This window comes from Lemur catta, chromosome 2, assembly GCF_020740605.2.
Source record: "Lemur catta isolate mLemCat1 chromosome 2, mLemCat1.pri, whole genome shotgun sequence".
Lineage (NCBI taxonomy): Eukaryota > Metazoa > Chordata > Mammalia > Primates > Lemuridae > Lemur > Lemur catta.
Window position 1 is genome coordinate 57,275,892 of NC_059129.1, and position 72,089 is coordinate 57,347,980.

At 36.8% G+C, this 72,089-nt stretch overlaps 1 protein-coding gene and 1 long non-coding RNA gene across 3 annotated transcripts; one reads left to right on the forward strand and one right to left on the reverse strand.

Moving 5' to 3' along the window:
* Window positions 1-648: 648 nt before the first annotated feature.
* Window positions 649-32,477, reverse strand: RHAG (Rh associated glycoprotein). 2 transcript variants are annotated; one of them, XM_045543714.1, is made up of 10 exons: window positions 32,245-32,477; window positions 19,915-20,098; window positions 18,782-18,932; window positions 16,337-16,484; window positions 8,924-9,090; window positions 7,282-7,419; window positions 6,255-6,376; window positions 2,371-2,444; window positions 2,091-2,164; window positions 649-1,392 (listed from the first exon to the last, which is right to left on the reverse strand). In XM_045543714.1, exons 1-10 carry the CDS (start codon window positions 32,399-32,401, stop codon window positions 1,327-1,329), a joined length of 1,281 nt encoding a protein of 426 aa, XP_045399670.1. In that variant the 5' UTR covers window positions 32,402-32,477; the 3' UTR covers window positions 649-1,326. The 2 variants fall into 2 exon arrangements, with proteins under 2 accessions (XP_045399670.1, XP_045399671.1); XM_045543715.1 differs by lacking the exon at window positions 6,255-6,376 and having other exon boundaries at window positions 1,351-1,392; window positions 32,245-32,467.
* Window positions 3,908-8,661, forward strand: LOC123632930. The gene is made up of 4 exons (XR_006733507.1): window positions 3,908-4,048; window positions 5,782-5,978; window positions 6,120-6,312; window positions 8,488-8,661. It is a non-coding gene; the product is annotated as an uncharacterized LOC123632930 (long non-coding RNA).
* Window positions 32,478-72,089: the final 39,612 nt, after the last annotated feature.

Here is a 72,089-nt window from a genome sequence, read left to right on the forward strand (position 1 = left end):
TACCTGAATATACCCAAGACCCTCTAAAATTTGCCTTATGATTAGCAAGGGGTGAGGGGGTCTCAAACACTCTGGCAATGAAAATTTTTTTGTGTGATGATCAGAAGGGAGAAGATAGTGGAGAGGAAGGGAGAACACTTCAAACAACTTATTTAAAAGAAAACGTATGTTTGAAGGAAGTCACCTATGACTAGTAACATAGTTAGGATCTTTAAATAAATGATATTTTTCCAAGAATAAAATATTAAATAATCCACTGTTAGTTGTAATTTTTAAGTTCTAGCATTCAGAAACTGAAGTTCTATTAATTAACGGTGGGGCTGATTTGCTTATTTATACCTAGGCACATCCGGGAAAGGTTCCAGGACTCAAGAGATAGAAGAAAAATATTAAAAGCTTCCAGATAGAAAAATAGTTATTTGATTTTCTTAAAAATAATTGTATGTGACTATATTGCTTACCTTTTCAATTATTCAATTCTTTATAACTTAGTCTGTAGTATGAGACATTAACTTGATCTTTTATGGTAAATACATCATAAGTAATAGAACATATTAATATTTTGATGAGTATGGACAAAATATGAGGACTCTGTGTATGTGCATGTGTGTGTGTGCTGGTTACTAAAATGAATTCCAGCCACCAAAGAAAGGAGAACAAAAGACTAATGCTTTATTTTATAATGACATTAAATTCTTGGAAATTTTATACAAGATAGACTTTGGTCAGATAGCATTTGAGCTCTTGTTACAAAGAGTAAACATGGAAAAGCAATTAAGAATACGAATATTCAAGTGAAGATATAACATTACTAGCTAGACCATTTTTAAAATCAAAAAAGCACTACCTAAAACAATTCTATTACTGCTTTACATATATTCATGTCTTTCATCTTTCTCATATATATTTCTTACATATATTGTTGTTTCATTGGCTTCAGTTTTATAATCTTTGGGACTGAAGACATGGTGTCTACATTAAGAAACTGACATAATTAGAAAGTACTGATTTCAGTGTAAATCAACCTCTATTGGGAAAAATACAAGAATAAACATCGAATCTTCACTCTGTACCTACCCACTGGCAAACACTCTGTGAGTTCTGGACAGAATTCATTTGAACCTCTGTTTTGTGAGTCACATTTCCTCAGTTAAACAATCATTGACTGTCAAGAGACAGCACCAGACATAAGGACACTTTTACACTGGCCATTTGAGGCCTAGGACCTATTCACTTTGGTCCATATTCTCTTTGGATACTGTCTGTTTGTTTATTTTAACTTGATTCTAGATAACGGGAAAGGAAGCAGGAGTGCAGGAATGGTATTCAGACTTCAAGACTCAGCAGGTTGTGGTCATGGAAGTGACTGTCATAGTCTCTCTTCTCAGGGACCTTTAAAGAAAACAGAATTAGGGCACTTAATACTTTCTTTCACTGGACTTATTAAAAGTTAGTATTGAAAAAAAGGCATTTTCAGTAATTATTATCCAAGTTTAGAGAGAACTGGGAATCAAAATTTTTTGAGTTGGAGAAAAATAAAAGAACAAGTATTTATCTCATCCATTCTGATTACATTCCCTCTTTTCAAACCCATTCTCCCTGGAATCCTGATGAAATCACTCAGGCATTTATCCATCCCTCTCAGGCTTTGCAGGAAATAATTTGGGAGAAAATGTCAACAGGGTAAAGGTAGTAACTGGAGGATAGAAAAAAGTTGATGTTTTGTTATTCACAGAACCTCTTGATGTATACTCTCTCAAATTCTTCAGCCTTCTTTTACATACGGTATTCAATCTCACGCTCTTGCCCAGAATCCTATTATTTTTACGAGTAGCATTTTTATTGCTCTCAGAAGGGTGAAAAGACATTTGCCAGTTAAACTCTATCTCTTGTTCATCTAGTTTTTGCTTTGGAAAATACCACAACTTCTGATTTGATCTGGCTGGACACAATTTTAATTTCTCTCTATAAATAGGGAGTTCTTCCAATTTCATCACACATACACCACACAGACATCTAGGCTTGAAGTGAGCAAAACTTTCACTAGCAAAGTCACCATTTGCATTCTTGTTTGGAATACTGCACAGTACCTCCCAATAAACAGAATCGTCATAGCAGTTCTCGTCAGATGGCTGTCCCCAGATAGGTATCTTTAGAATTAAACCTATGAAGATGGAGGGAAAATAAGTCATGTTATGACGCTAAAGAGAAAAATCTACTTGCATAGTATTAAAAATGCTGTCATAAAATTCACTCCCTTGAGCTGACATAATTACTGCCAGAAGTTTTGAACACTTTCGATTTTACCAATTGACTTGCTTTATTAAGAGAGCATGAGGTACAAGGAAGTGTTCATTTTTTTATGCTGACCTGTAATCAGACCTCCAGCAAGTGCTGTTCCGATGGAAGAACCCAGTGCAGCTGCCTGCATGCTCGTGGTAGTCCTAGGAAGCCAAATGAAAAGAATCATGTTTTTCTGGACACCAGCAAGCAAATCTCACCTACTGAGAGCGTGGATGTCTGCCATCTTCTGGCCAGAGGGCAGCATTACATACCAGCAAACACAAACGTTTGTTACAAATTTTTTTCTGTCATATTTTTATTTTCTTTGACTCTCTTAAGCAGTGTTAGAAAATTCTTAGACACACTGAAGGAAAAATAAAATTTTCATGTATCTCCAGGAATAATAAAACCTTTCTTAGAAAAGATTTAGCACTCAAAAAATTGATCCCTGATGTGATTCATTCAATAAATAATTTATTGAGCATCCACTCTGTGATAGCTTCTCTTCTAGGAACTGAGGGTAGAGTAATGTATAAAACAACACGGGCTAGCAGCTCTCCGTACTTCCTCCTAAAGAAGCAGTTAAGAGAAAATTAGAAAATCTATCAATAAGATCAGAAAAATTCAGCATGTATTGTAGAGACAAAGCACTGAAGTTATTTATCTCTATATGTCGTCTTAGAAGTCATTACCGTAAAATGAAAGTCGTGAAAAATATCTTAAAATTTTGGGAATGAAAAATGTGGTAAGAGGCTATTGAAATGCATAAAGGTGTTACATGAGTGAAAGGTGAACTAGGAATATGGGAGTCTCCTTAGCACAGTGCCTTACTCATAGCAGACAATTAAATAAAAAGTGGTTGAAAGATTGAATGAGTGATTCCAGTAAATCAAACAACTGCAAAATGAGAGTGTATTGGTATTCCAGCCTCATCATCCAAGAGAGAGAGAATGCACTAAACTCAAATTTCTTTTTTTCTCTTTATTTGAAAGGTTTAAATTTTTCTACTATATAAAAAAAGGCACAAATAACACATATCATTGTAAAAATATTAGAAGCTGCAAATAAAAAGAGAAAAGTTTAATATTCCTGGAATCCTATCAGAACATAATTTTACATTTCTATTCCAATCTGTCCCTCTCAGATCAGAAAAGAAATGTAAAATAAAAACATGTATTTTTCTAAAAATGCAATCATGCTATAATAATCATTTTCCCATTAAATATATCTTAACTGTCCTTTATGTCAGTAAATGTAGATTAGACCACAATTTGAATTGCTACAGAGTATTACACTATATAAATATACTATAATTATAGTTTTTAGGTTGATATTAGGGTGCTTCTAGTGTATCATATTTTTTAAAATGCTGTGAAAACATATCCTCCTCTGAAAATGCTTATGAACTTGTTCAATTGTTTTCCTAATATAAAACCTATTTAGAATGAGATTATTAATAAAAGGTATATATACTTATATACTTTTGTGTGTGTGTGTTTGTTTGAGACAGGCTCTTTCTCTGTTGCCAAAGCTAGAATGCAGTGGCATCATCATAGCTCACTGCAACCTCAAACTCCTGAGCTCAAGCGATTCTTCTGCCTCAGCCTCCCAAGTAGCTGGGGCTACAGGTGCACATCACCATGCCTGGCTAATTTTTCTTATTTCTTTGTAGACACAGAATCTTGCTATTTTTCCCAGGCTCATCTTGAACTCCTAGCCTCAAGGAATCCTTCGACCTCAGCTTCTCAGAGTGTGAAGATTACAGGTGTGAGCCATTACACCCCACTGGTTATATATAACCCTTAAGGGCTTTTCCAAATAGGAATTTGTAAAATTTATATCCTCATTTCTCTCCTTCAGTCACCATTCAGAATTATTATTTATTTATTCTTTGTCACTTTGATAAGTGAAAAACTGGTAACTTGTTTAATTTGCATTTCTTTGATTACTAATGAGTTGAATATTTCATATATATGTATTTATTTGATTTTTCTTCTTCGGTAATCTGCCTATTAATTTTACACGAATTTGCCAAGATCTTTTACAAGGTGTTAACAGATATTTTTTGATGAAAAGTATTCTATGATCAAATAGGCTTGGAAAACACTGAGTTAAACAAAATTAACAGCATTATTACAGTTAGGCTGCTATAATTTGCAGAGGTGTCCCTTAAGAACATTAACTTTCCCTTGTTCTATGCCTACCAAAAACCTGCTTTGCATTTTAATATTCTGAATAGACACAGGTGAGTACTCTTGGCTCTCAGACAGGCATTTTATTTGGTGTGAGATGTGTGAATTTTAACCAGGTGAATGGGCCTTCAAGGCTTTCTCCTCCTCCCCTTCCCCAGCCGTTGCCCTCTTCCCCTCCCTCTCCACCAAAGAGATGTTTCTAAACCTGCATACTCAAGGACTAGACCCTCAACCATGAGACTTACCCAATGTCTGGCCCCCCAATGAGGCTGTCAGTGAGCCCAGCCTGAGAGCCAAATAGACCTGTTTTACTGTATCTGTGGAACCGGTCTAGGCATGATGCTCAGGAATTCCTAACCACGAGGCACCTCATAGTGACCCCTGCATGCACACTCTGACACTTAGGAGTTGAGCTCATTGACACATGCTTCTATCATGCTTGATTTGCATTAAAATATTAACTGCCATGTGAGTTATGCACTATTTTTCAAGTTTTCACATTACTTTTTACATTACTAATTTTCAAGTTTTTATACTACTTTTTATTGATGCATGTTTTAGAATCATTTTGTTTTCGAAGTTCTTATTCTATTTTTTTAATAAAACACCTTGGCCCCCAAGGGAACATTTTCTTTTCTTTTTTTTTTTTTGTAGCAGTCAATGTGTTAAAATATTTTAGTGTTTGATCTCAACAGTTGTTTAGGGCCTGGGAAGAACTAATAAAAATGTGGTTATTTTTGGGTTGTCCTCCAGTGTTCCAAAAGGGGTAAAAAAAAATCATGCAGATGAAATGGGTTAACTACATACATGAAGAAGGAAGCAAACTTTCTATTCAGTAGAAGCTATGATTAAATGAGTTTTTCAATATTGCTTAGTATTTGGCTCTATAGGGTTAAATTTTAACCTGCTAAAATTGAAAAGGAGATTTTTCTTTTTCAATTTATGCAACTCTAGTCAGTGATCAACCTGAGCCATTTCTAGACACACTTTCACCTTTTTTTTATGCCCTCAATTGGATTTAAAAATTGAACATTCTGATTCCTCCTTACTTACTCTGAGTAATCTGGACTTAAGGTCTTCCTAGCTGTTTTGCATGCATGACATTCATATCAAATTGCTCCAATGTTGGGTAAAAGTGACAACTGATGGTTTGTAACATCACTTCCATTCTCCTGGGTTTGACTGATAGTTTTTTTTTTGCTGGTTGTTTAAGTAAACATTTATTCCCACCTTGGGGAAAAATCTAGGTCTGTTAGAGCTAGCAGAGATTTTAGAGAGTAAATAGTCTAATCTTCTTATTTTACAGAAGAGGAAACTGGGAACCAGAGCCGGGTTGGGGCCATATGCCAGTCTTCTTGATTCTGCAGAGCCAACTACTTTAGACATTATCCTAACTCATTCTTTGTGGAGACCACAAGGAAATGACTGTTCAATGCATCCCATGTGCTCCCTCCTACATTTTGGAGCGATCAAGAAAAAGAGTAGGCCTACTGCAATCTGATGGTGATTATCAAATTATACTATCTGTTAGGAGACAGTTGTCTATGGTAGAAACATTTAAATGAATGTTAATTTAAAAATAATTAACAATGTTAGCTAAAACACATTTTCCAATAAAATTCTATTCTAATTCTCTTCTCTCAGTTGTGTCTCTTTCATTCTAATATGGACAATACCTACAAACTGTGACCTGAACTGTTCTTCCATCACTGGATATCTCAGGGAGTGTGAGAAAACGTCACGGAACCAGGGACAAGGAAAATCTAGTCTTTTACTCACGTGTTAGACACTCCCATGCCTACTGCCGCAATGCCTGCGAGCCCTCCCACCACTCCAGGTAAGCCGTGCAGGTTATGGATGCCACATGTATCTTGAATCCTCAGTTTAGTAGCAAAAAATGGCTAAAATTATAAAAGGAGGAAGGCTTATTATTTTACTACTCACTAATTATGCTGGGCTCTATAACTGAAATAAATAACCAGGAAGAAGAATTTTTTATACATAAATTTAACTGTATATATTTAAGGTATATAGCTTGATGTTATCATATACATAGAAAAGTAAAAAAAGTTACTATAGTGAAGCAAATGAGTAGCTCCATCATATCACACAGTAACCCATTTTTTTTTTTGTTTTGTGGCAAGAGTAGTTAAAATCTACTAATTTAGCATAAATCCTACATACAGTACAATTTTATGATCTATAGGCTCATATGTACATTAGATTTCTAGATTTATTCATCCTACAGATCTGCTACTTTTTATCCTCTGACCTATATCTCATTTTCTTCCCTGGCCAGAAGAAAAAATTTTATGTATAGTTCAGTTCTCCATCCATATCTGAAGTCCACTTAAGTCAGAGAATTTGAATATACTAGTGGCAAAATTGCCCATTTAAATCTTTAGTGGAGGAGTTCGAAGGGTGTGATTTCAAGTCCTACTCCTTATATCCTAAATCCCTCAGAAGAGCAGAGTCTTTAATTATACAAAACAAAAGAATAACATCAACAATTTCAATGAACCGGCCCCAAAGAAAAGTTACATACAAGTACTTAACATGTAATTCATAGAAAATTAAAAATAACTGATATCAGCTTCTCTCCTGCTATCCTGAAGTCAGGAAAGAGCAGAACCACCAAAACAACTGAAATATGAGAAGTATTTCTGAGAGGCAGGCAAATGGACTCCAAACAAGGAAAAGTGCTTATAAAAGAAAACTTCAAGGTTTTTTTTTTTTCCTGCTGGGGGAATGTGAGAAGAAAATGGTGTAGATTGAAATAGTGACTCAGAGCATCTGATGTACTTACAGTCAGGAATTTGTATCCAAACACGGAGACAATTCCCGCAATGCTCCCGATGATCATAGAACCGTGGGGCTGAATCTCCATGTCGGCACAGGTGCCCACGGCAACTCCTCCAGCCAGGGTGGCGTTCTGAATGTGAACCTGAGGGTGGGCAGAAAGATGCATGAGGGGCGATGAACCAGGCAGAGTTCAGAAGGACTGGAGGAATCTAGGGTTCAGTGCACCCTTGACACATTCTTCAGTTGAAAGGGCTGCTGATTATTTTTATAAAACAGGCTTCTTTGTAATTACGGAAGGCTCTTCGGCCAAGCAGTTGGCATTTGCTATCTTTCCTGCCAGGGTCCTTTGGTAGTGGATGAGTAACCAGGTTAATAAGACCAGGGGTGGGAGGCATATGAGAAAATCAAAAGAAGTTGTAGTGGAAGGACAGGAGTTTATAGAGCAAATATTCTAGCAGATTTGCCTATTGATGCAGTTTTTGGAACACATGTGTGGTATCATGAACCAAAAGAGAACTATGACTGCAGTCTGCTTTGTAGTCTAGGATATTCCAGTATTCAAAGAGAAATGTAGAGATATTGAAATGTACACATTCCATAAGAAAGACAACAGTTTTTTGCAAGTGTCAATGTCTTGAGAACATTTAAGGATGGAAGAAAGAGGAATCAATTTCTGTTTACCAGAATTCCTCAAAATAATTACATTCTCGCTGTTCTACTTGAGGAGCAGAGTTTATCGGTACTTTTAAAAGAGAACCACTGAACTATACATGTGTGATTTTTTTCTTTTAATCATTGTTTTTAATGATCTCTCATGAGACAATCTGTGGAGAATTGAAATATATGTCGTCAGTCATTCTTAAGAAATAAATTATTAATGTAATATCCCTTTCCTCCCCCAGGTTAGAAAAGTAGAGTGAGTGATTTATCTGAAGGTTACTTCTTTACTGATGTTTCTCTAGCTCACAGGCAAGAAACTCAAGGGACTAACTTGAGGGGGGTCTAAAATAATATTTTATTTTAAATTAATTTTGGATACATAAAAGTAACAAAAGTACTACAGAGAGTTTCCGTATGTCCTTCACCCAGTTTCCCCCACTGCTAACGTCTCACATGGCCATAGAAAGGAAAACAGCATTGACACAATACTATGAATGATCTTATATGAATTTTACCAATTATTCCCTCTAATGACATTTTTCTTTTCTAGTGTCCTTTTGAGGATCCCACATTGAATTTAGTTGTTATTTCTTTGGGAAGAATATTTGCATTTGGGAAAATAGAATCAATGTGAGCCATCCCACTTTCTTTTTCTACTCTTCGACAAGTCTTGTTTCTAAGGAAGATTTTCTAAGAACTTGGGAGCAGTTAGCACTATCATTAAAGAAATATACCTCAGGTCTTTTTGATTTTTACATGACTACGTTCAGTCCCTATGAGACTGTAAATTTCCTTGAGAATATTTTTTTAAATTTGCTGAGTACAAATTTGATGAATAAATGAATAATTTTTACACTCAAAACATTCTCCAAGGTTTGCAATTTTGTGATTTGTCCTGGTAGCTCAGCAGGAATGATCTATCACTTATTCAAACAATTGTCACCGTTGCTAAGTGAAATGTTCATGGGGGCTACTATGGCACTTACCATATTGAGCTTGCCTCGTTGCTCCAAAAGGCTGGAGATTGCATAGGTTGTGAGTACGCAGGCAACAAGAGAGAGGTATGTGTTTACGATGGCCCTGTACTGCTTGTCTCCAGCTTCAGCAAAGACCGAATTAAAGCTGGGCCAGAACGTCCAAAGAAAAAGAGTCCCTGCAATAAACCACAAGAAGGGATATTAGTTCTGAATATGGAAGACAGTCCAGGGGAGGCAGTTTGCTTCGGGTGCAGACAATGTCTCTTAGTGTTAGGCTTAACAGTTAGGAGAAACATGGAGCATTGAGCCAGCATAAACAAAGTCATTTTCAAAGCATGTTTGTCTTTGAGAATCTTCACACCCACTTTGGAGTTAAACTTCCCTCATCCCTGACCAAATAGACAAGAATCAGGCAAGTTCAGGCCAACTAGAGACATCAACTGTGGGATGGTCCTGGCTGGAAGGTGGACTGTTGGATGGGAGAGCGAAGAGCAGTTGTAGCCCAGGTGTGGATCACAGGGAGAGACAACAGAGACGTCTGGGGGGACCCCACCGAGAAAGATTGCAAAGCTGAGAAGGAAGAAGATAAAGAGGAGAAGCTTACGGCATGGACCAAACCCATAGAGGCTTGTACCCCAGTGAAAGGGTGATGGGGGTTTCCCCTCCCACACCTAGAGACCTTCGCAAACTTCCTTGCTGAACCCACTGTGGAGAACAGAGCTGCTGCAATTTGTGAGTTTCCTGTCTACCAGCATTTTTCCACATCGTGTGCTGATGGCTTAGACAGGTGGGCTGGACCTGGTGCTCCCCGGACACGAGAGTGGCACAGGGAGACTCAGTGGCGAGGTCTTGGTCTTGGACTTGGGCAGTGAGGAAGCCCTCATGGCTATATCCAATGGGAGAGTGTGGCCGGGAGCTGAAGAATGGAGATCCCCTACCCCTGCTGGAGAACCACCATATTGGATAGCGGTGTGGCACTTGCAGTGAATTCGCCTATTCCCTAGTTCTCATGACAACTGACTGCCTCAGATGCACCGGCTGGACAGGAGTAGTGGCCCCTCCCCCCACTCATTGCAATAAGGAGTGCAGATTGGGCCAAGAAACTCACATGGAGCTGGTTCGCCCGAGTGGAAGTGTGCCCCTGGCAGAGGCCCCTGCAGATAGAGAGGCCTACCTCACTCTCCTTGGGGTCTCATGGTAGAACAGGGGTGCACAACTGGGGATCCCCCTACCTGCAGGTCTTCTGTGGAGACCCACATTAGTGGGTCAGACACACGGACTGAGTGGTAGTTTGAGAGCTGGCTTGGTTGGTGAGGGAGCTCACATGGACTGATCTGATGGGAGAGTGCTGTGGAGTTCCAGTAAATAGGGAGGGTGTTCACCTCACCCCGCAGAGAAACCGCACTAGTGAGCAAGTGTGGAAAGAGCTTGACCCAGGGCCTTAGCACTCATGTCTTTATGTCCCTCCCTCTGGAACAGCCTTCCTGACTTGGAGAGATTGCCCTGAACTTCATACCAATGGCTCCCCCTCGTGGCCAGAAAACCAACCTCTGAGCCCCACTGAGGCTTTGCAAAACTCTTCAGGCTCTTGAAATCCAGCCATGATCTGTCTTGCTCCTCCCTCCACCTCAGGGGGAGTGGAGATCCAGCAACCCCCTGGGAGCTGCAGGAACCCTCCTAAAGCTTGGGGCATTCGTGTACCCACCTGGGGGACCAGAGATTACCATAGGCACAAAAGAACATCTCAGCTGCTGGCTTTTCCATGCAAACTTCAATCAATGACAGGGGGAACCACCACACAGCTAAGCATAGCACCTTCCAACTCAAGCAAATAGGGAATAGCTGATTCATACTCACAAGTACCACCCACTATCTCAGAGATTAAGCTGGGGGACCTAACTCACAAAACACTGTTGGGAAAAGGTGAAGAGAGCAGGTCAGAGCTAACCAGATAAATTCATCAAACCTGCTAGAACCCCCCACAGGAAACTCAGGACCAGTACTTCTCTCCCTGGCACAGTCAGGGATCAATCTTCAGAAACTCTGAGACAGGCCCATAAGCCAGGCCTAGCACCCCCAGGTCTCAACTGAGAGGCCAGATGACAAGGAATCAGTGAAAGAACTCCAGAAACATAAAAAATCAAAGAGAAAGGACATCCCCCAAAAGAAAATAATAATTCTTTACCAATGGTGCTAACCAAAATGAAAAGATTGAAATGACAGATGAAGAATTTCAAATATGGATTGAAAGGAAGCTCAATGAAATACAAGAAAAAATACAAATCTAACATAAAGAGACCACAAAAACAATGCGGGAAATGAAGGAAAAATTCACTAAAGAAACTAAATTATTAAAAAAATCAAACAGAATTTCTAGAAATGAAAAATTCATTCAAGGAAATACAAAACATAGTGGAAAGCCTTAAGGATAGTTAGATGAAGCAGAAGAAAGAATCCCAGAGCTTGAAAAACAACACCTTTGAATTAAACAAGCAGTCAAAGAGATAGAACAAGAAATAAGAGGTGCCTAACATAAGAATCATAGGCATCCCTGAGGGCAAAGAAGAAAATACACAAGAGTTGGAAAACCTATTTGAGGGAATAATTGAGGAAAATTTCCCTGGTTTTGCTAGCAGTCTAGATAGCCAGGTACAAAAAGCTCAATGGAATCCAGAGAGATTCATTGCAAAGAGGCAATCAACCTGACACATAGTCGTCAGACTGGGCAAAGAAAACATGAAAGAGGCACTTCTACAAGCCATAAGGCAAAAGTATCAGGTGACTTTCAAAGGAAAACACATCAGACTAACTGCAGACTTCCCAACTGAGACCTTACAAGCCAGGAGAGATTGGAGTCCTATGCTCAGTCTTCTCAAACAAAGTAATGGCAAGCCTAGAATTATGTATCCTGCAAAACTAGGTTTCTTATATGAGGGAGAAATAAAGACTTTCTCAGACAAGCAAACACTGAGGGAATTTGACAAGACCAGACTTGCCCTGCAAGAAGTACTCAGAACTGCATTATATACTGATCAGCACAATAGACCACCACCAGTGTAAAATCACCCAAAAGCTAAAGGTCAGAGCCCAGATACCACAATGGCTCAAGATGTAAAACAAAGAAATAAAGTTCTACTCAACAGGATGAACAGAAATCCACCCCACTTATGAATTCTTTCAATAAATGTGAATGGCTTGAATTCCCCACTGAAGAAGCACAGGATGGCTGAATGGATAAAAGAAATACAAGGCAAGTATCTGCTCTCTCCAGGAAATATATCTAACCCACAATGACTCATGCAGACTCAAGGTGAAGGGATGGAAAACAATATTTCATGCAATTGGAAACCAAAAGAAAGTTGGTGTAGCCATTGTCATATCAGATAACATAGACTTCCAATCAATAAAAGTAAAGAAAGACAAAGACGGTCATTATATAATGGTGAAGGGAACAATTCCACAAAAAGACATATAACAATTTTAAATATTTATGTACCTAACAGAGGTGTGCACAGATTCATAAAGCAAAGCCTACTTAATCTAAACAAAATGATAAGCAGCAGCATCAAAATAGCCAGGGACTTCAATACCCCACTGATGGAACTGAACAGATCCTCCAAGCAGAAAATAAATAAAGAGGCAATATACTTAAATGGAACTCTAGAACAAATGGGCCTAATAGACATTTACAGAATATTCTACTCCAAAACTACTGAATAAATGTTCCTCTCATCATGGAACATTTTCTAAGATTGATCACATCCTAGGCCACAAAACATGTCTTACAAACTTGAAAAAATAGAAATTATACCATGCATCTTCTTAGACCACAGTGGCATTAAATTAGAAATCAACTCCAACAGAAACTCTCAACTGTACCAAAAGTCATGGAAATTAAACAACCTGCTGCTGAACAATTATTGGGCCAAGGAAGAAATTAAGATGGAATCAAAAGATTCTTCATACCAAATGACAAAGAGGACACAAGTTATCAAAATCTGTAGGATTCAGCAAAAGTAATCCTAAGAGGAAAATTCATAGCCTTAAATGCCTACATCCAAAAAGAGAAAGATCACAAATCAACAATTTAATGACTCATCTCAAGGAATTGGAAAGGATGAACAAACCAATCCGAAACCCAGAAGAAGAAAAGAAATAACTACGGTCATAGCAGAACTAAATGCAATTGATAATAAAAGAATTATACAGAAGATTAATGAAACAAAAAGTTGGTTCTTTGAAAAGATAAACAAAATCAATAAGCTTCTTGTTAGATTAACCAGAAACAAAAAATAAAAGACTATAATAAGTTCAATCAGAAATGAAAATGGAGATATTACAACTGATATCACAGAAATATAAAAATCCTCACTGAGTGCTGTAAAAATCTCTATGCACATAAACTTGAAAATGTGAAGGAAATGGACAAATTCTTGTGAAGACACACCTCCCTAGACTCAGTAAAGAAAAAATAGAACTCCTGAAAAAGCCAATTACAAGGAACGAAATTTAAGTCACAATAAAAAATCTTCAATAAAATAATTCCTTGGACCAGATGGTTTCACACCTTAATTTTACCAGACCTACCAGGAAGAACTGGTACTTATACTGCAGAAATTACTTCATAACATCGGGAAGGAAGAAATCCTCCCTGACTCATTCCATAAAGCCAGTATCACCTTGATAACAGAGACAGGAAAGTACACTACAAAAAAGGAAAACTACAGACCAATATCTCTTATGGATATAGATGCAAAAATTCTCAATAAAATCCTAGCAAACCAAATTCAGCTGCACATCAAAAAAATAATTCACTGCAACCAAGTGGGCTTCATCTTAGGCATGCAAGGATGGTTCAACATAAGCAAATCTATAAATGTGATTCACTCACATAAATAGAAGCAAAAATAAAGACCATATGATCCTCCCAGTAGATGGAGAAAAGCTATATGACAAAAATTCAGCACCCTATTATGATAAGAACTCTTAACAAAATAGACATAGATGAAACATACCTAAGAATTATAAAAGCCATATGTGACAAACCCACAGCCAACATCACACTGAACAGGGAAAAATTGAAAGCATTCCCACATAGAACTGGGACCAGACAAGGTTGCCTGCTGTCACTGCTTGTATTAAACCTAGTGCTGGAGTCCTAGGCAGAGCAATCAGGCAAGAGAAGGAAATCAAGAGTATCCAAATGGGGAAAGAAGAGGTCATACTATTACTCTTTGCTGATGATATGATCTCATATCTAGAAAACCCCAAAGATTCTGTCAAGAGACTCCTAGAATTGATAAATAAATTCAGCAAAGTCTCAAGTTAGAATAAAATCAATGTACACAGATCAGTAGTATTCTTATATGCCAACAACAGTCAAGCTGAGAATCAAATCAAAGGCTCAATAGCTTTCACAATAGCAACAAAGAAAGTAAAATACCTGGGAAAATATTTAAATAAGGAGGTGAAAATCTTTACAAAAAGAACTATGACTCACTGAGAGGGTAAATTATAGGTGAGCTAAACAAATGGAAAAACATATCATGCTCATGGATTGACAGAATCAACATTGTTAAAATGCCTATATTACCCAAAGTGATTTACACATTCAATGCAATCCTCATTAAAATACCAACATCATTTTTAGCAGATCTAGAAAAAATAATTCTATGCTTCGTATGGAAACAGAAAAGAGCCTGAATAGCCAAATCAACCTTAAGTAAAAAGAATAAATTGGAAGACACTGCTTTATCAGATTTCAAGCTATACTACAAGGCTATAGTAACCAAAATGGCGTGATACTGGAATAAGAATAGAGACCTAGACCAATGAATTAGAACAGAGAACCCAGATACAAAACCATCCTCATATTGCCATCCAATCTTTGACAAAGCAGACTATAACATACACTGGGGAAAAGAATCCCTATTCAATAAATGGTGCTGGGAAAATTGGACAGCTACATGTAGAAGACTGAAACAGGATGCACAACTCTCACCACTCACAAAAATTAATTCATGATGGATAATAGACTTAAACCTAAGGCATGAAACTTTAAGAATTCTAGAAGAAAATGTTGGAAAAACTTTTATAGCTATTAGTCTAGGCATAGAATTTATGAAAAAGATCCCAAAGGAAATCACAGCAACAGCAAAAATTTATAAATGGGACCTGATTAAATTAAAAAGCTTCTGCATAGCCAAGGAAAGAATCAATAGAGAGAATAGACAAATTACAGAATGGGAGGAAATATTTGCATGCTATACCTCCAATAAATGGCTAATAACTAGAATCTACAATGAACTCAAGCAAATCAGCAAGAAAAAAGTCAAACAGCCCCATTAAAATGTGGGCAAAAGACATGAAAGAAGTTTTTCAAAAGAAGATAGACTAATGGCCAATAAACATATGAAAAAAATGTTTGACGTCTCCAGTCATCAGGGAAATGCAAATCCAAACCACGATGAGATATCCTCTAACTCCAGTGAGAATGGCTTTTATCTAAAAGTCCCCAAACAACAGATGCTGGCATGGATGTGAAGTGAAAGAAATACATATACACTTGTACACTGAGGTACTTATCTCCCAGCTGGTAAATCTTTCCTTGCTTCACCATTCAGTTTCAGGAGGGTGTGGGAGGCAACAATTAATCATGTGTGGACTTAATAAATACAATGTGAGTCTGTCTATCTGTCTGTGTGTTTGTCTCTCTCTTTTAATTTTATAGATGAGGGTTGCTCTGTTGCCTAGGGTGGATTTTAACTCCTGGGCCCAAAGAAAAAAAGAAAAATGGGACAGCAAACTAGGACAGCTCTATGAAAAGTAGTATGGAGATATCTCAAAGAACTAAAAGTAGACCTACCATTTGATCCAGCAATCCCACTATTGGGTATTTACCCAAAGGAAAAAAATTTATTTTATCAAAAAGACACTTGCATTAGAATGTTTATTGCAGCATAATTCATAATCACAAAGATGTGGAATCAACCCAGGTGCCTATAAATCCATGAATGGATTAATGAAATGTGGTGTATATATATACCATGGAGTACTACTCAGCCATAAAAAATGGTGAAGGTTGTAACAACCTGGATGGAACTAGAGACCATTCTGCTAAGTAAAGTATGGCAAGAATGGAAACACTAACACCACATATACTCATTATTAAATTGGAACTAATCAAGTAACACTCATGTGCACATCTGGAAGTATAACTCAACAGAAATAAAGCAGGTTGGAGAGGGGAGGACAGTGTAGATAAATTCACACCTAATGGGTACAACGCACACTTTCTGGTTGATGGGCACAATTATAACTTTGACTGAAACTACACAAAAGCAATTCATGTAATCAAAGTATTTGTACCCCCATAATATTCTGAAGTTAAAAAAAAAATCAGGCAAGTTCATCCACACTCACCAATCATTGCAAACATGTCTGAGTGGTACACAGACTCTTCATTTTTATGCCCCCTTCTCAGGCCAGATCGATACAAGATGCCTGCTACAGCCAAGCCAAAGTAGGCCCCAAAAGCATGAATGGTCATCGATGCTCCAGTGTCAGAGGCCTGAGGAGACAAAAGGGCATTCGTGTAAATAGAGGTGCACCTGAGTCTCCTTAAAGGAGGAAAGTCAATGAAAGAACTGCTTCATTAGTTAAAAAATAAAGAAAAAAAGAGAGAAAGAATGTGTCAGAGAAAGAGGGGTAAACAAGGGTAGTAAAATAGAAAAAGTACAGGCTTTAGAGCCATGCAGAACTGACTTTCAATTCCCCATCAGGTACTTCCTTGCATTGTGACTTTAGACATATTACTAATTTGTCTGAATATGTTCCTATAACATGGGAAAATATTACCCACCTAACAGTTGTGGTGAGACTTAGATGGGATAGTGTTTATATAGTGCTAGGTCCTTAGCAAGATCTCAGTACATTCTAGGGTACTTCTTCAGGTGATGGAGCTTCCCAGTGAAATATGTGTTGCACTTGATACAAAGCGAAGATGATTTACATTCCCCTGACATCACAGTTAAAGCTCACTTAATTGCTACTCAAGACTTGAAGCTTCAAAAAGTCATAGGTTTTCACTGCTAGATGATGACCTGAAAACCAGCTAAGGCCCAAGACTCATTTAAAGAAATATATTTTAGGTCCCTCTTTAGACATGGTATGGATTTGAACCAGTTTTCTATGTTTCCTGTCTCTAAAGTTCAGCGTGCCAAACTCTAGACATTTCTCTGTATCTATAGGCAGGAAAATGATACTAATTTATATATTTAAAATTTTCAAAGTAGCTCAAATTGAAGTATAAAGATTCTCCTGGTTTTTGTTCCTTTTCTGACAAGGCATGGACAAACTCAGTCCCCTTGAAGATCCGCACTTGGTTGGAATGAGACCAACTATTTTCCTAAAATATTTGACCTTTCTAGCAACCTTTAGCCTCCCAGCCACATTTAGTCCTCTCCTAGCTGGGAAATCTTGCCCTGCTTCACCATGTGGTTTCCGGAGGGTGGGAGGGGAGGCAGCAATTAATCATGCTTGGACTTAACAAATACAACATGAGTCTGTCTGACTGTCTCTGTCTTTTAATTTTATAGATGGTGTCTTGCTATGTTGCTCAGGGTGGATTTGAACTCCTGGTCTCAAGTAGTCCTTTAGCCTTAGCCTTAGCTGGGAATACAGACATGTGTCACTGCTCCCAGTTTGTGCTTCTCTTTAAATAATCACGTATTTGTAAGCAAAAGAACCTGCCTCGTTTCTTCCTCTGGAGACATCAAATTAGTCTTTATTCAGCCAACACACATAGTTTATAGATCTTTGTTAATCTGACCTCCTTACCTTGGTGGCTCCATTTTGTACAGGTCAACTCCTTATACCTTGCTCCAACTAAAGGTTTTCCTTTAGATCTTCATTACCAACTAAAGATTGTATACTTGCTGTTACTTTGGGTTAAAGTTCATTCCTCCCCATCAGTTACTTGAAAAACTCATGGGTACCTTTCAGGTCTGGCTTAATTGTTACTTCCTCAGAGAACTATTCCTTGATTCTACAATCTAAATTAGGTCTTCCAGTTACACTTTCTCATAGCTATCTGCCCCCACCCACACATATTTTTCATAGCATACATTGCAATTTATAATAATATTGCTGTATGCGTATTTGTGTATTTCTGTGGGTGGGTGGATGTGTAATTACTTGTTTGATTTCTGTCTCCTTCACTAGATCATAAGCTCTAGAAAGACAGGGACCTTCACTATTTTGTTTGTCACTGAGTCACCAATACCTAGAAAGTTGTAAAAATATTTGCTGTTGAATTAAGTGTTAACAGAAGTCTAAACAAAATAAGAAAATACTGGAGAGTGTCCAGAAATATTCTATTTATTATCTGGGGGAACTGATGAAAGTTTCACGGAGGGGAAGAAATTTGACATAGGCCTCAACAAAGCCTGTATAAGGCTTTATATAGGGCTATTAGGGCTATTCACCTAGCAGTTGAAATATAAACAGGAATTGGTCATTGATAGGCAATACATCATAATAAAAAAGAATTGTACGGTTAGAAAAATCTGGGTGTGAATTCAGACTCATGTAAGTCATTTAGCATCTGTGATCACCAGTTTTATTGTGCATTAATGATAATAACAACAATACCTACCATAAAATGTTGTGAAGATGAAATGAGGTTATGTATATAAAATCCCTGGTTTACAAAAGGCACTCAATAAATGATGGCTATTATTAATACTACTATTTGCTATGGTATCCCTCTCACTAAGGTTTTGCTCCTGTGTAGAGTGGGCACCTATTATGAGTGGTGGCCAGAAGTGATGCCCAAAGCTAGGTAAGTATAAATTCTCTAACCCTTACCTGAAATATCTCACCAACCAGATATTCATTGTAAGCAAAAACAGCAATTTCTATAATTGTCATGATCAGCATTTGGACTGGACTCGTTCTTCCCAGGACTGCTCCAAAAGAAATCAGAACTGTGACTGCACTGAAGTCTGCATTTATCATGCTGAGGGGAAAGGAAAGAATGAAGTATAATACACACCCCAAACAAAACCGTGGGTTGTGATGAGCTATAGCATCACCGTATCCAAAGTGCATGCTCCTCTCCCACCTGAACTGTATGTGCCTCTCCCACTTCCTTAGCTCCCTTCTCTTCCTTTCACCATATACTCTTTAGTTGCCCTACTTTTTAATCTTGACTTACCAGTCCTTTATCTCATTTAGAGTTTTACTTTATTTTTGTTGATATGATAAGTGAATTGTTTCTTAGCGGGTTTGTTTACAACAACAAGAACACATGTTTGCATTTGAAAAACAATCTTCAAAAAATAACTAATGGTAGATGTTTGTTCTCTGTAGCTGAGATAGAAAGAATAATAATTTTGTGAGAGGAGATTTCTTGTACTCTTAAAGTGAAACCAGAGGAGTTATAGACATGAATGTATGATCCAGCTCAGTAGAGCAAGATATTGACATGGATCCTTGGATTTCAAAAATCTTCTGTTGCCTAAGGGAGACAATTTGCCAGCCAGTTCAGAGCTTGAACGACAAGGGACTTGCAGAGAAATAGTAATAATTTATCTGAAAACACAGTAGTTGAAAAATAAGGAATTATCTTGGTCTGTTTGGGCTACTATAACAAAATCCCATAAACCAGGTAGCTTACAAACTGCAAAAATTTATTTTCTTACAGTTCTGGAGTCTGGGTAGTCTGAGATCAAGACACTAACAGATTTCGTATCTGGTCAGGGCTTCCTTTCTGGTTCATAGATTTTTTTCTTTTAGCTGTGCCCTCACATAGTGTGGAAGGATTAAGGAGTCTCCCTTGGGCCTCTTTTATAAGGACACTAATCCCATTCATAAACTTTCCACCTTCGTGCTCTAGTCACTTCCCAAAGGGTCTGCAAATATCATCCCCATGGGGGTTAAGATTTTAACATATTAATTTGGGGGGACACAAACATTCAGACTGTAGCAAGCATGCTCACTTTTTGACTCCAATGTGGATTGTGTGTCCATAGCTGTCCAGAACACCTTGCATAATAGTGCCCCATTGGAGGCCCAGAGCAGCGATGAGCAGGTTGATACCTATACCGCTATAGCTATATTTCTTCAGGAAGGTCATGAGAAAGCCAATCCCAACAAATACCGTGACGTGTACATCTTGGAATACTGAAAAAGAGCAGAGGCCAAAAAAAAAAAAAAAAGAAAATCTGCATTAGAAGACCATGACGAAAAGTGTTACATCATAGTATACCCATTTATTAAATGCTACCGACTTTACATAAAACACTGCAAAAGGAGAGCCTTCATGGAAAGCAAAAGCGTGGTTCCAAGGCCAAGTTGGCTGTTTACCAGCCACGAGACCTTGGCAAGTTATTGAGTACTTGAGCCTTTTTGGGGAAAACTATGCGCTGTCATGTTCATACCAGTGTGCCTTTCAACCTTTCCCTGAGGAATTTTTCATTATTTCCCACCCTGTGAAAGATCTGCAGAGCACACGGTTAGCATCACTCCCTTCTGCAGACTTTCCCAATACTCCCAGGGAAACTAATATTTCCTCTTCTCATTTACACAACTTTCTGTATATACCTCAGCTTTATCATTTGTCATGTAGTATTAGCATTTATTTAGCATGCACCACACTGTAATAGTTAATTAGTGAATGAGGTGTTCATTTTCTGCCCTTGATCGGGAGTTTCTTGATTGAAGGGGTTAGGAGACATTCATCTTTTGCTCTCCTGAACCTGACATGATAGGCTGCATATAGCAGAAGCAGCAATAAATGATTGATGGATGAATGAATAAATGAGTGAACTACAACCTCTATTTATCAAATGTGTATAATAGCACCAGCCCTGAAAATCTTGCCAGATCATTCTTTGAGCCACAAGGGATAATATCTTTGTTAGCACTTTATAAACCATGAAGCACTGAACAAACATAAAAGCTGTGTCCTTTCAAGGAAAAAATACTTGACTTAGTGTCAGGGGATATGGGTTCAGGTTCCCCAATTCAATCCCATGATTGTGTGTATTTACTCCTGTGAACTTCAGTGTTTTCATCTGCAAGATTGAAATGGCCCTATTTCTCACAGGACTGCTCTGAGTGAGATAACCCGTGTAGGGAATTTTTATACAGTAAAGTGCTATAGAAATAAAACGTGATCAAATGCAAGATGGTGAAAACATGGGCTCTTCCTTCAAGAAACTTTTAACTTAGTGAAACATATATTTTGGTGAACCTTACATGAAATTGGCATTTTTCCATTGCATTTTTGCATTTTGCATTGAAAGTAGTTGAACATTCAAAACGGTCAACTATTGGCAATTTCTCGTGGTTCATTCTAGTAGACACACAAAACAAATTGAGATCAAATTGGGAACAAATGCAAAACCAGGGAAAGAAAATGAAACATTTAAGTGTTTAATTAGTGTTAACCATTACTGCCAGAGGTTTAAGCAGAAATAGGCATGAGGGAGGACATGCTTAGAAAATATAGCCCGGAGGAAACTGACATTAGAGGTCAATTAATTTGTCCAGAGGGTGGAGTCAGCATTTGAAGTCAGGCTTGATGCCACCGATTTCTCCATTCATTGATCACCGCAGGAGTGTAAAGACAACCAAGGTAGAGCTCTGGACCCCCAGGCAAGTGGAGACAAGTCACTACCCCTTGGGTCCTTCTCGCCTCTGTTCTACCACCAAGCTTGTGAGGCTGTGTGTTTGAAGGTGAGACACTGTGGTCCCAAGTAGGCTTGTCTGCTGTAGTGGATGCTGGGATGCACTGCCCAGACCCCCCATTCACATAGGACTTGTTCCTGCCATCTCTCTTGTTGTTGGGAATGCTGCCAGCTGATAGCCCTGAGCTCTCAATTCTTTCTAGAAATGCTCTTGTTTTGCTCAAGGTCACAGCCCTGCCCCAGAATAGTTCGTACCCAATGACTAATTCACATGAACATCCTTTGTCTCAGGAAAGGACAATGGCAGCTGGACAATCCCAGCTTCAGAGCCTCCTGTGGGGTCAGTTGAGGACTTCTCTTTCTGTCCAAACCCTTCTCCCCTACCCCAGGTGCTGATTCTCATCCTATACTTACCCAGGGACTCCTGGAACTGGGATTATACCTGGCCTGTTGATGGGCATGTACACTTAACATCAACCTATTTTCCTTCACAGATGACCATATATATTTATCTTTCTTTACAAATTGTTTTGCTACCATTTACTTTGTATATGCAAATATTTAATTTAGATGGTAGGTTAGTTTGGAGGGGAACTTAGTGAATATGCATGACTCTTACTATGATTTTACTAAACCTCACTGGACTCAGTTTTCTCCTCCTTTAAGAAAGGTTTGGATTAGATGATGTCCAAAGTGTCTTCTAGCTCTACAATTTGTTTTATTTACTTTATTTTGTTTTTTGATTAGGACACTAAAAGCCAGAGAAGTTAGGTCAATGCTTTATAGTCACAAAGCCAGAAAACAAATAAGGACCAAGTTCTACTTATTTCATTTTTAAAACTTACACAAAATTATTTTCCTAATTTTTTTTTCTTTTTACTTAGAGCAGCAGTTTTTTTTTTTTTTTTTTTTGAGACAGAGTCTCGTTCTCTTGCCCAGGCTAGAGTGCAGTGTCATCAGCCTAGCTCACAGCAACCTCAGACTCCTGGGCTGGAGTGATCCTCCTGCCTCAGCCTCCTGACTAGCTGGGACCACAGGCATGCGCCACCATGCCAGTCTAATTTTTTTCTATTTTTAGTTGGCCAGGTAATTTCTTTTTTTCTTTTTTTTTTAAGTAGAGGCGGGGGTCTCGCTCTTGCTCAGGCTGGTCTCGAACTCCTGACCTCAAGCGATCCTCCTGCCTCTGCCTCCCAGAGTGCTAGGATTACAGGTGTGACTTAGAGCAATCTTGTCCCCTATGTAATGTACAGATTTTAAAGTGTGCAGTCATCAACTCGTTTTTAAAAATGTTTCATATAGTTTTGTAATGTCTCACACAGGGAGTAATTATTCTGCATATTCCATCCTCCTTTCCCTTTGATGGAAAACCAGACCTTTTTTAGGGGTGGGGGGAGGAATTTCATGTATTAATTGCGCTTCAATATTTTTTTTGTCTTTTTTTCCCCTACTTCTCTGATCTAATTGTTGTTACTGCTTTTTGCCACAAGGGGGCCTAAGAACCTAATCTATTATTTAAGTTACTGACGCTTACAAAATTGTGAAGGCTGTATAGACAGATCTTGATTCTGTACGAAATGTATGAATAAAAATGTTTATAAACAACTATGTATTATCTTTCATCCTGCTTTAAGGGTGTGTGAGTGGAGACCAGGGAGAGGGCTACAAGTTCAGTTTTGCGGTGCAAGGCTCTGCCATTAAAGAAATAAAAGTGTCCACTTTGTAGAGATAAAAGAAATTTTTTTAGGGGTTTGCAACTTTGGGGAATTCTTCCAACAGGTTTTAGGGACTTTCAAGACTTGTCTAAATCACTGATTCTCAACAAGGGTGATTTTAGCTCCCAGAGTACATTGGACAAAGTCTGGAGGCGCTTTTGGTTGTTGCAATTTGAGGGGCTGGGGTGGTCTGCTAGGCCCTGAGAGTAGAGCTAGGGACGCTGCTGAACGTGCTACAGTGCACCGGGCGACTTCCCACAAGAAATTACCTGGTTCAAAATGTCAACAGTGCTGCTGTTGAGAAACCTCCATCTAAGTCAAACTCTGCTTTTCAGGATTCAGCGTACTGTACAGCTTTCCTTTTCTTTACACATTTTGGACCAAAGGAGAAAATGCTCGCTTCATATGCTTAAGAATTCCTGCCCAGTAGCACAGCAAATTTCACTCTTTGTTTTGAGCCATGATGGTGGTGGATGGAACCAGGTGCCCAGTTTCTTCCTGTTCCCTCCTCCCATTTCTTGCTGTTCCCTGAGATCATAGTAACACTGTGTTTTTATTTCACAGATTTTCCTGAAAATTGCTAACAGAAAATAATGGAGATATAGAAAAATATGAAAGTGGAGAAATTTGAAGGCATTAGAATCCTACAATGCTCTTAGAATTCCCATCTCCTGGGCTGGGATAAATTTTGGCCTTTACATTTTAGGGCAGTATCACACTAAACAAGAACATAGTGTTAGCCCTATGACAGTAATTCATATTCCATTTGAATTGCTTACTAGCTGTGTGCCCTTGGATAACCAACAAATCTCCCTGAACCTCAATTTCCTCATCTGTAAAATGGGAATAATTCCATTCCATAAGACTCCATGAGGGCATGGATTTTGTCTTATTTACTTCCTCATGTCTCCAGTACCTGGAACAGACTAGGTATTAAATAAATAGAGAAAAAACACATATGACTCTCATGTAGACATAACACACAGTAAGCTTTTATGTTTCAGTATTAGTATGTGTTAAGAAGATTATCAAATTCAGGATCCATCCTAAGGGAGGCCACAATATTTAGCCATTTTCAAATAGACAAACCCGTTTCTTTGCCTACTATTTGACGACATACATAGAAAAATCCCAGGTTATCAGCTATGTGAAAATATGTTTCATCTATATAGGAGAGACTTTAAGCTCACAGTGCCGTATCTTGGAAATCTTCAGCAATTGCTTTGAACTCTACAATTCGTTCAGAATACGGCAAAATAAGATCACTCGCCTTGTTATTTTCACTGAGTAAACTCATTACCCCACAAAGAATATATTCTTGCCTTTTAAAGGATGACTAATGTTAGTGGAAACCAAAAAGTATTTTGACAAATCTGTTGGCCACAATAAGTTCATGTAGACAGATATAGCCTAAATTCCTACCTGCTAAACAACGCTGCTCACATAATGTAGCGGTTAAAACACAGGTTTTGAAGGCAAACAACCAGGGCTGGAACTTATTTACTAAACATTTGACTTTGGGAAAATTGCTTAATCTCTCTAAACCCCAACTTTATCATAGGTATGATAAAGTTCTTCTTAACATGTAGTTTTAAGGGTTGGTTTGAGGATTAGAAAATGAATGCAAAGTGAGTTAGCACAGTGCCTTGGACAAATTCACATCATTATAATCAGTGATTTTATCATAATTTAAAATTTGTGCTACTTTGCTCTTAAAAAGAAATTTGAATTTGACATTGGAAACCAGAACCTGCCAGGATACAATTATTATCATCATCATCATCCCTTTCGTTAGAATAAGTAAGGTTTAAATTATTTTGTTATTTCTGTTCTATTTTACTTCCACATTTAGCTTGCAATAGAGTATCTTGCAAGCCCTGATAACTGAATGTGTTTAAAATGCAACTGATTATTCTAACTTACTCTCTACTACCAAAAGCAAACAAAATTAAAATTAAACAAAACCGTCCTTTTTCTCTATTTCCTGCATATATCTGCTGCCTAGAATGTCCTCTTCATCCCACACCCAACACTTCTTTACCTGGCAAACTTCTAGACACCTTTTGATCAGATCTTCCGCAACGTGTTACTGGACATAGGTGTTACATTGTGCATATTCCTCTTATTTTATTTAATTTATATGTTTGTCTATTTAGTTTCTTTGTGTGCTCATTTATCATTTATTCAAATAGACTGTTAACGGAAAAAGTGAATGCAAATCTTAAGGTAGGAATCATCAGGGGTCTTGTCTTCGATAGAACCCAGCAGGAAGTCTGGCACCTGGTGCTTTTTAGGAAATGGCTCAGTTATTCATGAATAAATGGATCACAGGTGAGGGCTACTGAGAATTTGTCTAATTGTGACTACAAAGCTCTGAATCAGAAAAATTGTGTTTTTAGACTAACTAGTGAAAATTGCAAAGCTCACTGTCCAATTAGAGATGGATTGACTTTCTTATTTTATTTTGTTTTGGTTTTTAATGGTTCAAGGCTGGCAAAATAAGTTTGCTATACATGTAACTTTTTGGTCTTAGTGAGGTCCAGTCTTTTGAACCAGTGTATTGAACCATGAGTCAGAACCAGTCTGAACTCGTGTTTTCTGAGAGAATAGTATCTTTAGGGTGGTATCTTCCCTCCCCACTTCAAATACTTTATTTTCACATATTTTAAATATTTAGAAAAGCTAATACAATGAATATTTATGTACCATTTACCTAGATTTATCAGTTATTATTTTTCATATTTGCTTTCTCTCCTTTTCTATGTGTATGTGCATATGTATATTATGTATACATATATAAATATTTATATATATATGTATATATTATATGTATATATGTTCTCCTAAATCATTTGAAAGTAAGGTGACAGTTTGTTCCAAACCACATTAACACGAACCTCTTAGTGAAGGACATTCCAAACAGCCTCAAAATTATCATCACAACCAAGAAAATGTGACATCAGTACATAATAGCATCTAATACAGAATTATATTCAAATTACTCCAACTATCCCCAAACTGTCCTTTTATAGAACTTTTGGATTCATTATCCATTCAAGCTTCATACATTTTCTTTCTTTGTCATGTTTCTTTGGACTCCTTTCATTTAGAGCAGTTTTCCCTCATGCTTTTTATTGGTGGTATTGCTTTGTCTTTTATGCAGAATGCCCCACAATTTGGATTTCTTTATTTCACCATGCTTAGAATCAGGTGGTATTGGGTACTTCCCATTGGATCATAGCTTGAGGCACATAATTTGTTTTTCCTGTTACTGGTAATGGCAAGTTTGATTACTTGGTTAAGATTGTGCTGCTAGATCTCTCCATTATAAATGTACCTTTTACCCTGTAAGTAACAAGTAATCTTTGGGGGATTATTTCACACCATGAAATTTGTGATGTTCTCCCAAATTTTTTTACCCAGTGGTTTTAGCATCCATTGATAAACCTTTGCTGCCGTGAATTATGACATTGGTAATTTCAAAATTATAATTTTCTATATCTATCACTGTACTTCTTTTTATTTATTAGCAGGCATCCTTCTATAAAGAAGAGCTTCCCCCTTCTCCCCTCTCTCCTCCACCCCCCCTTTTTTTTTGAGATAGAGTCTCACTGGGTCACTCTGGGTAGAGTGCAGTGGCATCATCATAGCTCACTGAAACCTCAAACTCCTTGCCTCAAGCAATCCTCCTGTCTCAGACTCCTGAGTAGCTGTGACTACAGGGGTGGGACATAATGCCCAGCTATTTTTTCTTTTCTTTACTTTTTTTTTTTTTTTTTTTTTTGAGACAGAGTCCCACTCTGTTGCCCGGGCTAGAGTGTTGTGGTGTCAGCCTAGCTCACAGCAACCTCAAACTCCTGGGCTCAAGCAATCCTTCTTCCTCAGCCTCCCCAGTAGCTGGGACTACAGGCATGTGCCACCATGCCTGGCTAATTTTTTCTATATATTTTTAGTTGTCCAGCTAATTTCTTTCTATTTTTAGTAGAGATGGGTCTTGTTCTTGTTGAGGCTGGTCTCAAACTCCTGACCTTGAGCCATCCTCCTGCCTTGGCCTCCCAGAGTGCTAGGATTACAGGTGTGAGCCACCATTACGGGCCCCTTTCTTCCTTTTGTGGAATGTTTCTATGGACTTATTGAATCCATTTTTCTTTACTTCAATTTCTATTACCATTATATCATTATTATCTATAGTGCTCCATTTATTCCTAATTTGGCCAATGGGTGCCCCTTCAAGCAGGATCCTGTGTTTTTTTTAACATGATCCCATTAGTCTTTAAGCACTTGGCTTACCTTGTGCTTTCTTTGCCCCTGACCTAGAATCAGCAATTTCTCCAGTGAGCCCCTGAGTGGGAGGTTTGGGTCCTAGTCATGCCCATTGCTTCACTCTCTTTTAAATAGACAGAGCTATTCAATTCAAAGGCAGCTTACGAGTTCTGCTAGAGACTGGTATCTTATTTTTAGATCACATATTATACACAGTATATTAATTCAGGAACAATATCAATTCCAGGTAACAGAATGGCAGCAATGAATTTCCTAGGAATTGCTGGCACTGCACAAATGAGTTATCCTTTGCCTGTAACATGAAGATTTGCTGAATCTTTCAGTGAAAAATAAACTGAATAAATATAGGGACAGATTCTTAAATGTAGATTTTTCAAAATAAATTATTGTACTTAATTTATTTATATATAGAATGTCATAAAATAATTTTGAGTGCTGAGCAGATCCTTTGCCAGCCTACCTACATATACTCAGTCCCACAAGTGGGATCCAGAGACATCTGGGTGTCTCAGAGACACTTTCAGGGAGTCTGAGAGATCATAACTATTTTCATGACAATTCTAACATGTTATTTTCTTTTCCACCATGATGATATGTACACAGATGGTAAGAAACAATGGCTTGTAAAACTGCTGGCCCTTGAGCATAAATGAAAGCAGCAGCATCAAACTGTAACAGTAGTCATGGTTCTTCATCACCACAAACTTGCAGGAAAAAAAAGTCAGTTTTACTTAAGAAATCCTAGATGAAGCAGTAAAAATTGTTAATTTTATTAACTATTGACTTCCTCATACGTGTCTTCTCAATAAGTATGAATCAGCGTGATGAAATGCAAATATGCATAAAGCACTACTGAAAAGTGATGGCATCTCAGAATAGAAGTACTTTTGTGATTGATTGAGTTGAAAACTAACAAGTAACTTTTCAGTGGAATTCCATGTTACTTGACAGAAAGACTGACATATAAATTGTGGTTTCTCAGACATGGGTATTTGGCAGATATTTTCCAAAAAATGCATGGAATGAAGCATCACTCAATTAAAAGAACTGACAGTATTTATTGTCATGATACAGTCTGAGTTTTTAAATAGTTAGAATTTTAGAAAATTTGTATCTTCCTACAAGCTTATCAACTTCCTGATACTTCACAAGGCTTTTCTGGCAAGACTGTTGGTAATATTAACAAATATCCTTTTTTGATATTGTGTAACAAAATGTGTCAACATTTGAAAGATCTGTGTACTCAGTGAATCAATATTTTTCAAATGAACAATGCATGATATTACAAAATCTCATATGGGTAAACAATCCATTTGAATTACAAGACAGACTAAAGGATTTTAGTGTCACAGAGCACAAAAAGATCACTGATATTGTTTTAATGTCCCTTAGACATTAAAGACCTAGCTAGCATCTGTAGAGTCTCTAATAAAATGTAAACAGTCCTACAAGGGTATTTTCTTTAAAGTTTAGTTTTCTCCAGTTTGTCCACATGTTAGTAAGGATTAGTTGACAGTCATGGTCAAGCTTCAGTCCTTGTCAAATTATTTGTCTCAACAGAGCGACCAACACTTTGTTAGGTATCATGAAAGCCAAAAACCATAGAGTATCGCTGGTTTCTCAAATGAGTATCTCAGGGTTCATGCATGACATGAAACCTGATATTCACATACGCACACACTTTGATGATTTTGCCTAGGGATGTGTGCAACTCCAAGGGTTGTGTAGCATCATTTCTTTCTCTACTATTCAAAAAAGCATAGCAAAATACAAGTGAGAGGAACAGAGAATAAACTTGTATCATTTTAATTTACTTAAAATATAAGTTAATATTCCACTTTACTTATTTGGAAAAACCTCAAAACTTTCACCACACTGCAGTTGAGAACCATCGTAATGCACTATGCACTTAGGTAGGAATCGAGTCTTCTCTGTGCTTGAATCCCTGCACTTGGCACAATGTGTGGCACTAGGTCGTCATGCAAAATATTGACTTGAAGATTGTTTCCTAATAATGAATACTAACAATCTGCTCTCCAATGACTTATGCTGATACCCAAACTTTATGTGAGTCAATCGTCAGAAATTTAGGGTTTAACATATATATATATATATGTGTGTGTGTGTGTGTGTGTGTGTGTATGTATGTATATAATCACAATCATGTAGTTTCTCAGGCTATTCTACAAACTATTTGAACCAGGAATAATATAGTTAGTTGAACTGGAAGATTTAAACTAGCCAGAATTTTAAGTCTTGAGAGCCACCCTTACATAAGAGAGAACTTTTAATTGTGTATAGACTGGGTTACAGACAGCATTTTGAATGAATGAAGACCACCTTCCATGTAAAATTTGACTTTGTGGTGTTCTAGATGCATGGGGGAAAAGTTAATTAATTGCATGCATGGATGCCTTGGGCTATTGGGAGTTAATGCTCTCACATAACCCTGGTTGATAAGGGGTGAAGAGACATTCCCTCTTGTCCAGATGCATTTATTTCCCTAATCCTGCTTCATTTATAGCCATGGCATTTTATTATCATCTAAACGTGTGTGTTCATGTGTATCCATATACAGATATGTATACACACACATACACATCTCTTTGTTTATAGTATGTCTTCCCCCACTGGAATGTAAACTTCACAAGGACATGAACTTTGCCCATTTTGCCTGTTTTTTTCACTGCATAGGGCCTACACATTGAAGATTGCTGGACAAGAATTGAGAGCTTAATAAATATTTTCTTAATGAATCCTAAGATGAATGAATTTCTATGTTTCCTCTAAGTGGCATTTAAGAGTGATGTGATTACTAGGCTATATTTTTAAACAGCTTTACTGAGATATTATTGACATAAAATTATGTATATTTTAGGAGTACAATTTGACATTTTGACATACATATACATTGTGAAATGATCACACAGTCACGCTAACACATCCATTACTGCTACATAGTTACCACTGGGTGTGTGTGTTTGTGTCTAGTGAGAAGATTTAAGTCTATCCTCTTAGCAAATTACAACTATACAACACACTGTTGTTAACTATCATCAACTCTAGATCTCTAGAAATCATTTATTGCTAGGCTATTGATAAATGACTATGTTTAGTAACATCCTTTCAACTCAGTTTTGAATCTCAAATTCTGAATTGAAGTTTTACCTAGGAGCTTCGACACTGGAACTTAGAAAGTTCAGCTTAAAATAATGCAAACTATTAAACTCTTAAGGTCTTAAGATAATTTTAGTTGAGTAACATTAATCTTAGATCATATTTTTAGCATTTTGTTTCTTTTACTATATTTCATCTCTTTGTTTACAGGTGTACCAGATAGTGGAGTCTTAGAATAGAGGCATTATATATGGTTTGCCTTTGAACAAATTTCTGTAATGCATAGTAGGTACTCAATAATAATATTTATTAAATGAATAAACAGATGAATAAGTGAAAGGTACAAAAGCACACAGAGCTGAACAGAATTCTGTTCCATTTTATTGTTCTTTAACTTGCAAATTATAAAATTTATTTAATCAAAAACTCTCTTGGACATCAAAACAATGTAAAGATAACTAGACTTGGAATCTGAGTCTCCCAACTTATGATTCTAACTCTGCCCTTAACTTTCAATTTTGTATTTTTGCTAAGTCACTTAGTAGCTCTGGGCCATTATTTCTATGTGGAAACACCTTCATTATCTTAACTCCTTCAAAAAACGTAGGAATCAAAAAACAAGTGTCAAAGTGTTTTTAAAAAGCTTAGAATATGCCCTAAAGTGTAATAAACATTGCTACTATTTTAAATAATTTTTACATTTTTAAAATTATTTGAACCTCATTTAAGAAAACTAAATAATCTATTTAATAGTGATATACTTCCATCTCCCTTCCTGGTTAATGAGGTAGTGGATATGTCTGGCTCATAATAAGCACACAGTAAATGGTAGTTATTATTCTCATATTTATTAACTGTTGTATAGCTTGCCCTTCCAAACTTAAAACTAAATTTCTCCTTTCCCTCAGTCACCATTCCCAGGGAAGGATTCTGCTTTTAAAAACTTTAGGTGCCCACACTTTTCTTTTCATCTCAGAGGAACAAAGTAACTTCCTTTCATAATATTATAAAACCTTGAGTACATTTTTTTGATTCAAACTCCATTACTACATCATCCTAAATACCCCTTCTCATACCTTAGGGACCCCTAAGATATACATATCCAGGCTCCCCTTCTTATTACTTCATTTTTAGTTTCTACTCTCTTACAAAGTTACCTTTGGCTCTTTTTAGGGGTGGGGTGGGTGAAGGAATTGTGACACTTTGATTCTTGCAGAACTAGTGACCAATTTAAGGCAAAAAGGTCATTTAGCAACAGGTAGGCAATGCAAAAAATCTGATCAATTATTTCAATTTTCAGCTTTCCGTTCTGATATTTTAACAGATGCAAATTCTATCCAAACACCTTAATTACAGAGAAGATGACCAGATGCCACAGCAGAGACATATTAATATAATACCCTTAGTACTCATGAGTATCATATAATTCTACAAGGAGCTCAAGAGCTTACAGTGTTCAAAGATTTCACATTCTGAGTACCTGGAGAACCAAACAATGTATAAAAGTAGTAAATGGCCTACTCACGAGGATATAACTCAAGGAATCTGCCCATGTCTGCTGGCTTCGTGGTGTTGAGCTGCTGGAGAATATTTTGCTCCGTTTCATACTGAACATATAATCCAAATAAAACAATCATGCCAACCTCCAGGCCCAAGGCCATGAGAGGGAATGTGAACCTCATGCCTGTGGTGAAGGACAGAGACGCACTGAGAGCTTCGCAGGCTGTGAGGTGTTGATAAGAACAGAGGACAGCTCTGTGTGTCCAATTAGGCTGCATGTTCAAGACACCCCAAAAACATCACAAGAAAAAAAATGAACAAGACTGGTTATAACGCTACACCCACTGGGGAAAATTATGCCCTGTAATATAACTGTTGTTCTAAATGCCGATTTGAAGAATATACCATGAGATTGGGAGAAGTCAGATGACAAAAATGATCTATTGCACAGGTGTCTAGAATACTATCTAACTTAATTCAGTAGACAATGCTTGAGTGCTTATTGTATGCTAGACACTGTACAAGGCTCCATAGGAAACAGAAATCGAAACAAAAAATACAATGTGCCTATTAATTTTTTTGAGGAAATTAAAAGTCTAATTGGAAAAACAGAAAGATAAGCAAATGATTGCATAAAAACAAGTAATAGTGGCTATAAAAGTGCTAGAGAACATAAATAAGGCAGTAATACATTTTGCTTTGGGCCAAGAACACTAGCATGTGAAACTATATAGACAAGGAAACTGAAAAATAAATAGGCTTTCGCCAACAAAACAGAGGAAACAGCATGAGGCTTGGAAGAACATGGCATGTTTTGAGGAATAGCAATTAGTTAAGTAAAGTACACAAGAGATGTGAAGGAGAGGAGGGAGGGGTGAGGATAAAGCTGTAATGCAGTTGGACTGGGTAGTAAATATCCTCACATTCAGTATCAAGGATGCTAGACATTGAATATTATCCCATGGGCAGTGGGGAATATACAGCACTTTAAGAGACAGTTGCTTATTTAGGATGTTTACCTCGCCTCCTTACTCTAATTTACACAAATGTAAATATACAAGGACACAAAGGCATTGGGATATACGTTTTAGTCTTAAAAAAAGGAGAGAGTGAACTTAAACAGGGACATAGCTATTCTATCATCCTGAGAGGTAGTTAAGTGTAAATAAGATACTAAGCAATTCAAAATGACCGTGTATGTGGAGGAGTTCTTGCCCTCATCCTGGAACTGTTCTTATAGCAGAGTAGACCTCTTTCTGAGAACTCTGAGCCAGCAGTTCAATACACTTCCTTTCCCTAAGCCCCTTTTCCAAAAATTCTTTGTAGAATATGGAGGAGAGTCAAATGACTGCTAGGCCACAGTGTACATCACGACATGTTTCTTTTTTTTTTTTTTCCCCTAGATTTTCTTTTTTTTTTTTTATGTCAGCATATTATGGGGGTACAAAAGTTTAGGTTACGTATATTGCCCTTGCGCCCCCTCCCCCACCCTGAATCAGAGCTTCAAGCTTGTCCATCCCCTAGACAGTGCGCATCACACTCATTATGTCTGTATACATCCGCCGCCTCCCCCCACATCTATCCGATACCAAATTAATGTTATTCCTAAATGTGCTCTTAGGTGATGATCAGTGAAACCAATCTGATGGTGAGTACATGTGGTGCTTATTTTTCCATTCTTGGTATATTTCACTTAGTAGAATGGGTTCCAGCTCTATCCAGGGAAATACAAGAGGTGCTATATCACCATTTTTTCTTATAGCTGAATAGTACTCCATGGTATACATATACCACATTTTATTAATCCACTCATATATTGATGGGCACTTGGGTTGTTTCCACATCTTTGCAATTGTGAATTGTGCTGCTATAAACATTCAAGTGCAGATGTCTTTATTGTAGAATGTCTTTTGTTCTTTGGGGTAGATGCCCAATAATGGGATTGCCGGATCAAATGGTAGGTCTAATTGTATCTGTTTAAGGCATCTTGTATTGCTTTCCACAGAGGTTGCACTAATTTGCAGTTCCACCAGCAATGTGTGAGTGTTCCTGTCTCTCTGCATCCATGCCAATATTTATTGTTTTGGGACTTTTTGATAAAGGCCATTCTCAATGGAGAATAAGTGATATCTCATTGTGGTTTTGATTTGCATTTCCCTGATGATTAGAGATGTTGAGCATTTTTGCATATGTTTGTTGGCCATTCTTCTGTCTTCTTTTGAAAATTTTCTATTCATGTCCTTTGCCCACTTTTTGATACGGTTGTTTGATTTTTTCTTGCTGATTTTCCTGAGTTCTAAATAGATTCTAGTTATCAGCCATTTATTGGATGTGTAGCATGCGAAAATTTTTTCCCATTCTGTAGGTTGTCTGTTTGTTCTCGTGACAGTTTCTTTGGCTATGCAGAAGCCTTTTAATTTAATCAGGTCCCATTTATTCATTTTTATTGTTGCTGTGATTGCCTTAGGGGTCTTCTTCATAAATTCTTTGCCTAGGCTAATGTCTATAAGAGTTTTTCCCACATTTTCTTCTAGAATTCTTAAAATTTCACACCTTAGTTTTAAGTCCACAACATGTTTCTTTTTTTTTTTTTTTGTCTTTCTAATATACCTTTCCACAATAGAACATGATAAATTAGGACTAAATGATCTCTGGAATTTTATAAATGTTCAACTCAAAGACTTTGAAAATGCCTATTTCCATTGTCCCTCACAGCATATCACAACAGGACTGGGTTCACATGCTCAGCTATGGGAATACATGTGTACACCTCACACTTTGATTTTTGGTTTTGCAGTGGTCTAAAGCAGCGGCCCCCAACCTTTTTGGCACCAGGGACCAGTTTCATGGAATATAGTTTTTCCATGGACCAGGGGTGGCAGGGAAGAGGGAGGCAGAACTCAGGCAGTCATGCGAGCAATGGGGAGCGGCTGTAAATATAGATGAAGCTTCCCTTGCTTGACCACAGCTCACCTCCTGCTGTGCAGCTTGGTTCCTAATAGGCCATGGACCAGTACTGGCCCATGGGGACTTGCAGGTCTAAAGAGTATTTATGAGAATTTCAACAAGTTATAAATGCAAAGTATTTATATTAAGAAACTATACACAAGTTTGTGAAAACCAAGTAACAAATTATACATTGTAAGAATATCTAAACAATATCATAAATCAATGTGATTTTAAACTAATAAAGTGGTGCAATATTTGAAATAACTCAAGACGTATGGCATCTCTAGTTCTCTGTGACATTTCCAGCAGTTCAGCAATCACAGTCCATGGGGATTAGATTATATCCGTACAGGTGATGGGACTTCGCTTTGCAGGATTTCGCTTTAGTTTGCTCACTTTGAGGAGTTCAGATTTGTTGCTCTTCTGAACTTAGAGCTTTGTATTGAAACAAGCTGTATTATGTACCATTTGGGGAAATAATTATTCCTCTTGTCCAGCAATCCACACAGCTATTCTTGCTAACAGGAACACTCTTCCCACACGCTCTCTCCTGACACCACACACATCATCTTTCAGTTCTCAGATAAAATGCCACTTCCTTGGAAAAGCCTTTCTTGACTTCCTATTTTAAACTAGGTTCTCACCATTATCTCTCATTGAATCGTGATCTCTTCTTACATTCGGCAGAGTTGGCTGTGTGTGTTATATTTATGCAGCATTTGTATTTATATGTAATTTTAAAAAATGTCTGTTTCTCTTACTGGCTTATTAGCTCCATGAGGACAGGGGCTGTGTCTCTTTTGTACATCATATGTTATCTACGATGCCTAGCACAGTGTATAAGTGATAAATTTCATTTGAGTGAATTGAATCAAGAGTAGACATGGCCAGGCATGGTGGCTCACGCCTGTAATCCTAGCACTTGGGGAGGCCAAGGTGGGCTGATTGTTTGAGCTCCGGAGTTCGAGACCACCCTGAGCAAAAGTGAGACCCCTGTTTCTACTAAAAATAGAAAGAAATTATATGGAAAGCTAAAAATATATGTAGAAAAATTAGCTGGGCATGGTGACGCATGCCTGTAGTCCCAGCTACTCGGGAGGCTGAGGCAGAAGGATTGCTTGAGCCCAGGAGTTTGAGGTTGCTGTGAGCTAGGCTGACGCCACGGCACTCTAGCCTGGGCAACAGAGCCAGACTCTGTCTCAAAAAAAAAAAAAAAAAAAAAAAGAGCAGACGTGAAGGGGTAAAACCTCAGCAAGCAGTCCAATGGTGTGAGGAAGGGAGAGAGAGACAGCCTTACCATAACAAGTTGCATTTTAAATTATGGATATATAGCATCCCAGCAGTAACTTTCATATTGCTGTCTGCTCATTCCTTGTTTTAATCAGTGAGGACTTATCATTGGGATCTCTGTGCCTGGAAAAAAACTGTGGATCAAGTTCAAACCATGACTCTTGGGAGGACCAAAGATCAGTAGGATAGACACATAGTAGCATAACCTTGAAGATGCCAACAACTTTTAAAAAAAATCTCTCTGCTGACAGTTCCTAATCACAAAGAGAACAGTCTGGAGGGGGCAGGTGTTCCAAAATAGAAATCTTACCTGTTGCCTTGTCTGCCTCTGAAGTTACAGGGCTGGCTCTCTTCTAGCGCCTTCAGTAAGTGAGGTAAAATTGGAAAGGATCATGAATGGGTAAATCATGTTCTCATCTTAGATTGATCCTTAACTTGCTGTGCGGCTTTAGGAAAGTAACATAATTTCTTTGTCTTAATATATGCAAAATGTGGCTAATATTAGAAACTTTAACTTGAGTTTGCTTATTTTCATTAGCAAAGAATGAGTGAAACAGGATCACCACTGCTTTTAAATCGTCTGTCTCCACCTTTGTATATCTTCAGTGGTGGGGAGGGGGCCGAGAGGTGGGGAGAGAGGGATCTAGGAGGATGAAAGTGCTAAAATGTTTTCAGCATTTTCTACATTCTGGACACTGTGTTAGGTGCCTATTTACCCACACTGTTTACTCCCACTGCAATTTGATATATTTTTATATTTTACAAACATAACTTGGTCCATTGGTTTAAATATGTAGTTACTCAACCGCCACGCTGGTATGAAGACCAGTGACTCTCTTTTGGTGCTTCTCTAATGTTTTACTTCCAACTTCTCTTTCCAAGTGTAGCACAAACAGAAACCTTTCTTGCTGCCATACGGTATCTGACTAGGAAGAAAAGGCCCTTCTCCTTCCCTTACAGGCTCTTTGCACGTTCTCAGGGCTACAGTGGATGGCCCCGCGCCCTTCCCTAGGGCTTTTTCTGCAGCCTACCGGCTGCAGTCATCATTATTTCCCAGATCACTAATACTGAGAAGTGTTACAGGACCAGAGAAATCAGCACCAACATTTCCAAAGCAGCTGTCCAAGGCTTAGGACCTTCTTCTTTTTTTTAAATGTTCATATGCATGTTTATTAAGTTATAACGAAAATAAAAAACAGAAAGAAGAGCTACTTTTCCAAAATCTCTCTCCCCAGCGTGCAAGGACTGTAAAAGCTTTTCATTCCCAGATCTTCTGGTCCTTGGCTCAAAGCCTTCCTCTGCTCTGGCTGCCCTGGGACAGCGTGGAGAGAGGCCCCTGCCCACCTCCCTGGCCCCGTCTCTCCTCTCTGGCCGGTGGCCCGTGTGCCTCTTCCAGCCACACCAGCATTCCTCTACCACGCCAGGACCTCTGCCCTTGCCGCTCCGCCACCTGGAACTCTGTCCACTCATCATCTCCATCTGCTTGTCCTTCAGGCCACCTCCTCAAAGAGGCCCCACATCCCTCTGCTTCCTCTGCAAGCACATCTGAAACGCTCTTGTCTGTGTGTCTCCCTGAGGTCGCCTGCCGCAGTCACTATTGTGTCCCCAGCGCCCAGCCCAGGGCCAGGCACACAGCACAGTTCAGGATCTGGGTGCTGAGTGACTGAACTCTCACGCTACAGACGCCAAAGGACAAGAGGAAGTCACCGGATACCACGAGACCAGGAAAGGGAGTTTTATAACAAGCGAGAAGTGGCGGCTTCTGGCTGCGCTGGCAGACGGCCCTGGCAGCAGGCGTTGGTGTTCCCCGGAGCTACCTGTGGCCCCGAGCAGTGGCATTTCTGTGGTCCTGGATGCTGACGGCCTATTTGAACAGACTCTCCACGCTACGGAAGTAGACACTGCCGTGGACCAGGTTGTGAGAGCTGCGCGCGCTCCTGCGGCTTGTACTTGGCCGTGGGGGGCCCGTTGGCCAGGACAGGGATGCTCTCAGTGGACTGCAGCGGCCGCTTCTCACCTGAGCTCAGTACTTACTCGAAACACTTAGTGTGTAAAGAGAAGGGGAGAGACCAAAGTCTGAAGGAGAAAATGGCCTTCTCAGCTAAATTCTTTCCCGTATTTATTACCAAGGACACGTCCAGAAGGTCAGGGAGTACACAAGGATGCGGAAACCTAAGCAAGCATGGCTCTTTGCAGATAAGGAACAAGATGTGTCCATATCAGCTACAGTTCTTAGAACAAAGTCTTAGCTGGGTGACAAAGGTTTGGCCCTTTGCTAACTTCTTTAATAACATCCATACATGTCAGCTGTTTTCAGCTGACCTTTGCACACAGCAAACAAGCAGCTTCCAGTAGGCGTTTTTGCCTGTCCCTTCATTCACTCTGCTCACGTGCCTTGCATCCATCCATCCTTTCTTCTAGGCGCAGCCCCCCACGGTGAACTTGTCCCTGACTTCTTCCACTTGAGCTGCATCTCTGGTTCCTCCATAGCGAATGCAGCCCAGGACCCTGTTCTTAAAATTTTTTTGTGCTATAGGCACTTTTGGCAGTTTATTGAAACCTCTGAATCCTGTCTCAAAATATATTTTAAGTGCACAGAATGAAATACATAGAAATACTGAAGAAACTAGTTATATTGAAATACACTGATCAAAACACTATAATAAAATCCAAGTGCCTGATGTAGGTGCTTCTTTATAATGCATAAAATAACAAAATTTAGTGGCATCTCTAATGATTAGTATAATTTCAAAGTAGGAATAATAAGTATAAACAATATTTTGAGATATCTGGAATAAGTAAAATATGAGAGAACGTTATTTGTGATATTGGTGACAAAATCAGAAATACTACAAATGATACTGTTGTTTATTTACTACATTCATAATAGAAAGAAATTATAAAGCTCAGTTAAATGCACTTTTCCCCTATTCAAATATATGGACCACCTGAATTCTATTTATAGAACCCCAGGTTAAAAATGCCTGTCTTAACTTTGGCCAATAGCCTTACTTCTTCTTTTCTTCATTCTCAGGAGGTTTCCTATCAGTTCTTACCCCTGTAATTCTCATGGACCTTAGTTTATACCATGGACCTCTCACCTTAGTTTATACCAATGAATCTCCTTAATTCTGAACCCCAGGGAGAAGTTGAGGAACATCAGTCAAAATCTTCCCAGGAGACTCTGTACTCCTTAAACAAGTTGATTGCATGTCTGTCATATGATCGACATTTCATAAGAAGGGCTAGAGGGCCCCTGAAGTCATCCTTAGTAAAGCCAATTAAACTAAATTTTCCAAGTTAAAAGGGAGCTCTACAGACAGATGATAGACTTGAGGCTCAGAGAGTTTAAGCAACTTGTTCAAAGTTGCACAGCTTGTCGACAGCAGAGCCAGGACAAACACCAGTCTGTCCAGTTTCCTAAATTTACCTTCTTTCAGCTATATTACATTGTTTTTATATGTAAGATAACTATACTCACACTGATCTTAAGATATTGAAAATATCAAAGAAACTTCTGTAACACCAAGAAAAAGGGAATTTTTTATTCTAGCACTATTTTCTCTCTCTCTCTCTCTCTTTCTTTCTTTCTTTCTTTCTTTTTCCTTCTTTCTCTTTCTTTCTTTCTTTCTTTCTTTCTTTCTTTCTTTCTTTCTTTCTTTCTTTCTTTCTTTCTTTCTTTCTTTCTTTCTTTCTTTCTTTCTTTCTTTCTTTCTTTCTTTCTTTCTTTCTTTCTTTCTTTCTTTCTTTCTTTCTTTCTTCTTTTTTGAGACAGAGTCTCACTCTGGTGCCCAAGCTAGAGTGCCGTGGCATCAGCCTAGCTCACTGCAACCTCCAGGTCCTGGGCTCAAGTGATCCTCCTGCCTCAGCCTCCTGCGTAGCTGGGACTACAGGTGTTAGCCACCATGCCCGGATAATTTTTTGTTTCTATTTTTAGTTGCTGGGCTAATTTTTTCTATTTTTAGTAGAGATAGGGTCTCATTCTTGCTCAGGCTGGTCTCAAAGTCCTTACTGCAAGCTATCCTCCCACCTCGGCCTCCCAGAGTGCTAGGATTACAGGCGTGAGCCACCGCGCCCAGCCTCTAGCACTATTTCCTATTTATTGTTTTTTATTTTACTTCAATTGGAAAGTGCTGTCAAATTAATATAGATGTCAACTTTCTGACTTGGAGCACTCTTTCTCAACTAGGATATATCTCGATCACAGAGAGCCTTTTGTATGTGCATTTAGTTATTCAATAGATGTTCCCAAACTTTGACTTTTTATTGTAGAATCCTAAAGTTGTTATGAACTTCAAACTTTAAACACTGAGAAAAAAATATGTTGATGTACTTTCCAAATCAGAGAATATAGAAACTATATCTCTATTCCATTAGGGAGTGTTATGTACACATATATGCTATATATATATATAGTGCATATGTTCTATGTTTTAAATGTAACTATATATATTAAAATGTAGTGTTTTCTTTGGAAAGAGTGAGGATAACTCACTCATTACCTCCAAGTGCATATTCAATGAATAAATGTCATCAACCAATGATTAGGCACAAAGAATCTTCAAATCTGATTGTCACCATGTGTAAATGTTGAGTTAGAATTAATATTCTATAAAAGCATCCTCCTTTTTAGTGGGTTACTTCTTGCTATTCACAGGTTCAAAATTTTCAGAATGAGAGAGCTTACCTGTAGCCAGGGTAGGATGGAGCATCAGGATTGTTGCTGAAGGTGAGTGTTTCATCAAGTAAATGATTCATATTTCCTTCTCTCCTTTCTATTATCTTGGCCTGATATTGTTAGACTAAAGAAATGGATCTTTTATGTAGCATATGTGTTGTTTTCCTGACTTGAAAATGGGGATAATTGCCTGAACTACTGAGCTGGATGATTCATATTATACAGTAAAACAATTCTTAGTTTAAAAATTAGGATGTCTAGATAACAGTTTTAACATAATTATTTGTTATTACCTTTTACTTCCTCTGCTAGATTTGGGCATCCTGAGAGAAGACAGCCGTTTGATTCATTTTTAAAAATTTTCTGACTTGATCCATGGTGGGAAATAATTTTTTAATTTTAATTTTTAAAAAAAACTTTGTTGAGATATTATTCATACACCATGCAATTTACCTATTTAAATTGTCAATACTTTATTCCTTTTCATGGTCTAGTAATATTCTACTGTGTGGATGCTCCACATTTGTTTATCCATTCTTCTGTTGATAGACATTTGAATTGATTTCAATTTTTGGTTACTATAAATACTATAAGTAATGCTGCTATGAACATTCATGTATAAGTTTTTGTTGTAGATGTATATTTTCATTATTCTTGAGTATATATTGAGAAATAGAATTGCTGGATCCTACGGTAACTTGATGATTAAACATTTGAGGAATTGCCAGGCTGTTTTCCAAAGTGACTTTGCCACTTTTTATCCTCACCAGCAGTGTGTGAAGGTTCTGATATCTTTACATCCTCACCAATGCCTGTTATTAGCTGATTTTTTATTCTAGCCATCTTTGTAGGTGTGAAGTAGTATGTCATTGTGATTTTGATTTGCAGTTCCATGATGACTAATGATGCCAAACATCTTTTGTGTGCTTTTGTGCATTTTTTTATCTTCCTTGAAGAAATATCTACTCAGATTCTTTATCCATTTTTTTTCAAAAACAGTATTGTTGAATTGCACTGAACCAGGTTCTCATTAAGACTCTGTCACTAACTCATATATCATAAATTATGTGAATCTCTTTAATTGCCTTTGTCACTATTTTCCTCATCCTTGATGCGGCCATGAAGATTCTTGCTTGGTCCATCTGAAGCAATTGTAATGATTAGGTGAGAGAGTATATATGAAGATGCTTTATAAATCACAAGGAGATAAAAATATAAGTTATTAAAGACCTAGAAAGGTAGCAAATATATAGGGCAGTTTTTTGGAAAATATTGAAACCTCTGTATAAGTACAATGAATTATAAAAATGAAGGCATACTATTTAAATAATAAAGTCATCAAAATGGTTATAGCCCATCAACAGAAATCAGAAAAAAATGTTTAATTTTTTTATTTTATATAATATTAGATTTCCAGAAGAGTTGCAAAGATAACAGAATTTCTTGTTGCCTTTTATTAAATTTCTTCTAATGTTAACATCTAACATAACCATAGTATAATTGTAAAAACTAGGAGATTAACATTGCGATAATACTATTAACTAAACTCCAACCTTTTCACTAGAATCTTTTTTCTGTTCCAGAGTCCAATCCTGTATCCTACGTTGCATTTAGTCCTCATGATTTCTTAGTCTCCTATAATCTATGACAGTTCCTCAGTCTTTTCTTGTCTTTTATAATCTTAACTCTTTTGTAGAGTACTAAATAGTTATTTTGCAGAATGTCCTTCAGTTGGAGTTTGTCTGATATCTTCTCATAACTAGACTGGAGTTATGGATTTTGGGGTTAAATTCTACAGAGGTGAAGTGGCCTTCTCATAACATCATTTCAGAGGGTACATAATCTGGATATACATTGCTACTGGTGACATTCGCCTTGATTACTTGGTTAAAGGAGAGAAGAGTTTTGTTTGTTTGTTTTTTGTTTTGATGGAGTCTTGCTCTATTGCCCAGGCTGGAGTGCAGTGGTGCAATCATAGCTCACTGCAGCCTTGAACTCCTGGGCTCAAGTGATCTCTCCTCCATCTCCCAAGTAGGTAGGACTACAGGCATGCGCCACCATGCCCAGCTAATATTTTAATTCTTTTTAAAGACAGGGTCTCATTATGTTGCCTTAAAGAAGGGGGCAATGTTGTCTAGGCTAGTATGGAATTCCTGGCTTTGTGATCTTCCTGCCTCAGCCTCCAAAGTTGCTGGGATTACAGGAATGAGCCACTGTGCTCAGTAAGAAGAGTTTTAATTTAAAATTATTCTCTGTCCGCAGCCTTACCGAGAAAGATTATGGCCCAAACATGTATCCCTAAATTTACTAATAATAAAATGACTGTGGTAGCCACTATACAAAAGTAAAATAATGAACAAAAGAGAAGGAGGAGGTGGTGGAGGAGGGTGGAGGACAGAAATTTGCATCTGGGTTCCAGAGAGATCCCGCCTGATTAATGTCCTGGCAGTTGGGCCTGGAGGAGTACACAGCTTAAGTGAAAGTGGAGTCATATAAGCCAGGCATGGCCTTGAGCAAGCTGCTTTTCAAAGATAAGGTTAGAACTGAAGGGCCTCCCAGAAAATATGACAGGTCTTTATTTTTTTTTTCCTTCCAGAACTTGGTCTCACTCCCCACTACGTTTTATCAATATGCCTCAGCTGGCTGAGTCTTAGGCACTAACACATCTTCAGCAAAAGAATTTGGTTGCATTTTTAACATCTATTGGCACCTGAGGCCTGCCAGGCTCTTTACATATGTTAACTATAATCCTTAAAACATTGCAGCGAGGTAGGTTTCTTTTCCTTATTGTCAGTAAATAAATTTGAAAACTAAGTAGTGAAATGACTGCTGAAGTCTAATGCTTTTTAGAAAACTCCAGTACTCAAATTAAAATGAAAGTCTGTCTGACTCTAAAACTATACCATTCTTTTTCTTTTTCTTTTTTTTTTTTGAAATTTCAAGTATTAATTAGGGGGGTACAAATGATTTTGTTACATGGATATCTTGTATAATGCTTAAGTCAGGGCTTTTGGTGTGCCCATCACCAGAATACTGTTCATTGTACCCAATAGGTAAGGTTTTATCCCACACCCACCCTCCTGCCCTCCCCTCTTCTTGTTTCTCATGTCCCTTATATCACTTTGTGCCCTTGTGTACTCATCTATTATCTCCCGTTTATTAATGAGAACATATGGTGTTCGGTTTTCCATTCCTGAGATGTTTCACTTATGATAATGGTCTCCAGTTCCATCCAAGTTGTGGCAAATGGTATGCCATTCTTTTTCTTTGGTTAAATTGATTTTGGTGCTCTCCTACTAAGTCTTTCACATATTACTCACATCCTAGAAAAAGTACTTCTCTTTATAGACATATAAAAAATTACATATATATCCATGTATATTTACATATATTTATAATTTTTAAATGATAAAGGCTATAAATAATTTTGTTCTTTGAAAATGATTCACATCACACAGAACTACATAAAGTAAACATGAATGTCCACCCATTTGCTTTTATGCTATAGCAATAGTCTGGTATCCATCTTTCTGGTCTCCCTCTGTATATTTATACACAAATACATTCTTATATACATATATCTTATTTTTAAATATCAATGACATTATAATGTAGTGCTTTTCATTAAAACTTCACCATGTGTTTTGGAATATCAGTTTTGCCTTTTTATTTTTAAAGATGATAAAATATTTCATAGTATAGATGAATCACATGTATTGATATTTTAAGAGAGGATCACTAATGATTTTTATTAGAGGATTACAATCCACAGAATAAAAACTGCACTCTGAAACTTCAGGCATGATAACAAGCAGGGAAGAGAGATGTTTTGGAGTATTTTGGATGCAGCATAGATCAATGCTTGGGACCTCAGTCCTTGTATCTCAACTGCCTGGCTTCCTATCCCAACTATAGTGGGTGGAGAAAAAATATGGCACCCGCCATCTCAGCTTCGGTCTGCTGTGATGGGAAGCAACCCTAAGGGGGCTGGCAGCCTGGTGCTTTGTCCTCAAGAAGGTCCCAGTTCACTCATGGCAGTAGTTTTATTTATTTATTTATTTTTTATTTCTGCATATTATGTGGGTACAAATGTTTAGGTTATGTATGTTTCCCTTGCCCCCGCCTCCCCCCACAGTCAGAGCTTCAAATGTGTCCATCCCCCAGATGGTGCACATCACACTCATTATGTATGTATATACCCATCCCCTCCTCCCCCCTCCCATCTGCCTGACTCCAGATAAATGTCATTCCTATATGTGCACTTAGGTGTTGATCAGTTAAAACCAATCTGATGGTGAGTACATGTGTTGCTTATTTTTCAATTCTTGGGATACTTCACTTAGTAGAATGGGTTTCAGCTCTATCCAGGATAATACAAGAGGTGCTATATCACCATTGTTTCTTATATAATAGCAGACATTTAAAAATTGAACAGGAAGTTTAGAAGACAAAGTTGAAGAAAGCTCTTTGCAAGTAGAACAACACTGAAAACAAAGGCAATGTAAAATGGGAGAAAATAATAAAGAAAGTAAGAGAAATAATCAAAGTATCCAACATCTGAATATTTGGAAAAAGAAATAACAAAGAAACCAGAGGATAGAAAATTTTCCATGAAATAATTTTTAAAATGTTCTAGAGTTGAAGGATTTGAGTTCAAGCTTAAGAAATCCCTTGCAATGGCTGTTGAGTGACTGCAAAAAGAACTACACCAATGCACATCATCATGATATTTAAAAAAAACTATCAACACAGGTTGAACATCCTTAATCTGAAAATCCAAAATGCCTTCAAATCCAAAACTGTTTGAGCACTGACATGATACCACAAGGGGAAAATTTCACACCTGGCTTTATGTGACTGATTGCAGTTGAAATACAGGCACACAATACACAGTTTATTCACTGCCTTCAAGAGAAAAAAGACTCTTCCAGCCCTCTTCAGCTGTGCAATAGCCCAAATGGTCCCAAATCAAGGTGCTCATGATAATAGTGATGATGAAGATGATGTTACCACTGCAAAAAAAGTACCTATAGACAAGCTGGTGAAAATGTATCGTGGGGTTATGAAAGGACTAGAGCAGCATGCATTCATATCAGAACAAGAAATCATGTCAGTTTATAAAATCAAAGAGAAACTTTTAAGACAAAAACTGTTTTTAATGAGGCAGATGACTATGGAGGAAACATTTTAAAAAACCATCCAGAAGGATGCCTCCTCATTTCTAGAGGACCCACTTCCTGATCTCTCAACTGCTTCTGATGTTTCTTCTCACCTAAAAAAAAACCCAATACAGTGTACAGTAACTTTAATCAAAACACAGCATCTTAGGTGGAGGAGAGTGATACAGGTACTCTGGTGATGCTACCGTGCTGCTTAGTTACCATAAACACATTATTTTTTCACTGAATTAATGGTATGTCATATTTTTTACCATTTCATACTTATGTGAATAAGTGTAAGACAATGATTGCTTATTGGAAGCATAGAAATTCAGAGTCAGGAATGATAGTGATGCTGAACAACCACAGATTATCTACATGGCGGCTAAGACAGTGAAACTTGCTTTCTGATGCCTCAATGTACACAGACTTTGCTTCGTGAGCAAAATTTTAAAAAATATGGTATAAAATAACCTTCAGTCTATATGAATAAGGTGTATATGAAACGTAAATGAATTTGTGTTTGGACTCGTGTTCGAAATACACAAATATTCCAACCCCCCCCCAAAATCCAAATCTGAAATGCTTCTGGTTCCAAGCATTTTGAATAAGGGATACTCAACATATCTGCTTTCTATGAAAAGTAAAACTTTTAATATTTTTAAAAGGAAATATTATATTATCTTACAAAGTTGGGGTAGGGAAGGGTTTCTTAAGAAATGCAAAAGGCAAAAAAAGAAAGCAACGAAAGAAGAGAAGATCAATAAATTTGATTATATCAAAATATTAAATTCTTTGTACCAAAAGCCACTATTAAAAAACTGAAAAAGGTAAGACACAAACAGGGAGAAAATATTTTTGAAGCACATAACTTACAAAGAATTATTATCTAGAATATATAAATAACTCATTAATTTTTAAGAAAAAACACCTTCTATCCTCCCCCCCACATATACACTGCCATCATAAATAGAAACAGACAGTGAGAACAGGCAGTACACTAAAGAGGAATTGCCAAAAGGCCAAATAACATATGAAAATATTTGCAACCTCCCCTCATAAATAAATAAATAAATAGATACATAAATAAAGCCATACTAGGGTATCATATTTGCAAATTAAAAAATGTAATAAAACCAAATGTTTTAAGGATATGGGGAAACCAGAAATTCCAGTCTCTGCTGTTGGGAATGTAAACTGGCCCTGCTAGTTTGGTGAATAATTAGGCAATTTCCAGTAAAGATGAATATGCAAATTATCTTTGGCCAGCAATTTTAGCCTGAGAGAATGTTGGGATGTGCTTACAAGGACATGTATAAAAATGTTTACTATAACAGGGTAATAGTGAAAAATCCAAATGGTCACATATAGGAAAATAGATTGTGTTGGAGAATACAATTCAATATTTATACAAAAATGAATGTGAATAGCCTGATGCCATTAGAATAAATAATATCCAGAACAATACTGAGATAAAAGGAGAAGTTATTGACAATGTGTATAGGATGCTAGCATTTATATAAAATTTCTAGGGATACCACATATGTAAAAACTATACTGATGCTCATGAGCATTATAAGCAACAAATTCAAGATAGGGGCAGGAAGAATAAGAGAGGTTTATGGGGAGGTTCCAAATTCTAAAATATAGTGAATATCACAATAAAGTGAGTCACATGAATTTTTTGGTTTCCCAGTGCCTATGAAAGCTATGTTTACAGTACAGTATAAACATAGACTATCACAAACTTAAGTTTGTCTATTAAGTGTGCAATAAGATTATGTCTCAAAAAGCAATGTGCATACCTTCATTAAAAAATACTTTTTGCTGGTGCAGGGTCGATGTTAATGGCTGCTAACTGGTCAGGGTGGTGGTTACTGAAGTGTGGGGTGGCCATGGCAATTTCTTAAAATAAGACAACAGTGAAGTTTGTCACACTGACTTTTCTTTTCACAAGAGATTTCTTAGCATGTGATGCTGTTTGGTAGCATTTTACCCGCTTTAGAACTTCTTTCAAAATTGGAATCAATCCTGTCAAATCCTGCTCCTGCTTTATCAACTAAGTTTACGCGATGTTATAAATTCTTTTTTTTTTATTTCAGAATATTATGGGGGTACAAATTCTTTTCTGTCATTTCAACAATGTTCTCAGCATCTTCACCAGGAGTAGAGTCTATCTCAAGAAACTACCTGTTTTGCTCATCCGTAAGAAGCAACTCCTCAGCCCTTCAAGTTTGATCATGAGATTGTAGCAATGCAGTCACACCTGCAAACTCTACTTCTAATTCTCATTCTCTTGCTGTTTCCACATCTGCAGTGAATTCTTCCACTAAAGTCTTGAACCTTCAAAGTCATCCATTGGGGTTGGGATCCATTTCTTCCAAACTCCTATTTGTGCTGATATTTTTACCTCCTTCCATTAATCACGAGTGTTCCTAATGGTATCTAGAATGGTGAATACTTTCCAGATGGTTTTCAATTTACTTTGCTAAGATCCGTCAGAGGAATCATTATCTATGGCAGCTATAGCCTAACGAAATATATTTTTAAATAATGACTTGAAAGTCAAATTTACCCCTTGATCTATGAGCTGCAGAATGGATGTTGCCTTAACAGCCATGAAAACAACATTAACTCTTTTGTAAATCCCTACCAGAGCTCTTGGGTGACCAGGTGCATTGTCATTGAGAAGTATAATAATATTTTGAAAGGAATCTTTTTTTCTTTCTTTTTTTATTTTTTTAGATAGAGTCTCGCTCTGTTGCCCAGGCTAGAGTACTGTGGTGTTAGCCTAGCTCACAGCAGCCTCAGACTCCTGGGCTCAAGCAGTCCTTCTGCCTCAGCCTCCCAAGTAGCCGGGACTGCAGGTGTGTGCCACCAAGCCCAGCTAATTTTTTTTTTTTTTATTTTTTCTGGCTAATTTCTTTCTATTTTTAGTAGAGACGGGGTCTCATTTATGTTGAGGCTGCTCTCGAACTCCTGACCTCAAGCGATCCTCCCGCCTCAGACTCCCAGAGTGCTAGGATTACAGGTGTGAACCACTACACCCAGCCAGGAATCTTTTTTTTCTGAGAAGTCTCAAAAGTGGGCTTAAAATGTTCAGTAAAATATGCTATTAACAGATGTCCTATCACCCAAGTTTAGTTTTTCATTTATAGAGCATTCTTTTTTATATGAACGATGATTTATTCTAACTTTCATATCTGCTTTCAAGTTTTATTTATTTATTTATTTATTTTTATTTCAGCATATTATAGGGGTACAAATGTTTAGCTTATGTATATTGCCTTTGCCCCACCCGAGTTAGAGCTTCAAGCATGTCCATTCACCAGATGGTGTGCACTGCACCCATTAAGTGTGTATATACCCAACCCCCTCCATCTGTCTGATACCCAATAAATGTTATTACCATATGTCCACTCAAGTGTTGATAAGTTAATACCAATTTGATGGTGAGTACATGTGGTGCTTGTTTTTCGATTCTTGTGATACTTCACTTACTAGAATGGGTTCCAGCTCTATTCAGGCAACACAAAAGGTGCTAGATCACCATTGTTTTTTGTGGCTGAGTAGAACTCCATGGTATACATATATCACATTTTATTAATCCACTCATGTATTGATGGGCACTTGGGTTGTTTCCACATCTTTGCAATTGTGCTGCTATGAACATTCTAGTGCAGACGTCTTTTTTATAGACTGTCTTTTGTTCTTTTGGGTAGATGAAATTGCTGGATCAAATGGTAGTTCTACTTGTAGCTCTTTGAGGTATCTTCATATTACTTTCCACAGAGGTTGTAATAGTTTGCAGTCCCACCAGCAGTGTATGAGTGTTCCTATTTCTCTGTATCCACACCAACATTTATTGTTTTGGAACTTTTTGATAAAGGACATTCTCACTGGAGATAAGTGATATCTCATTGTACTTTTGATTTGGCATAATTCTTAAGGGCCCTAAGAATTGCAAGCCATTAGACATATTCCTGGTGCTAGGGAATATATTGATTTCCTCTGGAAAGATATGATATCTAGAATCACAGTTATAAGTGGTACTACCACATACTTAAGTTTGTGATAGTCTTTGATTATTATGGATAACCTGCCTTGCTTTTTCCTAGCAGAATAGGCAAATTAAATAGAGATGTGGTCACGCCACCCCTGAAATTTTTATGTCTTGATTATAACACAAATTTCTGCAATATCAAAGGCATGTGAACCTATTTTTAATTTTTTATCTTGCTAGGGGTGAATGGGAAGTTCCAGGGGCTTCCACTTTGCTCTTTTTACCATGATAACTTTTAATTTTCAGGTCAGAGACCCAATAGGGGGATGCTGAGAATTTCCAAGTATATATATTTCTACTCTAGTTTGAAGTTGGAAAATGAACCAAAGCATGGGTCTGCAGTCCTACTGGTGCTAATCCGAGATGCACTGGGCCAAGACTCCACTGTCTTGACCAGTGTATTATGGCACTAGTTCAGGTCTTCAGAGATTAAAATTAGCTTTCAGTGAGTAACTAATAAACCACAAAAAGCTTCTCCCACTTTCTAGTGTCAGTCACCTTGACAAATGGCCCTATTTGTCCTCTAGGGGAAGGCTTGAAGAAAGGTTCATGGAATACATCTATGATTGCAATGCTGGGTTCTTTCTCTAGGGACATGGCCTTCCCCTCAATTGAGGAGCCTAAATCTGTGAATTGTTTTAGGTCCAGGAACTGAGTAAATGTTTGTGAATCATCACTATAGCAACTTTTTTTTTTCCCATTTCTGCTGACATATACATGTTTTTAGTTATCATTGAGATCAGGAAACTCAATTTCATTGCAGCATCTCCCTGTGTCATCTTTGGACTACACATGCCAGCCAGAACAGAGCTATTCACACACATACTCTCAGCAATGCATTTTTAATGCCTTGGCAAAGAAAAGGATTTCTGATCCCTCTGTTTTAAAAGTTTTGAACACATTTATTCATAAGAGTTACACAAAGCTTTAAGTCCATGTTACTGATTATGAGAACTAAAGACTATTAGATTCAGTGTATGTTTTTATCAGTATTTCACACTTATTGAATTTACTATTTTCTATCTAGTTTTCTGTACTCAAATATTATCAACTTTAATCGATGAAGGTGTTAGGATGTATTCAATAAGAGACTTTTTCAAAACTTGTGTGACCATTTAAAAGAAGACAATGAAATTTTGCAGTGATTTATTTTAAGTGGAGTCACTTTGCTCTTGAGAAGAAACATCACCATTAAAGGATGTTGTCTATTATTTTTGAAGGGCATTTGCAGGTTGCTCGGCAGCTTTCTTTTGTGATTTTTGCATCACACCCCACTTGTTTGACAAGCTCAGCACAATTCTGGTACTTATTCACATACATGCAGGAATTTGCTAAGATGAAATAAAAGTCAAATAAAATGCTGCTTCTTGGATTAAAGTATTAGTTATCCAAAACTATTTCAAGGAAGACTCATTTACTCTTTATATGTTCTTTTATGCAAAGCTCACTACATAAATAAGAGTTGATAGTCTTAAATTATTTAATCAACATACCTGATATAGCAGATACGGAGGTCTCACAAGACAGAGCTTTATGAAATCAAATAAATTTCCCTACTCTGTTCCAATAAGGTGCACAGTAACAGAAATAAACTTAATTCTCCATATATTTCAGGTGCTACTTATTTAATCCAGTGTGTGTATGTGTGCTGTTATATATGCTTGTGCAGCAAATGGATCATACAAAGGAGCAGAGGTAGCATGTAGGGAACATAAATCCAGCTCACACAGCATTCAACAAACTGTGCAGTCTGATAGCAAGTTGCAACCCTACAAAGTAATAGTGTCCTATACCTGCAATGATTCTGCTGTGTGGATTTATGTGTGTATGTAGTGTCTGGGGATTAATGGAAGACTTGCTGGAAGCTTCAACATATGTGCTTAAAATAGCCCAAAGTTCTTTTTCAGGTGCCTACTTCCTATGATGTGCAGTTGTTAGGAAGGAATCAAGTGAGGTAGTTGGCAGAGTGTGAGTGTAAGCGTCTGAGTTTGGGGGGGAAGGCATAGCTATATGGAGGAGAACAGCACCAAGTTTCTCTTTCAAATATTCCCTGGCTTTTATTTAGCGGTAGGAGTAAATTGAGCCTGACCCTATCCAAGATTGTGTAGTTGCTTAGTTTCCATACATTTGCCTTTATTCTCTCTGAGAAAAACAAATCAATTAAAGAGGGATTAGAGGGAGCTTAAAGGGAAACTTTATTTCCATCTTGGCTTAACTAAACTTTGCTTTTCATGACTACCTCAATGTTTATCTTACTCATCACCCCTCTCAAATGGCAGCTGAACTTACCACTCCATTTTTAGTTCTGTTTTTGGTGCCAAGTGCAGGAAGACTAAGAAGGAAAAGGAGAGCCCCGAAGCAGAGTGGGGACATGCATATGTAAGGGCAGAGTCTGAGACCGTCTCCCACAGTAAGAGTAGGGTCCGTGTAGACATCACCCCTTAAAGATGCCAAATGGATCTTACTTACTGCAAAGGCCATTTTCACAATGAGCAGGGCATTCTCCACATGGTTTCCCTATTTTATATGGGGTCTTCTTGGTTCTCACATTGTTTCCTCTGGCAATGGAATATTTGAAGGAAAGGATTAGTGCCAACACGAAGGAATATGAGATTGTGCTATGCGAGTGGAATATACAACAAGAATCACAGGTGCTCACTCACAAAAGGCAGAGAAAGATTTCTGAAGCCTGGAGTCTTAGAGACAATTTTGAGATAAATTGGCAGGATTCATATATGTGCCACAGAAGGGAGATGGTGTTCCAGTACTGTTACAGCGAACAAAAGGCACGCAGAGGACTGGTCTGTAGTGAGGCTCCGAAGAATTTTTGAGAGGAGTATCTCACAAAATATTTTTTACTTCTTTATTAGATGGATTTTATTTTATTGAGAATTATTACATTCCATGAACTCTGCTGGGCATTTAACATTGCTTGTTATATTTAATTCTCACAGAATCCCTACAAGAAATTAATTGCTACTGCCTCTGTATAGATAAGTAAAAAGGAACTCCAAGTGATTAAGTTATTGGTGAACCAAAGACCAAACAAAAAGTAAGTGACAAAGCCAATGTTTGTATTTAAGACGGATGCGCCACCAAGCCCATGCTCTATTCCCTGTGCTATCTATATTCTCATGACTTTGTCATTCCTTAGAATGTGCTGCTTGTCATTTCCCATCTTTCCCGATTCTCTCTATTCTTCCAAACCCACCCCCAAAGCCCTTCATGAAACTACCCAATAATCTCAGATTGACGAAGGGGATTAGATTATAGACAAGGTGCAGGCCACTTAGCCTACTGCATGCTGAAAATGATCCCCGGTGCTATACGTACCCAGGGCAATATTGGCAGACGTAGAAATACTGTAAAGTCTTATGAGGACAATGGCCTAATGCACAGCCAAGTTGGTGGGAAGTGGCCCAAACAAGCTGCAAGTAAAAAGTTTAAAGTCATTTTCATTAAAATTACAGTGTTCACACGGGGTGGCTTTTTGTTACTTAATTGCGTATTCGAAATTATCAATGAAGGGAATTTAGTAAGCTGAAAAATACTGGTTTTAGATTTTAACATTTTCATTTAAACTTGATGTTATTCTTTTAAAATATCCTTCCAATGATGAGAATTCATTTAAATTGAAAGGAAGATTTATACGTTCATGATAAATTTGTTATGACAATGAATCATTCTCCAAATTCATGAAAATATAGGTAATGGGTAATTGGGCAAAGAGAGGAAAGGCATCAAAAGGCAATTTTATTTTTGCAGGGAAAAACAAGAAATCTTGTCAACTTTGTGTTTTTGTACTCATAATCACAGTTTCCCCAATATATATTTTCTTTAGATTTTATGTGACAAATATAAAAATTGTTTATTCAATAATAGCAAAAATTAATTTTCATATGTAATAGTACACTATTCCTAATTATTTTTCTCTTTATCATTTTACCCTATGAATGGCCCAGAGAAAATTGTTCAAGTCTTTCTTTTGCTTAAGGGTCATTTAATGTAGCTTAAATATAATTGAGGTCATTTTATCACTTTATTTCCAGAGCTATCATTTAAAAGACTGCATTGTGGTACATCAAAATCACAATGGGCAGATGAATGGTTGTGGGTATCCGAGAGATAATGTATTGAGCTTATATCTATTACTGGGTAACATACTTTAAAGTAGGGTAGCTTTCATGGCATAGTTCAGATGCATGCTTGGCATCTCTAGGATAAACTGAGGAGAAAAAGTATTTCTGGGACAACAGAGACCAAAAATCACTAAGCTTTTATCATTTTATTTTTACCTGAGTATAATGGTCAATTTTAGCATTTGGTCGAATACCTCCAAATCCATATTTAAAATTTTTAGCTTCATCATATAAAGTTTGGATTGCATCTGACCATGATGTGGGACCACTGGACATGAATAAATTCTCCCCACAGTTAGCAACTAAAAATTAGAAAAGACAATAAACCAATAGTTAAACTAGTACTTGTGAAAAAGTCTCATTGAAAGCTATTAAAATATTATATTTTAGTTTCTGTGATCCACGTCACTTCCCGAAGATTTATAGTTACCTTAAATTGACTGATCTGTGGGATAAATCCAACTTCAATTTCAAAAGCAATTCTCTTTGAATTTGAAGCACTTACTCCCTCTCCAACTCCCCATTAGTAGTTCTTTTTAAACTGCAAATAGTGATTCACTTTCAAACTGATTATATAGCTTACTGCAGTCATAGTTATTTTGATAATACTGATGAATTAATTATAATTCAATTAATCAGCAAGTATTTATTATCTGTTATAGTTTCATAGTATGCATACAGGAGATATTTAAAATGTTACAAGCATGATTTTTTAACTTTGGCACTTAAGCTGGGGAAGTAAAAGGATCACATGTGAAGTTGACAATGAACAGCTCAGAGGTAAGATGAGATATCTAGTGGGAACATGATGAATCCCAAGTCACAATAACAATCGCATGTTTGTGGTAATGCGTAGGTAGGCTGACCTAATTTTAGTAAAATGTGCAAGGCAGGTCAGAATAGAGTGGACAGGTAGAATAGAGCAGACTGAGGACCGTGGAAGATAGGGATTTAATTCCTCATTAACCCTATTTACATTTCTATTCTGGAAAATATTTTAAAAGACATAAAATAATATTTTTCACCAGGAACACATGGTCTGGTAGGTTTGGCAGCTTCTTAGTTTTTTAAATTTCTGCTTTTTATTAATTTATTTTTAATTGACAAATAATAATAGTTGTGTATATTTGTTTTTTTGCTATTGAGTTGTTTGAATTTATTATATATTCTGAATATTAATCCTTTGTCAGATGTATAGTTTGCAAATATTTTCTCCTATTGTAGGTTGTCTCCTCATTCTGTTGATAGTGACTTTTGTTGTGCAGAAACTTTTTAGTTTGATGTAATCCCATTTTTCTAGTTTTGCTTATGTTGCTAGTATTTTGAAGCCATATCCAAAAAATCCTTGTCTAGTCCAGTGTCATGAAACCAATTTCTTTCTTCTGCATATGGGTATCCAATTTTTCTAGCACCGCTTAAGATTCCTCAAAGAAAACTGAAAGTAGACCTACTATTCGATTCAGTAATGAAGAGATTATTCTTTTCCCAATGTATGTTCATGGCACCTTTGTCAAAAATCAGTTGGCTGTAGATGCATGAATTTATTTCTGTTATCTCCATTCTGTTCCATTGTTCTATGTGTCTCTTTTTATGCTAATACTGTGCTGTTTAGGTTACGATAGCTTTGTAGTATATTTTGAAGTCAAGTAATGCTATGTCTTCAGCTTTTTTTTGCTCAAGATTGATTTTGCTAATTGAGGTCATTTGTAGTTTCATGAAGAATTTTAAATTGTTTTTAGGAATTGCATTGACTGTAGATTGCTTTGAGCAGTGTGAATATTTTAGCAATATTAATTCTTCTAATTCATAAACATGGGATGTGTTTTTATTTATATGTGTCCTTTTCAATTTCTTTCATCCATGTTTTATATTTTTCAGTGTAGTGGTCTTTCACCTTCTTGGTTAAATTTATTCCTAAGTATTTTATTGTTTTAGCTATTATAAATAAGCTTGCTTTCTTGATTTCATTTTCAGATACTTCATTATTATTTTATAGAAATGCTACTGATTTTTGTATGTTGATTTTGTATCCTGCAACTACTGAATTTGTTTATCAGTTCTAATAGTTTTTTGGTGAAGTCTTTAGGGCTTTCTGAATATAATATTATGCCATTTGCAAATAGGGGCAATTTGACTTTCTCCTTCCTGGTTTGGGTGCCTTTTATTTCTTTTTCTTATCTAATTGCTTTGGCTAGGATTTTCAGTACTCTGTTGAATAGAAATGGTGAAAGTGGGCATTCTTATTTAGTTCCAGATCTTAGAGGAAAAGTTTTCACCTTTTTGTTATTTAGTATAATGTTAGCTATGAGATGTTAAATTTTGTCAAGTGCTTTTCCTGCATTTATTGAGATGATTATATGGTTTTTGTTTTTCATTTTGTTAATATCACATATCACATTTATTGATTTAAGGATGTTGAACCATATTTTCATTGCTGGAATAAATACCATTTGATCATGGTAAATGATCTTTTTAGTGTGTGTTGAATTTGATTTCTGAGTATTTTGTTGAGGATTTTTGTATCTATGTTCATTGGAGATACTGGCTTATAGTTTTCTTTTTAGTGTCCTTGTCTAGCTTTGGTTATGAGGGTAATGCTGGCCTCATGAAATGAGTTCGGAACTATTCGTCTTTAATTTTTTGGAAGAGTATGAGAAAGATTGGCAGTAGTTCTTTAAATGTTTTGTAGAATTCAACAGTGAAGCCATTACCAGGTCCTGGGCTTTTCTTTAGTGGTAAAGGTTTTTTTTTTTTTTTTTTGCTTATTTTTCAGTGACTCAGGCATAATGGGAGAGTTGTTTTTATTACTGATTCAATATTATTGTTTATTATTAGTCCATTCAAATTTTCTATTTCTGCCTGATTCAGTCTTGATAGGTTGCCAGTTGGGAACTTTATTAGATTGTTGAGGATAAAATTTGGCATGTAAGTAATATGGATGATTAGTATTTAAATGGATTTAAGTTCAGAAAAAAAAATGTAAAATTTTTTTTTCTCCATTATAACTTTTACCCTTGACCACTAACTAAGATTCATTCTACAGTTTTGGCTTGGAGCATCAGAAGTAATAAAATTGTAGGACAGAAATTTTTATAAAAAAGGAAGTAAACAGGAAAGGAAGCAAGGTATATGTGTGCAGGAATAGGCAATAAAGTTAAAACCAAAAAACAAAAACAAGATCAACATTTGCAAACTTCTATATCTCTCTACTTCAATTATTTTTAGTTAATTTTTGGTTTTTATAAAATGACACATTATTTATTGGAGAAGTTCAACTTACAACGAATTTGTCGTTGATTGGGAGGACTGTGAGACAGGGTGCACTTGTTTGCCCAGTTTTCAGCGTTCTTTGCAGCTTCAGCATTCCATGTCTTGGAAAAAATGCCAAATGTTTAGAAATTAAAATATGAAGCTTTCACAAGATAAGGGTGAAGTACATGATTACATTTAAAACAAATGCCTGTTTGATGAATCAATTTCTAGCATTTTTCATTTTTTCATTATTCTATCAAAAGACACATATCTTGCTCTCCTAAATGATTTAGGTATCATGAAGTATCATCCTATATGGTGGTCATAGAGTAAAATGTTTTAGGAAAAAAATAACCATCCAGATTCTCAGCAGCAAAATAAACATTTCAAAACCAAGGTATAATCTTTTAGTTGGACACCCACAGGTGACAATAACTTTTTTTTTTTTTTTTAGCCTTGGACTATGGCTATTTAGTTAGAACTAAGATCTAAGTACAGGCTCTTTTCACCCATAATGTCTGCCCTGTTTGTAGTAGCCTTCATAGATTGATATACTGTCAGATGATATGTTAAGCTTAGTAAGTTTATTTTATACTAAATGAAATATAACAGTGTGAAGGACAAAATGAATGAAAAAATATAAATGCCTTCCCTATTCCATATGCAAAAATAAAAGAAATCTAGGAAATCAATGCAAATGTTATCATAATTCAGACAAGTTAAGTCAAGACTTCTAGAGATTACTTTCAAGAAAGAAAAAAATAGTTTTGATCTATGCTGAGCAGAGACATTCAGAATAGAGTCGACTTACCTTCTGTCATTGGCAAGGCAATGTCAGTTACTTATGGTTGTGAGGTATTTATCCTGTACATCTGGCAGAGCACTACCTCAGAAATGAAGCTAAACATAAGGCCCAGTAGAAAAATTTCTTATTATAGTCTAGATTAAGTACCAACTTTCATAGGATTTCAGAGTTGGGATGAACCAGGAAGATAACAGATCCTATTGTTCGTTTATTATAGAAATTCCCTCCAAAAATACTCATTTAGCTTTAATTGAAGTATATGCTCACCACTTCTTAAAACAGCTCATTGTAGCACTCACTGCTACATAGTTTTTTTACTTACTGAGCTATGGTGTAATTCCAAATATCTTTGATCTGTTGCTTCTAGCTTAGTTCTTTGAGAAAATTCTGAGCAAACAGAATTCATTTTTCATATGATAACACTCTAAATACTTGAATTGGGAAGAGAAACAAAAACTAATTTTTCTTGAGTAACCCATATGTTCCTGGCACTTTATTTCCTTTAATAGCATCTCTGTTAATCCTCAAAAAGGTACAGCAAAGTCTGAATTATATCCATGAATAGAAAGAAAGCTGAAGTTCTTCCAAATTAAGTAACTAGCTTAGAGTCAACCATCATATTTTAATTATTATTATTAATATTTTTATTTCATCTATATATCTCCTACTTCATCCTGTTTTGGTTTCTAAGTTCCCTACCATACTACTTAACATCTTCTGTATATGTTCCTTTTATTAATGTGCTACCCATGTGCACACATTATATAATATATGATTTGATCGTAACAGAAAAAAGTGGGATTCTCATTTTAAAGACCTATTCACTATATTTTCTTATAGAGTTTAGGATTTTGTTTGCACTTTGGCATCTAATTATCCAAGTTATGTAATCTACAAGGTTTCTTACACATCATTTGTCCATTAATTATATCTTCATCCTATATTGATAGAGTCCATTTTTTTTTCCAGTTCAAATGTAGTGTGTTGTATTTAACTACTAGCCTGGACACTAATCTGTTAACTTTTTAGTGAAATAAACAGATTATTTTACACATGTAGGTCCTGGTTTAATGTCCATTGCTAAATGGTTAAATGCTAATTAATAAGGATCCATTGACAAAACATGACTTACCATTTTCAGCATGTTGCTAGCACTGGGATTTGCCATCCTCCTAAGGTCATTGTGCTTATTAATAATCTCCATTTGGATTGATGGATGATGGGTCAGTAAAGAGAAAACTGAGGTATTTGTCTTTAAAAGGAATTGAAAAGTCAGTGATGACAATGTTATGACATTGAAAAATAAAAGTAACAGAATTACAAGTGATTTATTTCAATATAGAAATTAATTTAAAATGTTTAGTGATCTCAAAGTTCAGCATGCACCAGACTCACCTGGAGGGCTTGTTAACATACTGATTGCTGGGCTCCACCCACAGAGTTCCTGATTCAGAGAGTGTGAGTGGGGCCAGAGAATTTGTGTCTCTACTAAGTTCTCAGGAACCATGTTTTGAGGACCACTGGTGTAACTCATAGAATTGTTTTGGGCAGCTTGTGCTAGTCCTTTTGAATGTCACCATGTTTTTGCTTTTGGCAATAGGTTAATTTGATGCATAAGACTTATCTACACATGATCGTATCTCATAACATGCAAGAATTCAAATCCTCCTCAGTGGCTTAACTGGTAACAGAAAATTCCAATAGAACAAGAAAATGGTTCCTGGAATTTTGCAAAAACAAAAATGTGACCTCTATAATATCCAGCAAAAAATATGTACTCACTATGCACAGAATTACATTCTTTTGTTTTTATATAGTAAAATATAGGAAAGGTATATTATATCCGGATATTATTCAGATTAAAAAAATATAAGTGATATTCTAGGGTGTGTCTTTCAATTATATTCAGTATCTTATAAAGATTAGGACTTGTGTGCATATGTATGTTTAAACCAAACTCAAAAATTTTCCTTTTCTGTCTTAATAAGAGCATAATCAGAGAGCAGCATATTTTTAAAAAATGGAAAAATTGGGCCAATTGCAGTGGCTCATGCCTGTAATCCTAGCACTCTGGGAGGCTGAGTTGGGAGGACTGCTTGAGCCCTGGAGTTCGAGACCAGCCTGAGCAAGAGCAAGATACTGTCTCTACTAAAAATTGAAAAATTAGCCCTGCGTGGTGGCATGCACCTGTAGTCCCAGCTACTCAGGAGGCTGAAGCAGGAGAATCGCTTAAGCCCGGGAGTTTGAGGTTGCTGTGAACTATTTTGCTGCCACTGCACTCTACCTGGGGTGACAGAGTAAGACTCTTTCTCCAAGAAAAAAAAAAGGAGAAATTACTCATGTAAAAATTGTGGACCATTAAAGCTGAATGAATCCTCAGAAATAGTGTAGTATAATGCTGTCCTGGTTCTTCTCTATTCGCCATCGCACCCAACCTGTTCATCATCCACCCTTTTTTTCTCTGTGCTGTGCCCTGAAGCTGATCCTTCTGGCCTGCACCACCTGGGCTTCCTTTCTGGCTTTCTCAATAGGTTCAGCCAAAGGGAGGCAGTGAAAGACCAGAGGGTGGGAAGTGGGAGAGGCTGGGGCACTTCTTTCCACTCCCTTCCTGCTTTTGCCTTCTTCCTTCCATCTCTGGGAACTGCTGCCTCCATTCTTGATTGTACTTTCTTAACTCCAAACTTCATAACGTTATTTCTTCTTCAGACCTAGGGGTGGAAAAACTCCCACTGTTGCTAGTCTATATATTGGTTCCTATAACCCTGCTCTCATCTCTGTAAATATTCTTTCATTAAAGTCCCTTCATTCAAAACATCTGTGTTGAATTCTCTTCCAAGTTTGGCCTCTGAGTGAGAAAAACGCTTTATTTTACCCAAGAAAAAAATGGATTCAGAAAGGTTGACAGTTATGTGAGAACCTATATTTTTATTATAACAAGAAATCAAATACTTTAAATTTAGAAGTACAAACTAATTAAACAGATAACATATCCTTTGTGCTTATGGGCTCTATTTTAATAATGAGGGCAACATATGGAATATAACATTATACGTTTAGAAAATTCTTTACTATATTAAGCATTTTGCTATCAGTGCACTCACATGTCTTTTTAATTCTTTTTTAAATAGTCTCTTTTGACTCACTGGTCAAAACTAAATGAAGCTTTTGGCAAAAAAAAAACAAACCCACCATAACTAAACTAAAGGCATTATGAAAATATAATTTCAGAGGATGCAAAAGCATTTGAGTATATTAAGTCAATCGTTAAAGCTGGGCAAGGTTGTTTCAATAACTTAATGTCTAATTTCCTAGCTTACTACAATATTTTACTCAGACATCACTACATATTCACCTTTTTATATGTACTAATATTGCCTTTCCAATTACACCATTTCCAAGCATGAAGCAGCAAAAATAGTCATTTACGTTTTAAAGTGCTATGTAGATAACAAAGAGGTCAGAGTACCAAATATGCCTTTAAGGATATAGCTCACATAATCAAGGAAAGAAGCCAAAAGCAAATACCTGAGATCTTTGATGTGTACAATGGGTTTTCTGGAAGTCAACACTACCAGTACTAAGTAGCAAATCCATTATAATCAACCTTGGTGATACTTACAACATCATCAATATATCCTCGCATTTTCTTTCTCTACATTTTAAAAAAAACTGTGAAATAATTTTAAAATCTACTATTTCTGGAACTACTTACAATTATATCATTTAGTTCTCAAAGCAACTTGTTGTGGTAGGAATTATTATCTCTACTGGGAAAAATGGAGAAATTGAGGTTCTGATATATTCCAGATCAATGAACCACTCCTTACTGGGCAACGTTCAGAATAAACGGAGACACTGACTTACACTTTATGTCCATTTTACAGGCAAAGACCTTGCAAACTAGACATGTGAAAAATCTCTTACGAAAGTTACAAAATCGGTGAACACCAAAGCCAAAACGTGAAACAAATTCTCTTGACACTAAATAAATTCTTGAATCCTTGCAGGTCAACAAACTGGCACCTAGAATACAACTACCCCATAGGAAATAGCAATTCTAAACTTTAGTTATAATTCTTCCTCTTATATGTTGACACTAATCTAGCTACATGGTTGGCAAAGATACTAAAATTTTTTTTATGGCTATCTTATTACAGGATAACTTGCTTTTACTTACCTTCTTTTGAGAAATGTGGAAGGTGCTTTATCCTTTTGGTTTATTCAACTTTCTAGTCTACAAAAAACTTCAATTCTTTAGAATTTCAATACACCATTTCTTTAAATAAATACAGAAGCCAAACTATAATAATCACTTTGCTTCAGAGTATAAAATCACATTTCTTTCTCCTGGTGCATAATTTAACTTCCATGTTCTACTTATTTTTATAGATAAGCTGCCAAGGCTTCTCTCCTAAGGAGGTGTCTTAGTCTGTTTAGTGTTGCTATAAAGGAAGACCTGAGTCTGCGTAATTTATAAAGAAAAAACGGTTTATTTGTCTCATGATTGTGCTGGCTGGAAGATTGGGCATCTGGTGAAAGCCTTGGGCAGCTTCCACCCAAGACAGAGGCAAAGGGGAGCTGGTGTGTGCAGTGATTATATGGCAAGAGAGGAAGCAAGGGAGAGAGCAAGGGGAAGGGCCAGGTTCTTTTTTGTCAACCAGCTCTTGGGGGAACTCCTGTGGGAACTTATAGGGCAAGAACTCAATCACTCCCCCAACACCCAGGAAAGGCATTGATCCATTCGTGAGGAATCAACCTCCATGACACCTCCCATTAGACCCCCACCTCCAACATTGGGGATCAAATTCAACACGAGGTTTGGGGAGACAAACATCCAAACCATAGCAGGAAGGTGAGAGGAAATAGAAACTTATGGGTTGTATCTTACCTTAGTTGATTGAGTTTTCTCTTTTAGCAAGGAGAGGAATACATCTGACTTCTCTTAAAACTTGTATTTTTCTCTAAGTACACACTCTCCACCTGCTTCTCAACCTGCTGCCCTCTATCTTCTGTCCCCACCACCCCACTGAACTGACATTTTCTAGGCTGTCACAACCTCATGAGTGATAAATACATTGGAAAGCTTTCATTCCTTCTCTTACTTGTATCAGCAGCATTGATTAATGTTGCATATATTCTTTTTGTTTTTTTTTTGAGACAGAGTCTCACTCTGTAACCTTGGGTAGAGTGTAGTGGTGTCATTATAGCTCATTGCAACCTCAAACTCCTATACTGAAGTGATCCTCCTGCCTCAGCCTCCCAAGTAGCTGGGACTATAGCCTGAATAAGTTTTACTACTTTTGGTAGAGATGAGGTCTCACTCTTGCTCAGGATGGTCTTGAACTCCTGACCTCAAGTGATACTCTCACTTTGGCCTCCCAGAGTGCTAGAATTACAGGAATGAGCCACCACACATTCTTACTGAATCAATTTCTTCCCTTGGCTTTTGTGATGTTTCTGTTTCTTTCCCTTTCTAACAGTTCAGTCTCCTTCTTTCTCAGCTTCCCTTCCTCTGGGTCACTTTTAAATCTTGGTGGTGTTCAGTAATCTTTCCTAGGCCACTTTCCCTTTTCATTTTATACATTTTCCACTTTCGTGGTTTAATACCACTTATATGCTCACTATCCCTATACCTCTATTGTCAGCTCAGATCTCATTCACACCTCATCTGAAACCTACCTGACCCAGCTCAATTCATCCTTGGCCATTCCCAGTGCCTGGTCACCATCAAGTGCTCCAAATTCTAGTGAATGGCATCACTAGCCACCCAGCAATACAAACCTGATACTGCATTCTCTCCTCACATCTCATGTCTAATCAATCTCATTCCCATAATTGAGCATGGACTACCATCAAAGTCTTTTACCTAGATTACTGAATAAATTCTCAACTAATCTGTCTGCTTTCAGTTTTGTCCCCTGCTATGTGGTAATTGGAGTGACCTTTCTCAATGCAAATCTGACTGTATCACTTTCTAATTCCAACACTCCTGATTACACTTAATATTGTTTATAAGATCTGGTGGGACGTGGCCTCCTCTTACTACTCCAGTCTCGTCCTGTGACTCATCTCTTCTAACTTTACCAAACATGGCTTCATGCTCCAAGCTGGATTATGCTCAGTCTTTCTCTCTCTCTCTCTTATTTGCTGTACACCAAACCTGATGTAATCTTTGCCTCCAATACTTTCCCTTCTTCATCTTTGCTTTCTCTCCTCACTGGTCTAACTCCTACTAACTGGATTATCATAAGGACTAAATGAAAGGATAAATAAAATGCTTAGTTTTTTTAAAGACAGCAAATGTTCAGTAATAGTATTCTTTAGAACCCCATATTTGCCTTCATGTGATGCTTATCATACTTTTAAAATTGCCCACTTCCTCATAAATCCTCTAATAATTTGCAGTGCCAGGTGGGCAGTTACTGTGTTAATCTTATCAGTCGCTCTATCCCTAGCACCTAGCACAAGGGTGCAATAGACACTAAATAAGTAATTGTTAAATTGAACTATATTGAGAAGTGTTGAGCTAAATTTTGGAAGCCAACATAGCTTCATTTTGAACTGTTGCTGTTTAGGACTTTGTAATATCAGATACATACTTCTGCAAGGTCTGGAAACTAAATCTTCAATCATACATTAAATCCTTTAACTAAATCATCCACTCATGATAAAATGTATTCCTATAAGGCAAGTGGAGAGTTGATCTTCTATTTCTGATTCATGCTATACTTCACATCTGGTGCTCGTGTTGCTAACCCACTGTCTTCTTACTCACCAGTAGTGTTAGTAAACTTATGCCATTATTCCTACCTTTCACCTGATTACCTTGTCATTAAAGATACATGTTGGTGAGAACAAAGTGAAGTAAAAGTGCATTATGTGACCGGGGAATATTTTCTTCTACTTTCCATCCCAGGAGATTTGTAACCATCATCATTGTCTACATAACACTCCCCATGAGCTATGGTTGAGGCAGCCTAGTAGAACTTAAAATCTATCTCATACATCAAATCCTTACCATGCCTGCAGCTTGTTGCATCAGCACCATGAAGCATATGCCCACCAACATCATTGTCTCTGAGAAGAAATTAAGCAATTATGAGATTTATGAGTACATAAAAATATCTTGTTTTACCAAAAAATTCACATTTTTCAGAAGTGAATTTCTGTGGCTTTTTGTAGAGTTGAAAACTTTTCTGTAAGAACAGACTTCTTTGGTCAGATGGACAGGTTTTATTAATAAAAATCAGTCTCCTCCTTTACCAACAAATGCAAGTTTTATTCCTGTGTTACTCATTTTTAGGTTGGAACCCAAGAATATAGCAGCAACTTTTCTTACTATTAATACCTTTAGAAAGACAAAAATTCAAAACCTAATCAATAGATAATAGTAAAACTTTGGTCTGCAACTATCCACATCACTGATGAGCATCTCCAATTGCAAGAAAGTAAGTGTAAAATCTTGTTTTTAAAAATTTCTCTCTTGATCATAGTAATCTTTAACATAACACTGAAAAAAGGAAGTCACATATTTGCCAGGGTATACACCAAACTGATAACAGTGGATACCTCTGAACAGAGTCATGAATTTATGATTCCATTACACTTCTACTTTTAGTTCATATAATTCCCTATTATTATTATTGAATAAATTGCAAAGTATTACTTTTATAAGTCCTTCTTTTATTTTAAAAGTTATTTCTTAAATTTCACTCTAATTATTCTTCTTTATGACCACTAACTATTGAAACTGGCTATCACAGTCTCATTAGGGCTCTTGTCTAAAAAGTTGGACAGCCTGCCTCCTTTGATCAACTCAAGTATGACATGGTTTTGAGTATCCTCAGTATCCTACTAGTTATGCCCTGAATGTACTCTCATTTATCTATAATCCCATCAAAAAGTTAGATGCCAAATATGAACATAATACGCCACCAATGATCCAGCTTTCGTTTATTAGACCACAACGATGCTGATAAAAATATTTGAAATAAATCCCAATAATAGTAAATAAAAGTACACTCTCATCTACTAGTAGTAAAGTTGGGGATAAAATTCAAGGCTATAAAAGTTTTTTCTCACACCATGAATAGCTCCTATTTTAAAATTGTGAAGCAAATCTTTTACCTGAGAGAGGCAGTTAGGAAGGGTAAGATATTCCTCTGTCCAAAGGAAGGTGAACATATTTTGATCTTCGTCACGGCAGTAAATATATGGCACATAAATCACTTCCATTTCCTGTTTGGTTACGTGGAATTGTGTAAGGTGGTAGTCATGTGCTATGGTGAAAACCCCCTAAAACATCTTATCTCTTGCTTCAGTACTAAATAGGGCATTGTTTCATTCTAAAAAAGAACTCAGTTAATGATGGCAGTTCTCTTATAATTAGGTTTAACAATGTTAGTAATGATGAGTTAGGGAAGGCGTAAGCTTTACTACAATAGTCGAGGGAGCACAATACTATTTAACTAGGTGGAGATTGATATGTTTTTTTCTCAGTACTATTCCACAACATCATTCACTAATTAGCTTTCGGTAAATTGCCTTTATGTAATCTAAGGATTATATAATACATATTACAAAATCTCACAATGTGTTCCACCATTAAAGTTAATCATACAATCTGATATGAAATTTACTGAACTGAGGAATTTATTTTTACCTTATTTATTTTCATTATTAAATGCCACTATATTGAAATAAGATAAATGATTTTTCAGAAATATTAATATAAGATCATAACTTACTGAATGAAAAGATCATCTAAATACATCAAAAGGGGGAGATGAGCTTTAGATATGTAATAAATTTGTTCTTCAAACTGTTAATTTCTTAGGCTTTTATTGAAAAAATTTTTCTCCACAATTTCATTAATCTAGATTGGAAAGGCAGCCACATAGTGTTTTAGAGTGTGGACCCAGGAGCCAGTCACTCTGGCTCACCTCTCAGTGTCAACACTCACCAGCTGAGAAAACTTCAACAAGTGACTTACCCTCTTTGTATCTCAGTTTTCTTATCTGTAAAATGGGATGATATTAGTAACCATGGGGACTTAGGGTAGTTGTTAAACAAGTTAATTCATTTAAAACAGTTAGTGCTTGCAATATTGTTGGGACTTAGTGATTTTTATCAATATATTTCACTAATTGTTAATTAATTGACTTAGTAACACACACTAGACAAAGCAAGACATTATCGGGTATGTAAAGAAATGATGAGAGTCGTGCACATATAAAATTATAGTTTATTAAGCAGACAAATTATGCATTAAATGAGTTAAATAAACATAACAATTTAAACTAAATAATTACAAAATAAATAAAACAATTTTATAAGCTACTAATGCAAGAGTTACTATGGTGGTGTTTACAGGAAGACTAGTTTGGAGTTACAGTCAATTCCTTTGCTTTAAGTGCGTATTACCAATTCCAATTTTTCCCTGTTAAACTATCCAAACTAGAGCTCCTTAAATAAAGATGTCTTATAAGCTGGGAATTGCTTTCAGCTACCAGACATTTTCATATCTATATTTGGCAAAAATGAAGTCCAGGCACATGTTGATAATACTGTAAATCTTTTCAAACAGTCAAATTATCAGTTCGTAAGGATCTATCTACCGGACACCGTTTTCCTTTTAAAGTAGTAAAGGTTTGTTTTAAAACTTAATCAGATCTTCACAAGTATAGAAAATTCAGAAAGAAAAAAAATGATTTGTGTCTATAAGCTCACTATTCAGAGATAACCTCTAAGATCACCTTAGTCTACCTTTCCATAATTTTTTCTGTACCTCTGTTTATATTCTAATGGATTTTGGTTTTATACTTGGGGTCCCTCCAGTCTTGACTACCCCTCTCTTGTAACAATGCTTTTTTAATGGCATTATTGAACTAGGCATATGAGTTTATTTATTCCACATTTACTCATTTAACGTTAAATAAATAAATATTTATTTGTGTCAGGTTCTGTGCTTCAGATAAAATGGTGACCAAACACAGATGTGACTTTTTTCTCATTGAATTACTGTTGCATGGAGCAAAAAGCCGTCAGTCAGATGAACACACAAGTGGAGACTGTAATCGGGTAAATGCTAGAATATCAGCATGTTGAATGGGACTTTTTGTATTTATCCAGAATAGGTGACTAAGTCCTCAGCCAAAAACAGGATTGGGTCTTCCTTTTTCTAGAAAGATTAATCAACAGTTGAGACCAGACTGAGAGCTCATTAGGAGGCAGTAAAACTTGCCTTAATGTCACCAGCCACCACACTGAATCCTTTGCTTGCATCACAAGAAATGTAAGAAGGACTGAGGCAGGAAAGAGGGTCGTTGGAACATCCACCTGTGGGAGTTTACTGTTTGTGGTAAAAAGCTTTTTCTAACAACACTCCATTTTCTTCCCCCTGCTCCACACTGGACACACACTGTAAGCAAAGACAAAAGGAAAAATTCCAGGAGAATTACTTCTAGAGATTAGAATAACTACAGGAATAGCAGTGGCATTACAGATTTCCTGGTTAGATTGCCTAGCCAGTGGACTTGCTGATGAAGCATATCTGAACAGGAAGAAAGAATTGAAGAAAGGGGCTGGTGGTGCAAAAGTCTGTATTGGAAGAATTTGGCACCACAATGACACATGAGTTTCTCTTGGCATCAAGTGGGCCTGCAGGAGGTAATTAGGGCTTGAGGTATCCTATGTGAACTCCAATCAAAACGTCTGTTCCTCAGGCCAGGGTACACTGGAAGCAAGGGGCTATGAGTTGTATTGACCTAAAAGGTTTGTGATGACAATTAAAGGATAGGGTGTTAGAAAAGCACTTAGTAGAGTTCCTGGAATATAATATATGCTCAATAAATGCTAGCTGTTGTTATTTTAAGCTAGCTCCAATTTACTTTTCAGCATTATCTTATACTATTCTTCTTGTTCAGTCTAGTCTCCAAACTAAAAACTGAACTAATTACAGCTGATCATAACTTCACTGATCATAACTTGTTTTTCCAGAATATATTACATTTCTCTTCCAGCTCTTTTGCATACTAAATCCTTACTCATCCTATAAATACTAGCTTGAATATTGCTGGTGACACCTTCCTTGAACAGAATTAGTATATCCTTCTCTGGACTGTATCTTCCTCATTCTTCTATTATATTACTTAAAATATTAAGCTATTTGAGGTCAGGGACTGGACCTTACATGTCTTTTTGCACAGTATCTGTTCAGTACCAAGTCATATCCTGTAGTGTTTAAAAGTAGACTACCAAACATAACTGCTGAATTAGAATTCCAGCTTTATTATTTATAAGCTCGTGACCTTGATCAAGGTAATTAACTATGCTAAGTCTCAGTTTTCTCATCTATGAAGTGTGGGGGGAGGATGATATCATACCTAACTCATAGAAAAGATACTGGAATAATTGATTTATAATGTTTAACACCATAACTAGAATGTTATAAATACACTATACATGTTAGTATTTTAATTTTATTATGGATTCTCTTCCCCATTTAGGACCTTTTTTGCCTTTATTTTTTGTACCAATCTAGGATTTGTATTGCTTTTTCTTTTTTTGCAAATATTATTTTCCCACCAGAATTAATTAACTGATTTGTTAACACGTTAATGCTCCAACACACCATTTGTTGAAAACTTTTTATAAATTGGGCACATTAATTGACACTGAGTATATGAAAAAGTATAAGACATAATCTAACTGGCGAGAGACATTTATGGCATATAATAAGTTCAGTAATAGATATATGAACAGGATAATGGAGAGCAGAGAAAGCTTCTTGGAAGTAGAGTTATCTAAGTTAAATTGCTAAGAGTTAGGTGTATAGAGACATGGGGTTTGGGAGTTTTCCAGGTAGACATAGCAATATGAAAGAAGGCAAAAAAAATTTGAGAAACATCAAGAAGTTTGAGAAGTTTGGTGCTGATGAGTAAAATGTTTGAGTCAGGGTGTGTCAAGGCATTGGGCATGTGCAGAGATAGGTCATGAAGAAATGTGGTAACATAATAAGGAACTTGGAATGTCTCCTAAAATCAACCGTGGCTAGCAATAGTGTACTTCAGCAATATTTCTGGTTTCCTCTTCCAGGCACACGTTGCATTTTCCTGCTCTCTTGAAGTTCAGAATGGCTGTGTGACTTATTTTGACTAATGAAAGGTGAGTAGAAGTCACATTTCTTATCTTAATGTTTCAAGTAATATAATAGAAGAATGAGGAAAATACAGTCCAGAAAAGGATATACTAATTCTGCTCAAGGAAGGTGCCAGCAGCAATATTTGAGCTAGTATTTACAGGATGAGTATGAGTAAGAATTTAATACGCAGAAGAGCAGGAAGAGAAATGTAATAGATTCTGGAAAAACCACCTGGAAAGGCAAGTTACGATCAGTGAGTGACAAATACACAATTTTCCTTCTTCTCTCTATTCACCATAATCACTTACAGTATTCCAGGTGATAAACTCCCTGAGAGCCTATAACTCTAAGCAAGGAAAATGTGCTTCAGAACTCTAGCTGATTCAAGAGATGTTACATGGGCAATAAATAAGTCTTTGGTGTGTTGCACTATTGATTTAAGTTCAGCATGACTTGGCTCAGCCTGATCAACAAATAAGTTGATACCTTAAGTGAGGTGCTGTTATAAAAACAGCCTGTAATATATGGCATGGATTTAATGGTTCTCTGATAGGTAGAGAGAAAACTTATTGGATACTGGCAATTTGGTAATCCATGCTATGCTATATAAAATATTCATTAAATCTATCACCTGGAGTAACTTGGGAGGCAGATAATTTGATTAAAGAATTTATGTGTCTTGGTAAAGAATTCAGAAAACAAAATATTTATTGGTTGCAGGAATTGTATTTAGCAAGGTATTAAAGAAAGAGGTTTCAATAGAAATAAATTGACTGGTTGGCAAATAAAAATAAAAGGGAATAGAGGAAGTCCAAGAAAGCAGGGACTTGCAGGGTTGGAGAAGAAATGTTTCTCGTCTCTCTACTACAAAGAGTAAGAGATTGAAATAAGAAAGACTTTCAGCAACAAAGACCATTTAAAACTCAGCCTTCTAGCAAGAGTCAAATTAAATATATGACTATCCTCTCCACTGTTAAAACCTCTGAATGAATTAAGATGTCTCACAGTAAGGATCAAGTAAGAATTTAGCTTCAACAGATATTTTCTCTCAAACAAAATGGCCCAGGAAAGAGTGTTTCTTTCCTAAAAAAGCAGTACTGCCTCAAGGAAACCTCTATTATATTAAGTAGAGTGGAAGCAGTGCTATGGGCGTGAGAAAGAAAATAAGTATTAATATAACACATGGAGGTACATAGCATACACTGGAATCAAATAAATAATAAGCTAACTGTGCTTTTGAGGGTATCAGGGCACTTTATAAAAAGAAAAGAAAAAAGGAGAAAGCCTGAGTTAAATGAGACTGTGACACTTTAAAACTCAAAATTACGTGTGAAACTCATGATGGTAAGAGACTGAGCTAAGGTAGTTGCTCAACCTTCAAGCAGAGCATATT

What these genes read in the sequence shown, in the direction of transcription:
- RHAG (XM_045543714.1), bottom strand. Translation starts at nt 32,401, where the DNA reads ATGAGGTTCACATTCCCTCTCATGGCCTTGGGCCTGGAGGTTGGCATG. An exon ending in TGGTTGGTGAGATATTTCAG is followed by an intron (nt 16,485 to 18,781) that starts GTAAGGGTTAGA and finishes TTGTCTCCTCAG; the next exon opens with GCCTCTGACACTGGAGCATC. An exon ending in TGCTGGAGGTCTGATTACAG is followed by an intron (nt 2,165 to 2,370) that starts GTCAGCATAAAA and finishes CCATCTTCATAG; the next exon opens with GTTTAATTCTAAAGATACCT.